The sequence below is a fragment of the Phocoena phocoena genome, chromosome 1 (assembly GCF_963924675.1).
Source record: "Phocoena phocoena chromosome 1, mPhoPho1.1, whole genome shotgun sequence".
Taxonomy (NCBI): Eukaryota; Metazoa; Chordata; class Mammalia; order Artiodactyla; family Phocoenidae; genus Phocoena; species Phocoena phocoena.
This window is the reverse complement of record NC_089219.1, coordinates 116,566,345-116,638,061: the sequence shown is the minus strand read 5'-3', so window position 1 is coordinate 116,638,061 and position 71,717 is coordinate 116,566,345. Positions and strand designations below refer to the sequence as shown.

General features: G+C 46.5%; 2 protein-coding genes across 4 annotated transcripts; both read right to left on the bottom strand.

The window, feature by feature from the left end:
• Positions 1–22,548: 22,548 nt before the first annotated feature.
• Positions 22,549–47,112, bottom strand: VANGL2 (VANGL planar cell polarity protein 2). Of its 3 annotated transcripts, XM_065879710.1 has the most exons (8): positions 46,858–47,112; positions 31,363–31,623; positions 31,099–31,219; positions 28,570–29,177; positions 27,642–27,778; positions 26,993–27,128; positions 23,635–23,866; positions 22,549–22,809 (listed from the first exon to the last, which is right to left on the bottom strand). In XM_065879710.1, exons 2-8 carry the CDS (start codon positions 31,431–31,433, stop codon positions 22,549–22,551), a joined length of 1,566 nt encoding a protein of 521 aa, XP_065735782.1. In that variant the 5' UTR covers positions 31,434–31,623; positions 46,858–47,112. The 3 variants fall into 3 exon arrangements, with proteins under 3 accessions (XP_065735782.1, XP_065735776.1, XP_065735788.1); XM_065879704.1 differs by lacking the exon at positions 46,858–47,112 and having other exon boundaries at positions 26,993–27,121; positions 27,638–27,778; positions 31,093–31,219; positions 31,363–31,433; XM_065879716.1 differs by lacking the exon at positions 46,858–47,112 and having other exon boundaries at positions 26,993–27,121; positions 27,638–27,778; positions 31,363–31,433.
• Positions 47,113–69,806: 22,694 nt separating this feature from the next.
• Positions 69,807–70,208, bottom strand: NHLH1 (nescient helix-loop-helix 1). The gene has a single exon (XM_065897234.1). The coding sequence runs from the start codon at positions 70,206–70,208 to the stop codon at positions 69,807–69,809; it is 402 nt and encodes a 133-aa protein (XP_065753306.1).
• Between the last annotated feature and the right edge of the window lie 1,509 nt (positions 70,209–71,717).

Below are 71,717 nucleotides of genomic sequence, written 5' to 3'. Positions count from 1 at the left end.
TCCTAGAGCATGTATGAAAAAGGCCCTAGCTCCTCAACTGCACTGGCCAAAATTCACCTTTGTCCAGTTCCACCATTACTCACAGAGACCAACTCCAGTGTTTAAAATTGAGTGAATACTATGGTCCAGCTACAGATATAGCAGCATAAGAAGAAGATTCTTGTTTGTCTATTAAATCTTTATTACAGCCTGAGATAGTGATAGTGAAGCTAAAATTGAGGTATTACCCCATCAATCATTTGACAGGTGTCCAATTGCTGAGCTTAGAATGACATGTTGCAAGTGATGGGAAACTTGGCAAGTATTAATGACTGCTACCCTCCATCAGACCACTTCAGGGACCACAGAGAAGGCTGCACTATTATTTTGGCCTAGTCATTAGCTTGCAGTGGATGAGAGCCACAATGATAGGTAAGGTTCTTATCCATTAATTTGTTAAATAAACTCCAAAACCTCCAGCTCTCTGTCTGTGACACGTTGCTAGTATGGGGAGCTTACAACCTTGAATTCTTATTTGGTGGACCTGTGGAGGTCCCAAGGAAATACCTCACGCCTTTGGGCGAGAGTGAAGTTTTTCCTGAAGAAAAGGTCTTGGCTGTGCTCTGAGGAAGTAAGTGGAAATTTGTGAGTCTAATATTGAGTCATAATGGCATAAATGAAAAATACTCATGGATAAGGCAAATAGGGAACAAGAACACAAGTGGGAGAGCTGGTACCTGGACTCAGGCTCCATAGCTCATGTAGAGAGTCTCCCTATGTGAGCAAACTTCTTATTTTATTATGTGAGTTAGTATATTTCTTTGCAACCAATTATCAAAAATTATGTTGTAGATTAAATAAAATAAGAAAATGCTGTGGAAATTTTAAAATGCTATTCAAATATTCAATTAATATGAATATTTGGATCTCAGAAAAACATCTGGATCTCAGCAAAATTAACAGCACTACAAAAAAATCACACAATTTATATTTCAATATTTCAGACAAATGAAAAATATAAAGGATAATAATAAAATCTGTGTAGTCAGCACCTAGTTTATAAATTTAGATTACCATATAAATTACCTTTCCTTAATTGAAAGTATACTTGCCAAGTATACTGGTGCTTATTATTCCTGTGCATTTTTAAAATATTTTGACTACATTTGTGTCCCTAGACAACAAAAGCTATTATGATGTATGTTTTTAAGTAGTATACTATATGTATTCTTCTATAATTTTCTTTTTTGCACAATATTGTGATTGAAAAATTCATTCATGTTTATCCATGATGCTATAGTTTGTTTTCATGGCTGTGTAGTATTCCACTATATGACTAAACCACAATGGTGGATATTTAAGTTGAGGGTTTGTCCCCTTTGCTTTGTTTTTCTATTTAAAAGAAGAATGAAATGTACATGTCTCCTTATGTACATATTCAGAGTTTCTCTAGATCCTCTGCCTAATTGCAGAATTACAAGTTATCAGGTGGGAGCCTCATCAAGATTACCAGATATTATGAAATTGTTTTCCAAATGATTGAAGCAGTTCTCACTTCTGTTGCCTCATCTGCAACCAGCACCTGATATTGTCAGACTTCCATTTTTGCTAATCTGATGAATGTGAAAGGAAGTTTTAATTCACAATGCAATTTTATTTTGTATTTCTCTGATATTTTAATAATTTATTGAGCATTTGGATTCCCTGTCATATCTGCAGCCCAATCTTAATTAAATCATTTGTCTTTTCTCTTTTGATTTATAGGAGATCTATATATATTTATCTCTTATAATAATACAAATACATACATTGTAAATATCTTCTCCCCATCTATGATGAATCTTTTTTACTCACTTCAAGGAATTTGTTAGTTAAACAAAAGATGTTTTACTTTAATGCAGTGAAGCTTATCAATATTATCTTCTACACTTTGTCCTTTTCATGTCTTCACACAAGGTGCAAAACAGTAGAATATCATTTGTATGAAAGGTGGGCAGAGAAGAAGATATAAACGTATTTTATATGCATACAAAATCTTGGAAGGAGAGGGCAGACAGCAGAAGCAAGAAGAACTACAATCCTGCAGCCTGTGGAACAGAACCACATTCACAGAAAGATAGACAAGATGAAAAGGCAGAGGGATATGTAACAGATGAAGGAACAAGATAAAACCCCAGAAAAACAACTAAATGAAGTGTAGATAGGCAACCTTCCAGAAAAAGAATTCAGAATACTGATAGTGAAGATGATCCAGGACCTCGGAAAAAGAATGGAGTCAAAGATCGAGAAGATGCAAGAAATGTTTAACAAAGACCTAGAAGAATTAAAGAAAAAACAAACAGAGATGAACAATACAATAACTGAAATGAAACCTACACTAGAAGGAATCAATAGCAGATTAACTGAGGCAGAAGAACGGATAAGTGACCTGGAATACAGAATGGTGGGATTCACTGCTGCAGACAGAATAAAGAATGAAAAGAAGTGAAGACAGCCTAAGAGACCTCTGGGACAACATTAAATGTACCAACATTCACATTATAGGCGTCCCAGAGGAGAAGAGAGAGAAAAGACAAGAGAAAATATTTGAAGAGTTTATAGGCGAAAACTTCCCTAACATGGGAAAGGAAATAGCCATCCAAGTCCAGGAAGTGCAGCGAGTCCCAAACAGGATAAACTCAAGGAGAAACATGCTGAGACACATAGCAATCAAATTGGCAAAAGTTAAAGACAAAGAAAAATTATTGAAAGCAGCAAGAGAAAAATGACAAATAACATACAAGGGAACTCCCATAAGGTTAACAGCTGATTTCTCAGCAGAAACTCTACAAGCCAGAAGGGAGTAGCATGATATACTTAAAGTGATGAAAGGGAAGAACGTACAACAAAGATTACTCTACCCAGTAAGGATCTCATTCAGATTCGATGGAGAAATCAAAAGCTTTACAGACAAGCAAAAGCTAAGAGAATTCAGCACCACCAAACCAGCTCTACAACAAATGCTAAAGAAACTTCTCTAAATGGGAAAAACAAGAGAAGAAGAGGACCTACAAAAACAAACCCAAAACAATTAAGAAAATGGTCATAGGAACATACATATCGATAATTACCTTAAACATGAATGGATTAAATGCTCCAACCAAAAGACACAGGCTTGCTGAATGGATACCAAAACAAGACCCATATATATGCTGTCTACAAGAGACCCACTTCAGACCTAGGGACACATACAGACTGAAAGTGAGGGGATGGAAAATGATATTTCATGCAAATGAAAATCAAAAGAAAGCTGGAGTAGCAATACTCATATCAGAAAAAACAACTTTAAAATAAAGAATGTTACAAGAAACAAGGAAAGACATTACATAATGATCAAGGGATCAATCCAAGAAGAAGATATAACAATTATAAGTATATATGCACCCAACATAGGAGCACCTCAATAGACAAGGCAACCGCTAACAGCTATAAAAGAGGAAATCGACAGTAACACAATAATAGTGGGGGACTTTAACACCTCACTTACACCAATGGACAGATCATCCAAAATGAAAATAAATAAGGAAACAGAAGCTTTAAATGACACAATAGACCAGATAGATTTAATTGATATTTATAGGACATTCCATCCCAAAACAGCAGATTACACTTTCTTCTCACGTGTGCATGGAACATTCTCCAGGATCGATCACATCTTGGGTCACAAATAAAGCCTCAGTAAACTTAAGGAAACTGAAATCACTTCAAGCATCTTTTCTGATCATGACACTATGAGATTAGAAATAAATTACAGGGAAAAAAATATAAAAAACACAAACTCATGGAGGCTAAACAATAAGTAACTAAATAAACAAAAAATCATGGAGAAATCAAAGAGGAAATCAAAAAATATCTAGAGACAAATTACAAGGAAAACACAATGATCCAAAACCTATGGGATGCAGCAAAAGCAGTTGTAAGAGGGAATTTTATAGCTATACAAGCCTACCTCAAGAAACAAGAAAAATCTCAAATAAATAATCTAACTTTACATCTAAAGTAACCAGAGAAAGAAGAACAAACAAAACCGAAAGTTAGCAGAAGGAAAGAAATCATAAAGATCAGAGCAGAAATAAATGAAATACAAACAAAGAAAACAATAGCAAAGATCAATAAAACTAAAATCTGGTCCTTTGAGAAGATAAACAAAACTGATAAACCATTAGCCAGACTCATCAAGAAAAAGAGGGAGAGGACTCAAATCAATAAAATTAGAAGCGAAAAAGGAAAAGTTACAACAGACACCACAGAAATACAAAGCATCCTAAGAGACTACTACAAGCAACTCTATGCTAATAAAATGGACAGCCTGGAAGAAGTGAACAAATTCTTAGAAAGGTATAACCTTCCAATACTGAATGAGGAAGAAATAGAAAATATGAACAGACCAATCACAAGTAATTAAATTGAAACTGATTAAAAATCTTCCAACAAACAAAAGTCCAGGACAAGATGGCTTCACAGGTGAATTCTATTAAACATTTAGAGAAGAGCTAACACCCATCCTTCTCAAGCTATTCCAAAAATTTGCAGAGGAAGGAACACTCCCAACTCATTCTATGAGGCCACCATCACCCTGATACCAAAACCAGACAAAGATACTACAAAAACAGAAAATTACAGACCAACATCACTGATGAACATAGATGCAAAAATCCTCAACAAAATACTAGCAAACAGAATCCAACAACACATTAAAAGGATCATAGACCATGATCAAGTGGGATTTATCCCAGGGATGCAAGGATCCTTCAATATACGCAAATCAATCAATGTGATACACCATATTAACAAATTGAAGAATAAAACCCATATGATCATCTCAATAGATGCAGAAGAAACTTTTGACAAAATTCAACACCGATTTATGATAAAAACTCTCCAGAAAGTGGGCACAGAGGGAACCTACCTCAACATAATAAAGGCCATATGTGACAAACCCACAGCAAACATCATTCTCAATGGTGAAAAACTGAAAGCATTTCCTCTAAGATCAGGAACAAGACAAGGATGTCCACTCCCACCACTATTATTCAACATAGTTTTGGAAGTCCTATCCTCGGCAATCAGAGAAGAAAATGAAATAAAAGACAAAAGACCTGTATGCAGAAAACTATAAGACACTGATGAAAGAAATTAAAGATGATACAAATAGATGGAGAGATATACCATGTTCTTGGATTGGAAGAATCAACATTGTGAAAATGACTATACTACCCAAAGCAATCTACAGATTCAATGCAATCCCTATCAAATTACCAATGGCATTTTTTATAGAACTAGAACAAAAAGTCTTAAAATTTGTATGGAGACACAAAAGACCCCGAATAGCCAAAGTAGTCTTGAGGGGAAAAAACGGAGCTGGAGGAATCAGACTCCCTGACTTCAGACTATACTACAAAGCTATAGTAATCAAGACAATATGGTGCTGGCACAAAAACAAAAACATGTATCAATGGAACAAGATAGAAAGCCCAGAGGTAAACACATGCACCTATGATCAACTAATCTATGAAAAAGGAAGGCAAGGATATACAATGGAGAAAAGACAGTCTCTTCAATAAATGGTGCTGGGAAAATTGGACAGCTACATGGAAAAGAATGAAATTAGAACACTCCCTAACACCATACACAAAAATAAACTCAAAATGGATTAGAGACCTAAATGTAAGACCAGACACTGCAAAACTCTTAGATGAAAACATAGGAAGAACAGTCTTTGACATAAATCACAGCAAGATCTTTTTTGATCCACCTCCTAGAGTAATGGAAATAAAAACAAAAATAAACAAATGACACCTAATGAAACTTAAAAGCTTTTGCACAGCAAAGGAAACCACAAACAAGACGAAAAGACAACCCTCAGAACTGGGAGAAAATATTTGCAAATGAATCAACAGACAAAGGATTAATCTCCAAAATACATAAACAGCTCATGCAGCTCGATATTAAAAAAACAAACAACCCAATCCAAAAATGGGCAGAAGACCTAAATAGACATTTCTCCAAAGAAGACATACAGATGGCCAAGAAGCACATGAAAAGCTGCTCAACATCACTAATTATTAGAGAAATACAAATCAAAACTACAATGAGGTATCACCTCACACCAGTTAGAATGGGCTTCATCCAAAACTCTACAAACAACAAATGCTGGAGAGGGTGTGGAGAAAAGGGAAGCCATTATGGAGAACAGTATGGAGGTTCCTTAAAAAACTAAAAATAGAATTACCATATGATCCAGCAATCCCACTACTGGGCATATACCCAGAGAAAACCACAATTCAAAAAGACACATGCACCCCAATGTTCATTGCAGCACTATTTACAATAACCAGGTCATGGAAGCAACCTAAATGCCATCAACAGACAAATGGATAAAGAAGATGTGGTACATATATATAATGGAATATTACTCAGCCCTAAAAAGGAACGAAATTGGGTCATTTGTTGACATGTGGATGGATCTAGAGAGTGTCATACAGAGTGAAGTAAGTCAGAAAGAGAAAAACAAATATCATATATTAACGCATATATGTGGAACCTAGAAAAATGGTACAGATGAACTGGTTTTCAGGGCAGAAATTGAGACACAGATGTAGAGAACAAACGTATGGACACCAAGGGGGGAAAGCCGCGGGGAGGGTGACGGGGGGCTGCTGAATTGGGTGATTGGGATTGACATGTATACACTGATGTGTATAAAATTGATGAGTAATAGGAACCTGTTGTATAAAAAAAAATGGAAGGATACACAAGAAAATAATAACTTTTCAGTGGAGGGTAGTGGTACAGGGGTTGTTCAGGGGCAGAACTAGGTGCACAATCTAGTTAGGAACAAATAAATGAATCCAGTTACAATCTAGGTTACACTTCAGGAACAAATACATGAGGTCAGAAATGAGACTTGCTTTTCAACAGAAGTTGAAAACTCTCTACAAAGTTCAAGCAACGTCTCCTGAAAATGTAACTTGATTTTAATCCATTGAGTCAGGGCTTATTGAACCTGTGAATGAATTGCCCTTAACACGTTAAAAAAATTTAACACAACATTATCCATCACATGGGTGTTTCACTAGTGTGTGGCCATGTGTGACCAGACAACTCATGGGCCTACCCATTGGTATTTCATTTGGAAAGAGTTCTGGCCTTCTATCTGCTATAACATTCATGTTCATTAAAGTTATGGACAGAACGTCTGGCCACTGTGGTTTGGATAAATAAACTGACACAACCCTAGGCCATTTTGGTTTTTTAAGTTCTATATTGATGTTTTATTGCCCTCTTTTCTTTCTGGAAGAAATAGGCAGTGAAATCATAGGATCTCAAGGCAATGAATCTCAAGGTTTTCAAATTTTATCACCTCTCCCACAAAATGTGTGCCCTGATGACTATCAATAGACAAAGGTATTGAAAACTGAGAGATAATGTCTTTAGAAATCATTTGCTGACCATCACTGATCATAAGCACTTACTTATGAACATGGTATAAAGCTATAAAGGTACACATGGTCACTAAAGCATATGCAGGTGAAAAAATTTCACTTGTATAAAATCAACCCAAGTATTTACCAAAGCCCCAGTGAGGGAGGATGAGCTGTCTTCTTTGCCTTGAGGCCTGGTGGTAGGATAACTTGTACAATACCATTGAGCAGCTCTGGACCCATGGAGCAAACCAGCCATGCCTAATAATTCCTAGAACACTTTTTGTTCATGTGTGCCATGTGATAGGCCTCACAAGCTTGGTGCCACCTAGCAGCCATCTGAGAAGCCCTAAAGATGATCTGGGTATCAAAAGAAAAAGAACACAAAACACCATATTAGTCTCCAAGAATTCAGAAACTGGGCCCTGACTTTGGAGAAGAGCAATATTTGACAGAACTGTCAGGGGAATATAGTCAGCTGATAAAGGTAAGAACAAAGATACCTATGAATAGAAAATTACAACAACCCTGGCTGTGTTATTATCCAAACTAACCATTTTATAATAACTAAAACAGAAAGTCAGAAAAGAACTTGAGAAATGTTTATTTGTCCAGAAGTGAGAAACCCCTGTTTTTACAATTAATGAAGTACCCAAAAGCATAGCCAGAGTCAGTCTAAAAGTTAATTTTCAGAAGAGTACCCACTCTGGTGAGGCAATGTTTTGCCACCTGAGCAGAATATGCAGAAACAAACAAACGAAAGACTGTAAACTACTTCACAATGAGCATAGACCACAAAATCAGAGGCAAATTTTCACTTGTCTCACCTATAAGTAGCCCTCTCACCTCAATTTTATAGTTTTTAAAAATACCTATTTATTTATTTTGGCTGCGCCATGTCTTAGCTGCAGCACGCGGACTTCTTAGTTGCGGCATGCGTATGGGATCTAGTTCCCCAACCAGGTATCGAGCTCAGGCCCATGCACTGGGAGCGTGGAGTCTTACTGGCTGGACTACCAGGGAAGCCCCTCAATTTTACACTTTTTTAAAATTCAACGTACCTTTATAAAGAAAAACACACTCTTCTGTCTTGTGTGTTTCTCTTTTACTCTCACACTGTTACACTCACAACACTTCACTTCTGACACCCAAAGTGTGGGTTTCCTACATGTTAAGCAATTCTCCATGACACCAGCTGGGTGTCCTGCAATCAATTCAGTTCTGACACTACCTACCTGGAGTTAGCGTTAGATCCCACAAATTAAGGGCTCAGTCCCATGAGACTACCCCCACTTTAGATGCCAATCACAAGTCTCAGGTTATCACCTGTACTTCTGAGCAATCAGCTATAAACCAGGGTTCCCATGACTCCTTCCTTTGGTTCCATAACTTGCTAATATGTCTCACAAAATTCAGGGAAACACTTACTTATGTTTATCAGTTTATTATATGATAAATGATATTATAAAATACACAGATGAACAGCCAGATGAAGAGATACATAGGGTGAAGTCTGGGAGGGTCCTGAGGATAGGAGTTTCTGTCTCCATGGAGTTGGGGTGGCCCCACTCTCCCAATTGGTGGATGTGTTCACCAACCCAGAAGCTCTCTGAACCCCGTACGGGGCAAGTGGTGGGCAAGAGCTGAGGAGTAAGGGTCCCCATATTCTACCTGTTAATGTGGCTGAGAGGTGAGAGTTAAGATTGAGGCAAGCTGTCCAAGTGGTGTTGACTGTTCATTTTCTGCTGAGTGGGAGGAGGAAAAGATGTTATTGCAACAGCAAGCCCCACAGGTACCAGCCATAAGGTGACAAGGCGGTGTTCACTTAGTCAAGGCATCCCCAAAGTTAAAATTAATGCTGTCGGTAGTGAGGAAATAGAGCTTTGGGTAGACCAAAATCAGAAGTTTGGTTGCTCAAGCCTGGGCCCATCACGTGAAATGGAAAATAAATGCAAAGCCTCGCTTACTGACACAGAGCCACTCTCAAGAGTCTGGTTAAGTCATTGCCCTCTGCTCCACAGAGAAACACTATCTTTATCTTCCAAGCCTATTACAGGTTGAGCTGTTTATAGAAAACCTCTCTTGGAGGTGACATTAAGCTGACATTTAAATGACAAGAGTCTGGCAAAAGAAGGTCAAGTGGTCAGCATTTCAGGCAGAGAATACCAAATAAAAGACCCTTCGCTGAAAATGAGCAAGATGTGTTCCAGGAACAGACAGAAGGACTGAATGTGGGGAATGAGAAAAAGAGAAGAATCAAGGGTAACTCATATGTTTTTTAGCTTGAGCATGTAAGTGGATGGTGATACTGTTTAATGAAACATGATCATGAGGAAAGAAGCAGATTTGAGCAGGGAATCACTTCTAGAGTTCTGGGGAGAAATGAGGGCAAGAAATAGAGACTTGAGAGCACTTGGCATATAACTAACATTTATTAGGTGCTTACTGTGTCCCAGGCACTATCTAAGCAGTTCATGAATATTTTCTTAGTTATACTCTCAACATCCATATGGGGTTAGCACTGTATTATTATCTTCATTTTAAAGATGAAGAAACAGAGAAATTTTCCCCATGGTCACTTAGCTAATGGAGGTAAAGTCAGAAGAAAAACTCAGGCAGGCTAACTTCAGAGTCCAAGTGCATTACCACTATGCTATGTTATCTGGAATACAATGGTATTTAAAGCCATGGGACCAGATGACGTCACCCAGGTACAGTGCATAGATAAAGAGAGAAGGGCATTGAAGTACTACAGCACTTAGTAATGTCCTTTCAGAATTTACAGTTTCCTCTGTCTGGTTCTGTACTTACCCTACAGGAGGCTAATTTACCCATTCAATCTGCCTCACCAAGAATATGCCTGTACAGATGACCAACCCAGCTCCCAAACTAGACTTACCAGCTGTTATAAATTAATAAAGTAGCATTCTTATTTATAATTGTATGTATGGCTGGTTTGATTCCATTATTTCCCCTTGACTAATTGATAAAAATAGAAAGTCTGAACAAGTAGTGACCTTCCAAAATGCTAAAACTCTGTGGGGTCCCACCTGAAGCACCCAGCAGGCTTTTGTGGGCATCTTTTTAGTCACAATATGTGTCATTCCAGGAATTCTGGAAAGTAGGTTTCCATGTGGCTTGTTAAAAATTCAAAGAAAATAAAATTCCAAACTAAAAATTCTTAACTCAGGATTTTCCTCAAACAGTACACACTTTCAGCAACTAGTTATAAGCTTTGGCAAGGCAAAGATCCTGCTCTCAGGAAGAGCTATGGCAGCTGAGGACAGGCGAGTACCAGGTATGGACTCTGTGGTCTAAACATGAGAGATTTCCGCAAAGTTCCTCTTTTCTTTGGTTTTGAGCAATTGGTATATACATATATATCAGCAGGGCACATTAGATTCTCTAATTCTCTCTCTCTCTTTTTAGATTTCCAAAGAGAGCTTTTGTTCTTTTGCTTTTTGGTTTTTTAAAAATTTTTGTTTTTATACAATTTTAAAGGTTAAGTAACCTTTAACCATTGGTTACCATTGGTTACCATTGGTTTAATAATGGTTATTTTGTAATAACCATTATTACAAAATATTGGCTATATTTCTACCCCTATATTGCCCTACCCTCCTCCCCACTGGTAAACACTAGTTTGTGTTCTACATCTGTGAACTCGATTCTCTTATGTTATATTCACTTAGTTTGTTATATTTATTAGGTTCTACATATAAGCAATATCATATAGTATTTATCTTTCTCTGACTTATTTCACTTAGCATAATGCCCTCCAAGTCCATCCATGTTGCTGCAAATGGCAAAAGTTCATTCTCTCTCTCTTTTTTAATTGAAGTATAGTTGCCTTACAATATTATATTAGTTTCAGGTGTACAACATAGTGATTCACAATATTAAAGGTTATATTTCATTTATAGTTATTATAAAATATTGGCTATATTCCCTGTATTGTACAATATATCCTTGTAGCTTATTTATTTCATACATAGTATTTTGTACCTCTTAATCCTCTACCCCTATTTTGCTCCTCCCTCTTCCTTCTCCCCACTGGTTACCACTAGTCTGTTCTCTATGTCTGTGAGTCTGTTTCTTTTTTGTTATATTTACTACTTGTTTTATTTTTTAGATTCCACTTATGTGATATCATACAGTATTTATCTTTCTCTGTCTGACTTATTTCACTTAGCATTATACCCTCCAAGTCCATCCATGTTGTTGTAAATGGCAAAATTTCATTCTTTTTATGGCTGAGTAGTATTCCATTGTGTGTGTGTGTATGTGTGTGTGTGTGTGTGTGTGTGTGTATCTCACATCTTCTTTATCCATTCATCTGTTGATGGACACTTAGTTTGCTTTTGTATCTTGGAAATTATAAATAATGCTGCTATGAACATTGGGATGCATATATCTTTTCGAATTAGTGATTTCTTTTTTTTTCTTTTTTTTTTTTTGGATATATTCCCAGGACTGGAATTGCTGGGTCATATGATAGTTCTATTTTTTTGTTTTTTGAGGAAACTCCATACTGTTTTCTACAGTGGCTGGACCAATTTATATTCCCACCAACAGTGTACAAGGGTTCCCTTTTCTCCACACTCTCGCCAATATTTGTTATTTGTGCTCTTTTTGATGATGGCCATTCTGACCAGTGTGAGGTGATATCTCACTGTAGTTTTAATTTGCATTTCTCTGATGATAAATGATGTTGAGCATCATTTCATGTGCCTGTTGACCATCTGTATGTCTTCTTTGGAAAAATACCTATTCAGGTCCTCTGCCTATTTTTTAATCAAGTTGTTTTTTTGATATTGAGTTATGTTCGTTCTTTATATATTTTGGATATTAACCCCCATCAAACATATAATTTGCAAACAGCTTCTCCCATTTTTTCATTTTGTTGATGGTTTCCTTTGCTGTGAAAAAGCTTTTAAGTTTGATTTTAAGTTGATTAAGTTTCCCATTTGTTTATTTTTGCTTTCGTTTCCCTTGCCTGAGGAGGCAGATCCAAAAAGATATTGCTAAGATCTATGTCAAAAAGCATACTGTCTATGTTTTCTTCTAGGAGCTTTATGGTTTCTGGTCTTATATTTAGGTTTTTAACCCTTTTTGAGTTTATTTTTGTACATGGTGTAAGTGTTCTAATTACATTCTTTTACATGTAGCTGTTCAGTATTACTAACACCACATATTGAAGAGATTGTCTTTTCCCCATTGTATATTTTTGCTTCCTTATCGTAGATTAATTGCCCATAAATGCATGGGTTTATTTCTGGGCTCTCTATTCTGTTTCCTTGATCTATGCATCTGTTTTTATTACCATACCAGGACCATACTTTTTTGATCACTGTAGCTTTGTAGGCATAGTCTGAAGTCAGGGAGTGTTACCTCCGGCTTTGTTCTTTTTTCTTGGGAATGCTTTGACTATTCAAGGTATTTTGTAGTTCCATATAAAGTTTAGGATTATTTTTTCTAGTTCTGTGAAAAATGTGTTGGGTATTTTGATAGAGATTGCATTAAATCTGTAGATTACTTTGTGTTGTATGGACATTTTAACAGTTTTAATTCTTTCATTGTATGAACATGGGATAACTTTCCATTTATTTGTACTCTCTTCAATTTCCTTCATCAGTGATTTATGATTCTCAGAGTATACGTCTTTTACCTCATTGGTTAAATTTATTCCTAGGTATTTTATTCTTTCCCTATCTCTTTTTATTTTATTCTTAAAACAAAATATTTGTCTATTTAAAAAATAGTTTTTTATAACTTTTTTTTTTTTTTTGCGGTATGCGGGCCTCTCAGTGTTGTGGCCTCTCCTGTTGTGGAGCACAGGCTCCGGACGCGCGGGCTCAGCGGCCATGGCTCACGGGCCCAGCCACTCCGTGGCATGTGGGATCTTCCCAGACCGGGGCACGAACCTGTGTCCCCTGCATCGGCAGGCGGACTCTCAACCGCTGTGCCACCAGGGAAGCCCTTTTTTTAAATAACTTTTATTTCAGTTACCATCACTGACCTTAATAATGTAACTCCCTCATTTCTCCAGGAAACCTACTGAGAACATCCTAAAGTCCCATGATTTTCACACTCACTTTTTAGCAATTACTTGGACACGGTTTCCTCACTGAAGAGAAAGAGAGGCTCTTCCTGGTCAAAAAGTTCTTGTGCCCCACGTTTTCAATCAGAAGTTTTTCCGTGGAGATGAAATGACATTTTTTAAGGAAACCTTCCCAGTTGGCCCCTCTTGGTTAGGTTCCTATTATAAGGTCCCATTACTCCTTCATTACATTCATCACATTTGATATTATGTGATCAGTATCTATGAACAAAGAACACATCTGTATTACTCATTGCCATATCACCAATACCTAGCACAGTTCCTGGCACATAGAAGATGCTCAACAAATATTTGTTGAATGACTAAAATGAGTGGAAAACACTGGACACAGATAAGGCAGCTTCCAGCAACATAATGAACATGATCATTATAATCTCAAAGACTGCATAGTAAACTCAATGATTTTCATGAAGAAACTTGAGAAGATATGTGTAAATTATTGGTATATTGTTACAGTTTATTTTCATTCTATACCCATAGCAATTAATATAAGTATTGAAATACATTAAAGAAGCTTATCTGAAACTCTCTAAACTTGGTAAAACTCTTAAATTTCCTCTGTTTTATTGATCATGTTGACAAGAAATTTATGGTCAGATAATTTTTATTGTAAGCTGTTCCTTTAATTTCTGCGGCCTCTAGTGATGAAGTCTCCCCAGCTTGGCTCTTTTCTATGTCATTATGAATGTCTCTCTGGGTCAGTTAAGAGGTCCGATGAATTGCTTTGCATAAACTCTACACATAAGGCCATATCACAACATATCATTTAAGAGTCTCATAATTGACAATTTGATGTAGATGGTGCAATTCTATAATATAAGGAACAATGAGTTCACCAAACTATTTATTATATTCATGAAATCTAGATCTCAACGTATCTCCTGGATCCAGTAACTTAGTGTTAAGTAAGGGATGTTTGGGCCCCTCACGCTGTCATAGAAACACAAAGCTTCTTTTAGGGTCTTGCTACTTAAAGTAAGTTCTGCAGAACAACAGCACCATCACCTGGCACTATGGACTGAATTGTGTTCTCCCCAAAATTGATATGTTGAAGCCCTGACTCCCAATGTGATGGTTTTGGAGTTGGGGCCCTTGGGAGGTAATTAGTTTCAAATGAGGTCTTGTGAGTAGAGGCCCCATGATGAGATTACTGTCTGTATAGGAAGAGGAAGAGACCAGAACTCACTCGCCCTCCACCAAGCCAGGAAGAGAGCTCTCATCAGAGCCTAACCACATGACCACTCTGCTCACAGACTTTCAGCCTTAAGAGCTGTGAGAAAACAAATTTCTGTTGTTTAAGCCACCCCGTCTACGGTAATTTTTATGGCAACCTGAGCTAAGACACCTGGGAGCTTGTTAGAACTGCTGAATTTCAGACCCTATCTCAGACCTGCTGAATCAGAATCTGCGTTTTGATTAAATCTTCAAGTGATTTTCATGCTTGCTACATGGCACAATTAAAGTTTGAGAAGCTCTATTTTAGGGACCTCCTTCAAGATAGAAAAAAAACCACCTGAACATTTCAATTCCAGGTAGCAGCTTCCCTGGTATCAAATTCTTCGATATGCTGCCAACCAGAAGTACCAAACTGCTGATGGGTCCTGGAAAATGAAGTCTTCAGAGTCAGCTTTCCCTGCTTCCTTTTTAACTGGATTTCACCTTTGAGAACGGAGGCAAAGTGTTAGGATGTAGGTAAACAGGCAGAAGACAAGTAGTTCTTCAACAAGTGTTTTTCAGCTTTATTAAAGTATAACTGACAAATAAAATGTTGTATATTTAAAGTGGACAGCGTGGTGAGTTGATATATGTCTACTTTGTGAAATGATTACCACAAGCAAGTTAACACATCCACCACCTCACAGTTACCACCTTTTTATGTGTGTAGTGAGAATGCTTAAGATCTTCTCTCTTTACAAGTTTCAAGTTCACAGCACAGTATTATTAACTATAGTTACCATGCTGTACATTAGACCCCCCAGAGCTTATTTGTCTCATAAGGGAAGGGGCATACCCTTCAACAACAGTTATTTACTGCAGTAAAAACTATCCCAGTCAACTCTCCCTAAAGTCATACATTCATATACGAAAAAGAACAAACATTAACAGGAACTTGAAAGAACCCAAAACTGGAACTAAGTTAAATGGCTGTGGACGCATGCAAATTTTCAGCTGTCACTATGTTGATGGGTCCCCAGACTCTCCTCTTCCGTTGGCCTTATCAGATTTTCAAACTTCATGGTGACACGCTTTGAGGAATCCAGGGGGAAATAGCATGTTTTCACTTTTTTTTTTTTTTTCCTGAATCACAAGAGCCTGTATTATTTCTTTTATTAGTAGGTCTGTGTCTAGAACTAAGGTTATGCTTCGTTTTATTTTGTTTTTAACAGGCTTTATTTTTCCTCCTAGTTTTATTGAGATATAATTGACATACAGCCCTGTATAAGTTTAAGGTATACAGCATGACGAACTGAATTACATGTATTGCAAAATGATTACCATAATAAGTTGAGTTAACATCCTTCCTCTCATGTAGATGCAAGAAAAAAAGAGAAAAACCATTTTTTTTCCTTGTGATGAGAACTTTTAGGATCTACTCTCTTAGTAACTTTCAAGTATACCACACAGCAGTGTTAACTAGTGTCATCATGTTGCATATTACATTCCCAGTACTTATTTATCTTTTAACGGAAGTTTGTACCTTTTGACCAGACTTTATTTTTCAGAGCAGCTTTAGGTTGATGGCAAGATTGAGCAGAAGGTACAGAAAATTCCCATATGGACCCTGCTCCCACACATGCATAGCCTCCCCCACTATCAACATCCCCCACCAGAGTGGTCCATTTGTTACAATTGATGAACTTACGTTGACCACCCAAAGTCAATAAGTTACATCAGGTTTTACTCTTGGTGTACGTTCGATGGGTTTGGACAAATTTATAATGACACGTATCCGCCATCATAGTATCACACAGAGTATTTTCACTACCCCAAAAATCCACTTTCATTTTTAACCACATATTTGTCCCTGATGAAGCAGCTGTACTGGTGAACTGTGCCCAAAAGCAAGCAGAAGGGACAGGACACAACTAAAGATCTCATACTCCTAACTTCTTTCCACCAAAGTGGTCCCCCCTATGGGATATCAGATCGTCCTGATGTCTCTTTCTTGAGTGGTGACATCAAATAGTTTACCTATCAAGCTCAATGCACTCACCAAGTATTGACTTCAATCTGTCTCTTGCTAATGGTACTGACCCCCTCTTGGGTGTCTACAATAGGCAACAAAATAATAAAATTTCCCATGAATCACCATGAACTCCTAGAGGATGGGGACAATGTTTTATCTTTTTATCTGCCTGCATGGCACACAGTTAAGTATCCCCCTAAAACATGCTGGGATGAAATGAGAGGTCAATGCCTTGCCCAACTTTCCCAAATCTAAATCAGTACCTTCTCCCAATTTTCCATACATACTTCATTTTTGTATTTGTTATTATGAGCTCCTAGGATGACATGTCTGCCCTGTCCTTTGTAACAAGGGAAATGGACACCATTCTCAGCCTACAGAGAAACTGGAGAGCTGGACAGGGATGACTGTTTCCCAACATCTTTCCACTGTGTGGATGGTCCTGTACTATCTCTCTAGCATCTTCCATGACCATTTGTCCGCTGATACTGTAATGGTTTTCCAAAGGCTGATTTCCTCCCATCGCAGCCAGCCTTCCCAGCAGCTGGAAGAGTATTTTCCATCACTGGCTTAAACTAACAAATAAAAAGCCAGGGGCTATTTTAAGCAGCCGGTTTTCTGTTTTGTAGAAGCCATTAAACTGACCCAAACAAAAAAAATTAATATGGAATCGCTAAGAACTGGGTCTAAAGATTCTTACGTCTTCTCACCCAGAGCCCTAACTCCTGGTTCCCCCTTGGCTTCATTTCAAAGACAAAGGCTGGAAAATCACATCTGGGCAGCTATGGGAAGGAGAAGTCCCAGGCAAGATCCTGACTATCCACCAAGTTGAGTCCCTGTCTTCAGTGATAGGTATAGTACTTCCATGAAAAAATATGTCTTTTCGGCTAAGTTACAAATACCCTTTGTTACATGACAAATGGGTGGGATCATCACCTTTACTTTCAGCAAACCCTGAGAGAAAATATGATCCCATGAGATCTGGCCTTCAATCTGTTAATTCCTGGGCCTGGCATTAGAGGAGGAGGGTCATGAGGTTAAATACAGACTCCTCCAGGGTCCACAAGGGTGGACTCAGAGAAGCCAGGAACATATCCACTATCTTTCCCAACCAGAGCACTTTAGTCCCAGGCTGGGAACGTCATAGGCACTGAATAGAGATTTACTAAAAGGTATTTAAGAACAAGAATAATTTCAGAGGCATGGTAGGGTAGAAATTTGGTCACAATAAGTCAAAAGCTGGTTTTGAGGTGAAATGAAAACAGCAACTGAAATTAAAAGACTATTACAGAAAGGGGCAGAGCTATGAGAATGGGGATGCAGTTCCAAGGGAAGGTTTTTAAAATTCATTTTCACATGAGAAAGACCTGAATGCAAATTTAAAGGGAGAAGTAAGTATATGATCTCTTTTATATGCCCCTATTGTATCATTCGTTTTTTATAATTCATTATTCATTCAATAAATTTTTTAACTGAACAGCGACTATATGTGAGGAACTGGTATAGATGCTAGGAATGCTTAGGTGAACAGAATAGATAAACCTCCCCTCAAGGAAGTAGTGTTACCCGGTCCTGATTCTTAAACAAACTGCTTAAATTTCTTGAAGGGAGGCTCTCTGAGCTCCTTGGAATCCAGTCAGGACTGATCTGTGCTCTGCCTGTGAACAGGCCACACAGTCTTGTGTTAGGTTATCTGGTCTGTCACCTCCCTGTGGCCTGGATCTTCCTCCAGGACAAGGGTACAACACTGGTCTTTGCATCCTCAGAGTGTGGCAAAGTATGAAGCAGGGTAGAGGAGGACCAAATCTAGTAAGTGGGTTAACTTCACACAGGAAAGTTTACATTTGCTGGTTCATTTGTTTTTAACCTTAGAAAGAGGTTTATATGCTAAGAATTTTGCCCAAAGTCACAGAGAAGCTTGGGTCTGGGTAGAGCTGAGAGAAGGGCCCTGATCTCTCAATGATAATTCCAAGGCTTGATGACAAGCACAGTGCCAACAGAATATTTCCATTTTAAATAAATGACTACTGCTAGAGAATTCTTTTGTAAGATTAGATAGATAATGGTAGAAATAAGACGATACTTAGTAACACAAGATACACTTCAGGAATGTTTCTTAATGTGATGAGCTGTCACTATTGAATGAAATCATCAACTGTTCTCTGAAACTCCTATGAATCTACCCGGACAGGAATCTTTCCTTCCTCCTTAACCACCCCAGAGAACAGCTGAGTCTTCACGTTCCCCAAGTGTCTCTCTTCTCGGAATCAGTGTTCAGAATAAGCAACTTCCTTTTTCATTCATCCTGAAGAGTGGAGCAGTGATGAGCTCACACTGCCCCCTCCTGGCCCACCCACTCCCTAACAAGGAGCATACATTCACTCTTTCCTGACCCTCTTTGGCTCTTTTTATTTCTGTAAAAAAAAGAAGAAAACAACAGAATGCCCCCACAAAAGTCAAATGTCTTTATTTTATATTAAAAAAATTTGTACAGTTTTAGTTCCTATGTTTAAGAAAAAAAATCCCTAAAATTGTCATAATGTTTAGACCCACTGCAAACTGTAAAAACAAGCTTTTTATATATTAAAAAAAAGAATTTACATTTTACAATTTTCTACATGCATGCACAAGGTCTCAGCTCTGTAACCCAAAAAAAGGAAAAAAAAATCTAGATCCAACAGTGGAAAATTCTACATATACAATCTCACTGGGAAGGAACTCAAAAATTCCTCTTCCTTTCACACACAGAAGAACAAATCACAACAATCACACACCAGGACCGAATCCATCAGCAGATGCTGCCCCATGGGGAGGGCAGAGGAAAAAGAAGACAGACTGACAGACACCACAGAGGGGCAAGGGAGCTCATCCGGGCCCAACAGAGGAGGAGAGAAGCACAAACTCTGGGAAACAAACGTTTCAGATAAGAAAGGATCCCAATGTCTCGTGACAGTTATTGTGTCAGGGTTTGCAACAGGACTGAGGTGGGGATGGGGAAGTGAAAAGATAAGGGCTGAAATGGAGGGGGGTGGGAAGAAAAAAGGAGAAGCTGAAGGGAAATAAACAAGAATAGAAAGAGAGAGAATGAAGAGTAGTTTAAGAGAAAGGGACGAATCGGGACGGCGGCAGAGTGGCGAGGTAGGTGAAGGACTGAGGCACAGTATCCTGGTGTGGAGGGAAGGAGGACCAGCCTTCCAAGGTGGTGTAAAGGAAGGTCTGGGAGGTGTGGTGGGGATGAGCTAGGATGCCATGTAGTCATAGGAAAGAGCACTGGAGAGACCCAGCCACAGCATCCCTGATGGTGGCATACGGGGCACGGGTGGTAATGGGTGGGCAGCACCCCCACGGGGGAAGAATGAGCAAATCCAGCATGTGTTGGGACAGGCAAAGTGGGGGACACTGCTCAGAGGGACTGAGTCACCTGCACACCCCACAGCAGTTCACAGCATGAAGACAACTTCCCATATAGGAGAAGCAAAAGACAAACACAGCCATACCCTTGACAAGTCATCCTGACATTTCAAAAAATAATAATAACAATAATCAAAGAACACAAAGATACCACAGTTCTGACGCAAAGGACCAAAACACTACCATTCTCAGTCACAGCCCTTAGTGCTTAGAGAGAGAGTCGGGGGGGAAAAAATGTCTTTTTGTTTTAGGAAAAGGGAATGAAAAAAATCACAGTGATTAAAAACATGGCAGGTTCTTAAAATAAACATTCCCCGGGCCCTAACCTAGGGCAGCGACTCTGATCCCAAATACTTGCCCTCTCCCCACCCCAACTCCTCCTCAAACCACACCACATCCCACTCCTGCCCACAAAGGCAGTGACCCCAATCACCATCCAGGCCCCATTTTCCAGGATAGTGAGGTATTTAGAAATGTGACCAAGAAGGGACTCCTCTGAAACCAGGTCTTTGAAGAGAAGGAAAAAATACCTTCCCAGGACCCCCAGGACAGGATGTATCTCACTCAGGCTTATCCCCAAACCCACAGCCCCAGCCCAAGGCTGACCTCCAGGCGCTGCCTAGGTCAGCCCCATAATCCACCCAAGTGCAGACAAGGTAAGCACTGGCCGAAGAACCCTTCTCTAGTAAGTGGTGTGTGGAAAGATGTGCTTTTTCAGAAAGGACAGCAGGAGAGACAATCCCCAGGCTCCATCATGCCCAGGGCTGCCACTACACAGAGAAGAAGACTCCCTGGTAAGAGATCAACTGTGATCTTATCCCAGGGTGCACTCTACAAGGCAAGAACCAATGGGTTTTCCAGGGGAAAGACGGGCTTATAAGGGGGCATTGTGAGTTACTCTGAGGACTGGCCCAGGGGACTGCTCCAGCCCAGTCACCAGAATGCTCCCCAACATGTGTGCTGGCTGGAGGTATGTGAGTACTTCTTAGTTCTATTCCCCTTGGCTAAAACTACATAATTTAAGGGTGTCTGATTTAAAGGCTCAGATTTACAGTGAAAGTAAGTATTAGAAGGCCAGCAAATTTTGCTCAAGAATTCAGATTGGGTGCAAAGACTCCGGAAGCTAAATGGGGTGAGGGGCTAAGTACCCATCAAGGGCAGCAATCTTGGTCCCTCACCCCAATACAGAGGGAGACCAGAGCCCAGAAAACCAGGCAGTGAGGGAACAGGGGGGGACCCTGGCCGGCCAAGGAAAAGAGACCCCTGAGGCAAAGAAGTGGACTTAAGGCAGGGGATAAGGAGGGGCTGCTGGCTCCCCCCAAAAAAGAGATGAGGCAACAGGTCTCTGGAGCTGAGAGAAGAGACAGCAAGACTGGGGATGGCTGGTGAAGGAAAGAAAAACATTTGGCTGAGATCACCAGGGTGGGTCAGGGTCTGCAAGCCACTAATTCTGTATAGGAGTCTACGTGGCATCCTTCACTGGGAAGGGGGAGACCCATCCCACCATGGTGGGAACAGAGGTGAAGGAAGTTCAGAGGGTAGGGGTCAGCGATGTTCACGGGGCTCTCTCCTGACCTTCCCCCAGGGGCTGCACAGGAAAGACCCCTTGGAAGAAAGGTACTGTCTGTCCCCCAGGGCCCAGGAAAAGTGGTCACAGAGGGGTTCCATCTCAGTTTGCCTGTGGTCACACGTGACCACACAAATCAGAAATGGAAGGTAGACATGTCAGGGTAAAGGATGGGATCTTCCCTTGCTCTGAATATGTGTGGATGGGAGACAGAGGCTCAAACAGCTGGAAGCAAATAACCCTGGCAGGGAGGCCCCGGACTCTGGGGCTGTGTAGGAGGATCCTTGCCCAAGAACTCCAGCTTGGGGTGAGCGGGCAGGGGGAGCAGATCCACCTGCCGCCAGGAGGCCGCAGGTAGTGCTGCTCAGGAGTTTGGCACCGTGGCTCTCTGGAGTCAGATCGGAGCCCCCCAGAGAAACCCTTTTGGGGGCCGCTGGATAGAACTGCTTATAAGAACCTGGGTTCGAGAGTGGGGCTCGGGTGGTCCCTGTGCCCTTTCAGAAGAGACTGTCACCCGGGGAAAGGAGAGGGAGAGAGGCACTGGTTCCTGCAGGGCCGGGAGTGATACAAAAGTGAGGGGGGTGGGAGAAGGAGAGGGAATTTCCCAGGTACTGTTGACAGAAGGATGGTCTCTCCAGGTTCACATAGGGTAAATAAGGAAGAGGGGAGGAGACAGGTGGGGGGGGGTGGTTAATTCAAGTAGAAAAAAAAAACTAGAGCAAGAGGAAGAAGGTGGCAGGAACGTGGCAGGGCCTGAGGGCCACGCCCCCACCACCCTCAGGAGCCCCCCGCGTCTCCCACTCCCCCTGCTGTTGCACAGTCACACCGAGGTCTCAGACTGCAGCCTCATGACAAACTTGTGCGACTTGGGGTCCACAAATTCCTCGGAGAGTTTGAAGAATGGGACCTTCTTGGTGCTGACCACCAGGCTGAAGTCCTGGCGTTTCAAGAGGAAAACGATGCCATCCTTGAGCCCGTTGGTCACTGGCTCCTCGCTCACCAGTGTCCACTGTTTGGCCAGCCAACGTTCCTTGTGGTACTGGATAGTGGGTCCAGCCGCCAGGTACCGCTCCAGGAAGGCCTGAGGAAGGGAGAAGGGACTTCACAGGAAGTTCTCCCTCCCACACACCCACCCACCCACCCTCCTTTACCCCTCGAGGGGTACAGCTTCCAAAGACCACCAAGATGTCCCCAGGCTCACTCTCTGCAAACGATCTCAGAATGTCAGAGCAGGAAAGGGCCTGAGATCATCTGCCTCAGACCCTAGTTTATCAATGAGGGATCGGGAGCACACGGAGGTGATACGGCTCAGTAGGGTCAGGGCTGGGACTCAGCTCTCCTGACCCCTCATCCCTGGCACCTGCTATGACCTGGGCAAGCCCTCCCTCGTCCTTCCTTCTTCTCCCTTCTGCTCGTATGGGTAACGTCCAGCAGGGCTGCACCAGCAGAAAGCTAGAGGTGTCACAGTTAAAGTGCAACATGTTTAATCACCTGTTCCCCAAAGATGGCTCAGGGGATGCAAGTCTAGGAAGTTGGCCGTAGAGCTGAAGGGTGGGAATGGCTCAAAAAGAGCACAGTGCAAAGAACATCTTCTGGAGGTGAGGGAGCTAAAGGTGGGAGTTTGGATCTGAAAATTCCAGAACCCCTACAGAGAGGAGAAATAGGTCTCAACCATTCCCAAAATGGTCCTGAAACTCCCCGTTCTCCTCACCACCTAAGAATTTTACCCCATGCAGAGATGGAGTGGATGGAGTATGGATGAGAGAAGAGACTATACAGAGGTAGAGATGAGAGAGAGAGGGAGGGAGGGTACGGAAGGAGGTGAGAGAATAAGGGAGAAGGAAGTGGAAAGGAAGGGGCCAGAACTGGCCAAAGAGGAAGGATGCCGGGGGCAGAATGGGCCTACCTTGGGTGTCATGTCGTGAGTGATGCAGAACTCAAGGTGCTGCAGGATGCTCTCCATGGTGTGGTAAGGCTGCTGCTTGGTGGTGCGAAGGTACTTCTGCATGGCACGGGCCATGGATGCGAAGATGGCCTGGGCTGCCTCCCGTGGGTCCATCACCTCCCTGGGGTTCTTCTGCTCCTCTTCCTGCAGCCGCTTAATGTGAGTGAAGGCCTCCTCCACGGCCACCACAAGCCTGGGGGACATGAGGAGTATGGACCAGACACCAACCTCTCATCTTCCCCCCAGCTTCAGCCCTCCAGCAGCCTGAGCAAGGTCAGGCTTTTGTGCTCTCCCTGAAGAAATACGCACCCAACCGGAGTCAAGAACCAGGCTTTGGGGCCTCCCTGGTGGCGCAGTGGTTGAGAGTCCGCCTGCCTATGCAAGGGACGCGGGTTCGTGCCCCGGTCCGGGAAGGGTCCCACATGCCGCGGAGCGGCTGGGCCCGTGAGCCACGGCCACTGAGCCTGCGCGTCCGGGGCCTGTGCTCCGCAACGCAAGAGGCCACAACAGTGAGAGGCCCACGTACCGCAAAAACAAAAATAAAAAAGAACCAGGCTTTGGGGGCTGTGTGTGTGCATGTGAACATGCATGTGTGCAGCTGGGTAGATGGGGAGGGTCTTTCCCCCTCTAGGGATAGGAAACAGCTGTAGTGCTCAGTGAGCTCAGCCCAGGGACCCAAGGAGGACAATCTAGTGTCAAACCCAGAGAGACAACTATGGATCAAACCCTAGAAAAAGCCTTCTTAAGACCCGCCAAATCACACTTCAGTGGGTGAAAAATTAATAGCTATAACTACATCAAAATGACAGATGTCTATTCAACCAGGACAGCATGGGCAACATTAACTAACACCTGGGGTGGGCAGAGGTAATGCAAAATATATGCTGCAAATCAAGAAGGAAGAGGTAAGAACAGCATAGAAAATGGGCAAAGGAGTGAACAAATAATTCATAAGAGACCTGAAAGACTGAAAAAGAGATGAAGTAGTCACTGGATAGTAATCAGAGAATTAAAATGTTAATAACATACTACTTATTCATCAAAATGGAAAAAATTAGGAAGATGACCGTCATCCAAATATTGGTCAGGATGGTGGAAGATTTCTCTGAGTACTCTGCAGTGATGAGATGCAACAAACCAGATATACAGACAAGGGTGAATCTCAAAAATATACTGTTAAGGGGGAAGCAGGGAAAAGAAGCCAATTTATATTAAAAGCATAGAGACATACAAAACAATAGCAGTGTACCAGACATACAAAACAATACCAGTATCCGGAAACCCAGGAACCTGGGGACTTCAAGCAGCTTAGGATGGGATTCTGGGCTAAGTAAACGTGTGGATCTGCGTAAGTCTACCATGTCTCTGTTTATTCTTTTGCTTCCCCCAAGTGTCTCAGTAAAGTTTCTTTTGAAAAGATCCTTTTGACTCAGGATCTGAACCAAGGGAAACAGTTTTCTCCTAGTTACAAGCAAGGGAATGGGGAAGGCAAGCGTCCTCTATGGTGGTGGCAGAACAGGAGATCCAAAGATCCTAGTCAGGGCGAAGGTAGAGGAGGAAGGGAACATCTCCGGTTTCCTTCCCACGAGGGCCTTTTCTGAGACACCTGGAGACTTGCTGGAATGTCACAGAAATGGAGCTGCTGACCTTCAGTCTACTGCAGCCTCGTGTAAGAACAGGGTCAGGGCTACCTTTCTCCCTGGAAGTCTGGAGATCATGTGGGAGGAAGGGCAGAGTTCCATGACCCTCTGCTCCTCCTCCGTGGAAATCCCAACAGACCAAGGTGGGCCCTGGCAAACAGTAAGCACCAAGAAAGAATCTTCAGGCACAACTAGCATTCACATAACAATGTGAACAGGAAAAAAGGAGAAGTGAGGACAGCGTTTAAGAATTTACCAAGATATGGGCACTAGAACCTCATTTTTTTTTCCCCCGGGAAATAAATGGATATTATTTTATTTTATTTATTTATTTTTTTAACGTCTTTATTGGAGTATAATTGTTTTACAAGGGTGTGTTAGTTTCTGCGTTATAACAAAGTGAATCAGTTATACATATACATATGCTCCCATATCTCTTCCCTCTTGCGTCTCCCTCCCTCCCACCCTCCTTATCCCACCCCTCTAGGTGGTCACAAAGCACCGAGCTGATCTCCCTGTGCTATTCGGCTGCTTCCCACTAGCTATCGGTTTTACATTTGGTAGTGTATATATGTCCATGCCACTCTCTCACTTTGTCCCAGCTTACCCTTCCCCCTCCCTGCGTCCTCAAGTCCATTCTCTAGTAGGTCTGCGTCTTTATTCCCGTCCTGCCCCTAGGTTCTTCATGACCTTTTTTTTTTTTTTTTTTTGGTTTCCATATATATGTGTTAGCATATGGTATTTTTTTGCAGGTAAAAATGTACCATCTGCTGAGCAAGCCTACAAGATCTACTGGAAGGAGGGCTAGTCTAGCCTCAATCTCTGCCATTGCCAGGGAGGCTCACATCCTTTAATAGTCCCTGCTCCACTGTGTAGGCAGAATTCAAATGCCCCGTCCACTTCCATCAGATGCCCATCCCCTGGTTATCCAATAATCTCGGTACTGGGCTTCCCTGGTGGCGCAGTGGTTGAGAGTCCGCCTGCCGCTGCAGGGGACATGGGTTTGTGCCCCGGTCCGGGAGGATCCCACATGCTGCGGAGCGGCTGGGCCCGTGAGCCATGGCCGCTGGGCCTGCACGTCCGGAGCCTGTGCTCCGCGACGGGAGAGTCCACAACAGTGAGAGGCCCGCGTACCGCAAAAAAAAAAAAAAAAAAAAAAAACAACCAATAATCTTGGTACGTTTTGCAGATGCAATGAAAGTGCTGAGTCAGTTGACTTTAAAATAAGAAGATTATCCTGACAGGTCTGGTCTCATCACATGAGCCCTTTAAGAGCAGAGTTTTCTCTGGCTGGTGGCAGAAGTCAGAGACAGACCTGGTCTTGCTGGCCCGGAGGAAAAGGTGAACTGCCTATGGGTCCAGGTGACAAGGAACTGATTCTGCCAACAACCAGTGAGCTTGGAAGGGGACTCAGGCTCAAACGAGAGTCATCTTGATTTCAGCCCATGAGCCCTGAGTGGAGGGTCCAGCTCACCCGTGCCTGACCCATGGGACTGTGAGACAATCAGTGTGGGGTGTTTGCAGCACCGGGTTCATGGTGATTTATTAAGGCAGCAACAGAAAGCGAATGCACACACCCCACCCATATCATCAGCAGTTACAGAAGCCGATGGTCTTCCTCTCCCCAGCCTATCCACACCCAACAGCCCCCAGCAACCCCTCCTCCCCCAGGGACCCACCTGGCCCTCCTCTTGCGCACCCTCCGCTCGTGCTCGGCCTCCTCGTAGTAGTACTCGTTGTGGCTGTTGTCCCGCCTCCGGGCCGCTGCTGCAATCACAGCCCGGGACTGGCCCGTGGAGTTGTTGGTGCTGTTTTCTGCACAGGAGCAGGAGAGAGAGGGGATGGCCACTTCAGAGCGTGGCCTCCTTTCTCGCTCCAGGAAGTCTGGAGCCAGCAACCTGACGCATCCAGAGGAAGCTGTGTCCACCCCCCAGCAATGCCTCCCGTTCCCAACCCTCCTGGCCGCGTCTGGGAGAGGCCCACAGGAAAGCAACAAGGAAGGCACCAGATGGCAGGAGTCCCGCACATGTTCCTCCCCAGTGCAGGAGGTTCTGGGGCTCAGAGAGCGAGGGCTTAGGACCAGGGCTGGTGAGCAGACGCAGAGGAGCCAGATTAAGGGGACGCACCATAGCATAAAGGGACAGCAAGTAGAGTCAGCAGCTGAGACCAGCCACCTGGAGTTAAGGGAAATGACAGAACAGAAGGGGCTGGGACACGGGCTGGGGAAAGGAGAAAGCAAGGGAAGAAGGGGGAAAGAGAAACAGGAGGCAGGAACTTGGGAATCCTGCTTGGGAGGAGACCAGGAGGCCGAGGAGCAGGGCCGCTCACCCTCTCCGAGGGAATACACCTTGAAGCCAGACACTTTCTTGGCCAGGACGGACTTGGGCAGGTTGAGGAGGGCAGGGTTGTAGACAGGGAAGTCATGGTAATACTTCTCCAGGATCCACACTGCCACGCGCTGGATGCTGTGGGGGACACGGCAGGAGGGGGAGGGAGAACGGACAGACAAGGGGCGCAGGGGGAGGGACACATCAGGGCAGGTTGGCAGGGCAGGAGAGGACAGAGGGCAGGGACAAGCTGCTTCCAAGGAGCCTGGCTCAGGGCCTGAGGTCTACTTACCAGGCTCCCAAGCCTTCCCCAGGGCTGGGCCTGCCAGTCCTTCCCTGCCGTGCTGAAGCCCAGGGGAGAAAGGGCATTGGGCCAGGGTCCCCAGCCAAGGATCACTTCCTCCCCTCCATCATTCTCCCCTCAAGATTCCCTGCAGGACCAGGAGGTGCTATTGACACTCTGGATGGCCAGGGCGGGCATCCTGCCCACAAGTTTAGGGGGGCTGAAGAACTCTCCTCGTTATCTTTTCCTCTGGGGGGGAGTCCCTCCTCTGGCCAGCTCATCTCTGTGACCACTGACTGAGTGCCCTCAAGAGGCTGTGCCTCCAAGAAAGAGCTAGAAACATGATTCCAAAAAGCCCCTGTTCATGCCCCAAACATTTATCCTCTTTGGTCCATCCCTCTCTAAGATCCCCGATCGCTAACTGTCTGTTCATCTATTCACTCCCAACTCCTGACTCCCGCCTTACCTGCTCCAGGACCCTTAGCCTGACAAACGCTGTTGAAAACCTAGGATGTGCGGAGTACGCAACTCCGTCCCACACAGCCCTCCTAACCCGTCCCTTCCAGCCCCACCATCACACCCTCCTACCCTACGGTCCTCTCAGCCTCCTCCCCAGGCCCGTCTGCCTGCCCCGATGCGCCCATACCTGAGATGGCCCACGTTGTAGAACCGGCTGGCCCCGTCGGTGGAGCGCACGACCTTGAGCGTGAACTGAGGCTGGAGCTGGCGCAGCTCCAGGAGGACCACGGCCAGGTAGTGCACGAAGAGCAGGGCATCTACCAGCGACACGGCAAACTGCACCACGCCCTGGTAGCTACGCTCGCGGGCGTCCAGGATGCGCACGCCGTAGAAGAGCCAGTAGGAGACGACAAGCAGGAAGACGAGTACCATGAGCAGGGCACGCAGCACGAAGACACGGGGCAGAGAGGCCTTGGGCCGGCGGAAGAACAGGGCCCAGCTGCCCAACAGCAGGATGAGCAGCTTGAAGGCCACGGAGATGAAGAGGCCCTCGCAGGCCGTCCCGCACGGCTCCAGCTCCTCCCGCCACAGCAGTGGGGGCAGCAGCAGGAAAGCCAGCGGCGTGAGGAAAGACAGCAGGGCCAGCGTGGCCCCCGCCGCCACGCCCAGGTGCCGGGAGCAGTCCAGCGGGACGCTGTCCTCCATGTCCTTGGCGATGCGTGTGAGGTCATCATGGGAGATGCTGTGCTCCGAGGTGCCCGTTACTACTGTGGTCGTCTCCCCCCAGTTGTCGTCCTGCATCGGGAGGGGCCGCAGCAATGTGGGGAGAGGAGGAGGAGGCAGGGACACAGGAGAAAAGGTGAGCGGAGAGAAGATAGAGAGCAAAGCAGGGAGAGGAGAAAAGAAGGTAATCAACAAACATGCGGCCATCAAAGTATTTACTGAGCTCCATGGCATGCCCAAGCCTGGCCTCTGCAGAGATGGGACATCTGAGACCTGGGCCCTGTGGGAGCTTCATGCCATCAGCCAGACAGCAAAAAACTACCCATGTACCCTCAGAGCAGAGGGTACAAGACAGATGCCAGGGAGCCGCTCAGCCAGAGACTGGGATCCGAGGTCAGACTCTCCAGGCAAAGCGGGCAGGCTCGAGCAGCCCACCTGCAAGGCCAGGTTAAGCAACAGGTACCTATCCTCCAAGTACGGAGAGCCACTCAAGGTTTCTAGTTAAGGGAGTGACCTGACAAAGGCAGCACGGCAAAGAGAAGAGGACACCGGGAGGAAGGGCTGGGGAAGGTGAGTGACTAATGAGGGGCATGTGAGACGCAGTGTGGACTCGGGGCCACTCTGGGTCTCTGGTCCGCCTGGCTGGCTCTATTGGGCCATCTGAATGCCCACCACACAGGGGCTGCCTGTTCCCGGAGGCAAGTGGGTGGACAGGCTGAGGTCCCCTGGTGCCCTTCTGAGTGTGGTCCACTCAAGCTGTTTCTCTGCGGGGGCTGGATGCCATCCCTCAGAGGAGCCCCAAGGCCACCAGTGGTCATCCGTGCCTACACCCTTAACTCGTGGACAGTCTGGGAACATGGAGTCACATTTTGACACCCAGGCGATTCAGGCTACAGGACAGAGACACAGAATGGGGAGTGTAGGAGACTGCCTGGCAGGGTCAGCGACTAGGGGGTGGAAGAATCTCCTCCCCGAGGAAAGGAGAAGAGTCTGACCAGAAGATGAAAAGTGGAGGCGCTGCCTGCTCTCAGCTCAGGGAACCCTAATATGACCCTCAGTCACACTGCCTAGGCATTCCAAGCGTCAAGGGCCTGGGGAATCGTCAACAACAGGAGCTGATCAGGTCTCAGGGTCATTTCAAGAATTCAGGAGGCCAGGAGGCCAGGTCTCTGGGAGAAGATGGGATTGGGAAAGAGAGAAAAAGAACATTTCCCTCAGGTAGTGATCTGCTCCCAAGACCCAGGAATCCCCAGTGTCAGTCACAGAGATGTCCTGTGAAGTCTCCAGCCCCCTAAGATGCTCCCAAGAAGAAAGAAAAGGAAGAATGAGACATGGACAACCTCACAGTCAACTCAAATCCTGCCTCTGCCTTCTGCCAGCACTGGGTTCTGCTCCCTGACCTCCCTGCCAGGTGCACACAGTGGGCCAGAGAGGCTAGACCAGGAGCAACCTGCTCAGCCCTGTCCCAGAGAACTCTCTTGCAGAACCTCCTCCGTCTCTCCAGGCTCACTTCTTCTCCCTCCCCTTTCTCCATCGACTCCTCCCACCTACCCTAAGACCAGAGGTGCTATTCTAGAGTCCGACACCAGAGAGCGCTGGAGTGCCCATGCCTTTAGGCTCAAGGAGAACTCAAGGCTGCCACACCCCCAGCCCCTCCCACTCCAGATTCCCAACCCCCTAACTGGCGGGCCTGAGCCCAGAGGAGCCAGGCGATTCCCATTACACAGCCCAAGTCACATGGGTCATAAAGACGAAAGAGGCTGCTGCTTCCAAAGGGATCTCTGAATTCTACTGAAATTCTACTGCATTCTACTGAAACAAGGTCCTGGCTTGGGACACTTGGCAGAAGTATGACACAAGATGCCCTCCCTGATCTGGTCTCTGTCGGAAGACACCAGGTTTCCAGGCCCTTCCCCTTTCTCATGGACCTCTAACTTCTCCAAGGATCAGTCTGGAAAACACCTGGCCTAGACCTCATGCCCCTGACGCTCACCCGCTCATCCCCTCTCGTGGACTCATTGTCCAGCAGGGGCTCCCCTGGAGCCTGGATCGTCACCGACTTGTCCCCACGGCTCCCGTCTCGGCTCTTAGAGCGGTGTCGGTCCCGACGGTCCCTGCAGCAGGAGGCCAGGGGAACAGGCACAGGAGGTCAAGGGGAGGACCCGGGTTTCTCCGCAGCCACCCCCAGTCCACCACCCCTGTGCATGCTTCCACCCCTCCCCCCCCCCCACCTGCGTCATGCCCCACGCACACCCACCTGTGCTTGCGGGAGCTGCGGGAGTGGCCCGACTTGTAGGAATACCCTGAGTACTGGGACTCGGTGTCCATGGCGTCTGAACGCCGCGCCTTGTAGCGCTCCAGGGCCACAGGCTGGGGCCTTTTGGGGGGCCCCACTGCCACCTCCTTTAGCACCGACTTCTTCAGGCCAAGGGGCACCTTTAGAAAATCAACCGTCACCCTGAGGGACTCTATTTTGCTGGACGGGTGGGCTGGTCTCAGAGAAAATCAAGCGGCCCTCCTGAGGAGAGGAAGCAGCTGATTAGTGGGGAGCTGGAGCTTTCCGTGGGGTCAGAGTGGAGAGGAAGGCCATCCCCAAGAGGCGGCTGCGGGAAGCTCAGGGCAGCCTTGCCACTACCCGAGAATACTGCACCCAGCTTCCTGCTCTGTCCAGTGGGCCCAGTTCCTCCTGCCCTGCCTCCTAGAAAGAGCACCCCCAGACTGTGCCCAGGGCACAGGGGTGGGGGAAGAGGGCCAGCAAAGGCCACCCAGAATGACCCAACACTGGACCCCCTGCAAGGGAGAACCAGGCAATGCTTTCCTATTCTCAGCCAGGAAAACTAAGACTTGGAGAAGGCAGGTTCTGGCCAGGCCAACTGGTTGGACCAGTGGAGACCATAGCAGGAGGCAGCTAGCTCTGCCCAGAGGCTACCCCAAGCCTCTCCTTCTCTCCCCTCATCTCCTCCCGCTCATAAGTTCTGAGTGTGCCCACAGGGGACTGCCTGTGGCTGCTTCTCTTGGCATCCGCTCCCCAGCATCTACGGCAAACATACCCATAGTTACTGCCAGGTCAAGTTGGCGGCTCCCCCTGAGGCTGTGTGTGTGTGCGTGTGTGTGCTTGTGTGTACGCACAAAGCGGGGGTAAGGAATAGAAACTACGGATCACGTGGTGCGGGGCAGGAGGAAAAGGCGAGTAGAAACCATTCTCTGACAACCTAACATCCTGAACCAGGCAAGGTCATGAGCTTACCTGGCTAGCTGTGGGCTGAGGGGCAGCATCTTTCTTCTATACTTTCACCTTCTAATTCTGGAGGGAGAAGGACCTCTCCTTCTCGCCTCCTCTCTCACTCTCAACCAAATCCTGCTCATTCCTCAAAGCACAGCCCCTACTCCCCTCACGAAAGCCCCCACCTCCCCTAGCACCCAATGTTACATCTTCCCCTCCAACCCCGACCCCACCATCATCATCCCTGTGCACTGAGCAGTCATTTCCTACCTTCACTCACTGAGTCATCAGCTCTTGCTTAGGCTCCTTCTAGGAACCATGTACTCTGCTAGGCCCTGGGTACAGTGGTGAAAAGACCCTGAGTTCACAATCTAGCGGGGCAGGTGCACGCTAAACAAGTAAACAGGTGAGTGTAAACGACTAACTACATCAGTGATGAAAGGAGAATAACGAGGACAGTATGACAGGCAAGTCTGGGGAGCGGGGCTCGTTTGAACTGAGTAGTTCCAGAAAGCAACAGCCAAGCCCGAAAGAGCACAGGAGTTAAGCAGGCAGAGCGGAGGGAAAAGCCTGCAGAGCTTGGAATCCCCCGCGGAAGGCCAAAGGCAGCAGAGTTGGGTGGACCAATGGAGCCAGAGCTGCGGAAGGGAGAGGGCAGTGGAAGGTGAGGCTGAAGAGGTGGCCGGGGGCCGGGTTACTGCACACTCCATGGGTCAGGGGAAGAGCTCATGGGAAGCCTGCAAAGGGTTTTAACTATGCAGGTATGGACTGGAAAGAGGAGAAAGCAGAAGTAGGGAGATGAGTAAAGAAGCGACTACTGGGCTTAACCTCGTGGCGCAGTGGATAGGAGTCTGCCTGCCAATGCAGGGGACACAGGTTCGATCCCTGGTCAGATAAGATCCCACATGCCGCGGAGCAACTAGGCCCGTGCGCCACAGCTCCTGAGCCTGCGCTCTAGAGCCCGCGAGCCACAACTACCGAGCCTGTGCTCTAGAGCCCGCAAGCCACCGCTACTGAGCCTGTGTGCCACAACTGCTGAGGCCCGCATGCCTGGAGCCCACGCTCCACGACAAGAGAGGCCACCGCAGTGAGAAGCCCGCACACCGCAATGAAGAGTGGCCCTCGCTCGCCGCAACGAGAGAAAGCCCGCGTGCAGCAACGAAGACCCAACGCAGCCAAAAATAAATAAATAAAATTAAATTTGAAAAACAAAAAAGCGACTACAGTGGTGAGGCTTGGATGGGGCAGAGCAGCAGAGGAGATGGGAAATAGTCACTTTTGCGACATATGTTGGTGGTAGGACCAACAGGACTTAATTGGACTGCGTGAGGGGGAGGGGAACGTCAAGATCTCTGGCCTGAGCAAGAGAGTAGGTGGTCGTGCCATTATTAGGTGGGAAGACCGGGGAGGAAGTTGGTGAGTTCAGTTTCCAGTGTGCTGAGTTCATGGCTGTGAGACAGGCTGTGGAACAGGCAGCTGGTGTCAGAGGAGCTGGACTCAGAAAAGAGTCTGAGCTAGAGGTATGGATGGTGTGCAAGGTTAAGGGAATGGATGAGATCACCCAGGGAAAGGGTTAAATAGGGGGTCCCTGAGAACTCCAATATGTAAACGTGTCCGAGGAAAGGGATCAGGCAAAGGGGCTGAGAAGGCAAGGCCAGAGGAGCCTGGAAGCCAGAAGAGCGGGCTGTCACGCAGCCAAGAATTAGAGTGTTTCAAGGTAGGAATAAAATCAGCCAGGTGCTGCCAGAGGTCAGTTACGTTAATTTGCTTTATGTAGTTGTTAACTTTTCTCCAACTGAACTGAACCATCAGTAACTTGAGAATAAGAACTATGATTGATACATATTTGTATCTACCAGCTTCCCATGGGCAGACAGAAAGTAACTAATACCCACCTGAGTCTCAGGGAAACCGCAACGACTGTAGGGAGGTGAAATCAATAATAAATCCATTCATTTATCCTCCTAACAGAGTTATGTGGAGGCACTCCACGGCCTAGTGATGTCTGTCAATAGCCCCATGTCAAGGCAAGTGTGTGACAGAAACATACTTAGGAAAACAGAGACACAGGATCTTAACCCACCCTAAACCTTTCTAAAAACCTTTGCTACAAACAAGGCTCTGTTCATCTCCCTGTCTGTAAATTACATGTTGGGCTCCACTACCCCGTCTCCCCCAAGAACCCATTCTACTGGTCTAGTCCCTGATACAGTTCAGACATATCACCTGCAGCTCTCTTGCTGTGGTTCAGCTTATTCTTTCTAGTCATCCTCCTAAAAACTGAATTTCACCAGGAGGTTCAAAGAGAACTGGGTTACAGAGTGAGACAGGTGGAGAAATAAAGATGAAAAGAACTGCCACGGACTCCAGTCCAGACAGAGACACCAGAACCCAGACTCTCCATCTCCCCAGCCTGAATTCTCATGTCTGCCAGAGCCAACAGCAAAAAGAGCCTGAGATTTGCAGCCAAGTGTCTGAATTCCAAGCCTAACTGTCCCACTGATGAGCTGTGTGACCATGCGCAAGTTACTTAACTTCTCTGTGCTTGGCAGCCTGGTAGGCTCATTGGTAAAATAGGGAAAATGATACACACCTCGTGCGGCTGCTGTACGCATCCTGGGGGTAAAAGAAGTACTTTAAGAAACTGCTCAGCGAGTAATAAATTAAGCAATGAATACACTCTGGCTTCAGGATCATTCCTACTCTAATCCCCAGATACTTCCTCTGAGACCTGGGGAAGAGGTGGTATAAATAAATCCTGCTGCTTGTACAACTAAAGTCACACACACGCACGCGCGCGCGCACGCGCGCACACACACACACACACACACACACACACACACACACACCAGACCAGAACCACCACTTCAAACACACCCAGGAGGGAAGCTGATGCCATTGTACTTCCCCTACAGATAAATTTCAAACCAGACAAGGGTGCCAGTCCCCTCCCAACCCTTTGTTCTAAGCTGCCCTGGCCTAAAGCTCCCTACCTTCCTCGCAGCTACTTATTAAAGACCCAACATAAACCCAGCTCCCCTGGCCTGCTTCTCCCACCCCTGCCAACCCAACTCAAGGTGCCCAGAAAGCACCAAAACATGCTCCTTCCTCCCCTACCAAAGAGAGGGGCCAAAAATGAACCCAGTTTCTGAGGCCCTTGCCTGCTGTCCCCTCAAATACCCCAGGGAACTAATCCAAGCACTGGAGAGGCTGTGGGGAAGGATGGGAGGTGAGCAAAGAGAAGGGCAGAAGTTCCCCTTGTTTAATCGGTCTCAGGAATCAGGGGTTTGGAGGGTCTCCTGGGTGGGCAGCGTTCCCAGGGAAGAGAGTGGGGGAGGGGATCGCTGGATGAGATCAACAAGTGGAAATGTGGGAGGCATGACAGGACTGGGAGGGAAGTCCGGACTTGCTGCAGGGCAGGGAGTGCCCTGGTTTGGGGGGCGGGAGACTGTAAAAGGGAGTGTGTTCCATTGCTTTTCACCTTGCCCCCACCCCACCCCAGACACACAAACACACTCACCCGGTCCCCTGCTCAAACCAACCATGGATTATCTGGGGTTGGCCAGAGAGGAGAGTGGGAGGGAAGAGAGAGGCCGTCACAAAAAGGAGACCCTTCTCCCCTCCAAAGGCCTTTCAGAAATAAAATTAATGGAATGTGTCTCAGTATCATCCCAAGAGGACTGGGAGGAGGGCTGGGGGGGGGGGGAAATGTGGGGGCTTTTGTCCCTGCTGCCCAGCTTCTCCCACATTGATCACCATGGCAACCAAAGCCCCCTGTTGCCTAGGTGATGGCAGCCAGGTCCTGGAACCCATACCCAGCATCCCAAGCGAGAGAGGTTATGGAGGTGGGGGGGTAGGGACAGAGGGGGAGAGAATGGGGTTTCTCCTCTGGCAGCCCCAGCTTTTGTATGAGCTCTGGGATCGGGTTTCTTCAGGAAACAATCAGAGGCCTCTGGAAAAAATACACTCAAAACCCGGCAACAGGCAGAGGGAGTAAGGCCCTGGGTGGGGTGGGAGGCATCGGAGGGGTTTGTGTTGGCCAAAAGTCAGACCAAGACTAGCCCCTTCCCCACTGCCCCACTCAGAGGAGCAGCCTAGGCAGACAAGGCCTTGGACACAGACGCAGGCAGCCCCACGCGAGGCGCGTGCTGAGGACCAATGACAAGACGGCAGGCGGCCGTGGTCACCACCTCCCCCTGCTGCTCTAGCCCAGGGCTATCCCACCACCCGGTCCCAGCTCCTTTCAGGCCTGGGGTGGGGAAAGGAGGCAGAGACAGGACCCAGATCCGGCTGGGGGAAGGAACTGTGGGAGCAGGGCAACCAGGTAGAGAAGAAGGTGGGGAGGGGACAGAACACAAACATGCACCCAGAAAGGGTGCCTGCAGTTCCTCCTCCGAGGACAGGGCTGGGAGTTCCAGACCCGAGGCGCAGCGGAAGGCGCTTGTGTGGGATTTCAGAATGCACTTCCAGCTGGAGGGGGGAAGAGGATAAGAAAGAGGACAGGAAGCCAAAAGTTTTCATCCTACAGGAGCAGTGCTCTGATAGGGCCATTTTTTAAACAAATGGCCTTCCTCTCCTCAGGCCATGATGGGGAAGGGTGGTCCTGCCTCTGGATGCAAGGAAATGGGCATGATCACCTCTTTAGACCCTTCCTGCAGAGGAGTCTGTGGACCCTTGCCCATTAAAGGTCTCTGATTCCTATAATCTTCAAAAATACTTAAACACTGTGCTGTACATCTGAAACTAACACAACAGTGTAAGTCAACTATACTTCAATTTTTTTGAAAAGGTCTCTGATTCCTACACAAGAGCCTAAGTCTTACTGCATGTGCCCTGCACCCTCTTCCCCACTACAAATCATGGGAGGTGTGGACATGTGGGCCCCCAGCCCCATGGCTCCCTAAGCTTCACCTACCACTGCCTCTGTCCAAGGATATCAATGTGAGTTCCACCCAAAGTGCTGGATGCCCACCCTCCTGGGGGGCACCAGAAGTCCCATCTCCCAGCCCAGTATCCAAGGAGCTAGATGTCTGCCCAGAGAGACCAAGCACCTTGCCAAGACATCAGCTAGTGTGAGGGAGAGCAGATTCCAGGTCACAACTAACTGTCCCACTTGGTTTCTCCTCTTTGCCACATCACTCCCTGAGTTTCACAGATGTGCTCGATCCAGGCCGCCCTGTCAGACACCGGTAGAGGCAGGAGGTGTCCGATGTGGGAGGAAAATGCAGCACCTAACAAGCTCGCAGGGAGGAGAGGGAGGCTCCAGAACCTCTGACTGTGCCCACATCGTTCTCCACGCCCCACCACCACCACAGGAGGAGACAGTGGATTGACCCACCCAACTCTCGGTAGGTCCCAGCACTAAGCTAGAAGAGGCCTCCCAGGTGCAACCCCAAGTTTTGCAGATAAAAAGGTAGGGCCCAAAGAAAGAAGGGTGCTAGCTCATGGTACTACGTCCGAGGTAGCCCTTTCTGGCCTCCATTGTTAGAAAGACCTCACTAACACTGTTGACTCTGAGGCATTCTCCTCTTGGAGTGAGACCAGGTTCCTCCACGACACTCCTCTTGGACTCTGGCTCCTGGAATAGCCAAGACTATAAGATGGCCAGGACAGGAGAGAATTCACTGGCTCCTGCCCTACCCCTTCTTCCTCAGTGACAAAGGGACAGAGGCTACACAGGCCTAAGCTTGTTGAGACAGTTGAGACTGAAGAGCCCCTTCCCCTGTAAGGGCTGGTTTCTGCCTCCACCCACCGACCACTCCTGACTGAGGATCTCAGTGTTCCTTCCTCATTCCCATCCAGCCTTGCGCCACGGACGAGTCCTGCATCCCAGGAGGCCCATTTCTCCCTACCACGAAAAGAACTAAGGCACAAAGTGGGCCAGGACCAGCCCCAGGCCCTAGACCAAAAATGGGATTTTGCTCCCCCCCCCATTCCTGTACCCTGAAAAAGGCCCCTGTGTCCTTAAGTGACAGTGCTGTCCAGGAGGCCAGAGAGAACAGCTGGATCTCAGTGGGCTGAGGGCTAGGAAAGAGCCGGAAGCAGATGTCCAAAAGCTGGCACCAAGCCCCGCCCCTGCCCTGTTAACGGGCACTCTCCCAGGACGGCCCCAGACATGAGCTCACCCTCCTTAGAGCCCTGGGGCAGTGGGCAGGGTCCCTCTCCTCACTGGGCTGAGTAACGGGAAGAGCCGTGCTTGGGTCGTGCAGACAGTCTATGCTTCCAGAGCAGTTGTTCACCACCAGACCCCAGTGCGAGGAGCACAGCAGGGGAGGGCCCATGGATTGGGCTCCCGGCCAGGATACCTGAGCTTGCATTCTAACTGAAAAGGAGCTAGGGAAGCCACAGCCAAGCCCTTCTCCACCTACTTCCTTAATCTCTCTCGAACTAAAGCCGAGCGGGAGACTGAGGACCCTTCAAATCCACAGACACACTTAAGCACAGACACAGACACATGTACACCTCGTATTCCCCCTCTGAAACCTGGAATGGCTCCTGCCTGCCCCGCCCAGCTCCACCCACCCTGGCCAGGCAGGTTCTGTAAAGACCTGCTCTGCTTTCTCTCCAGCACGCCCACCCCCAGCCCGGCTCTCAGAATGTCCCTGCCCCCAACGCACTGCACACAAGTACACGCATGTTGAACACACACCATAGCGCTACATTCCCTGCCTCCCCCAGACCCATTCCCAGTCGGTCTGGAAAGGAACACTGGGCGGGAGGAAGGAGTGCTCGGTAGAAGGGGCCAGTAATCCCTTTGGCATCTGTCCCAGGAGGAAGCCAGAGAGGAGACAGGATGCTAAGCTGGGGAGAAGGTAACCGGGGCTTCTAGATGCCTGGATGCTCTGTTAAATTTTCACCAATGAGCAGGCCCCATAATTCCCACCCACCAGGCTCTGAGCTTCTTCCTCCCTCAGCTAGGGCAAAGGACCGGCCCCTACGTGCCCACCACGTAAGCTGCGGAAGAGCCAAGAAGGAAAATAGGCACCTTGAGTTGTCCTCAGGGACAGGAGAAGGTGGACAACAGGAGGCGGGCAAGCCACGTTGACCCAGAGGCCAACTCCTGTGCGCTCCATATGCCCACCCTCACGGAAAACAAAAATGCCTCCGCCTCTTCTTAGCCTACTGTCCTAGGTGGGCCCCACCTGTCCCTGACCCCAAGAGACCTTCAAAGCCTGCTCACCCAGCGCCTGCCTCGGGGTGGGGGGGGGGGCGAGTAGAAAGCAGCTCGTCAGGATGAGGAGTCAGCCAACCTTAGGTCTGCACGTGGACGGGGAGAGCTGTGACGTGGGGACGCTGGCAACAAAGGTCGGTTTGTGTGGGGAAAGCAGTAGGGAGGGCCTAAGGGTGCAAGACACAGTGTGACTAGGGGTGCGGGTGGCAGGCCTGGCTCTCCCTGGGTCTCCCCATTCTGAAAACCTTCTCCTCCTGCTTCACTCCAGGGCCTCTGACCTGGTAAATCAGCCAGTTCTTATCTAGGAAAACCGAGCCAGCTGAAAGGCCCAAGCACCAGCCAACCTCCACTGTCTTGACAAACCCACCACCTGAGGTTTTCACTCTTTCTGAGGAGCCTCAACATCCCCCAACCCTTATATCTGCCACCCCAATCTTGGAGTAAAGCAGGGGACAAAAATAAGTGTTTCTGTTCACACTCGGTTGCTTTCCAAGTTACTGCATTCACACCTCGGGCTCTGCACCTGTTCCTGTGTACCTCCACTCACCCTAAAAAACCAGAGCCCCCGCCCCAGACCCTCACACATAGACACACTCTCTCTTCTAGCCAGATTGGGGGAGCCATGAGCTCTCTGGTGAAACTCTCTGGGGTCTGAGGGATATTGTTAGGGGGTTGCTGGAAAACTCTACAGACAACGAGGGCCAGGCCCTTCCAATCAAAACAAGACTCGATGGGTTATGGTGGCCGGTGGCTGGAGCCCCCACGTGTGAAGTGACCCAGCAGACAGGAACAGGCCAGCCCCCCGGGGATGTTCTGCCCAGGTGGCAGGCCTGCCCCAGGCTGTGACAACAAGGTGCTCCTCCTAGGAGACCCCATTCCTCCAGCAGACTGACACCCTCCCTCAAGGGTAGAGATCTCTACTCCTCAGGCTGACATCTGGACTCGTGTCTGCTTTTCAGGAGATAGGGGAATTATTCAAGTTCGAGATTAAAGGCAATAATGAACAAAACCTGAACGAAATGAAATGAGAGGAGGGAAAGGTGGAAAGAGCACTTTGGGAAACGGAAGAGAAATGACATCAGATAGACCTAGCATAGCCTCTGAGGAGCTATGTAATCTTAGATGAGTTGCTTGCCCTCTCTAAACCTCAGTTTTCTTATCTGTAAAATGGGGATAATTGTGCCAACTTCAGAAGGTCGAGCGTTCAAAGAAATAACGTATACAGAATATCACGGAGTCAAGCATGTAACAAATGCTCAATAAAATGTTAGTTTCGGGCTTCCCTGGTGGCGCAGTGGTTGAGCGTCCGCCTGCCGATGCAGGGGACACGGGTTCGTGCCCCGGTTCGGGAAGATCCCACATGCCGCGGAGCGGCTAGGCCCGTGAGCCATGGCCGCTGAGCCTGCGCGTCCGGAGCCTGTGCTCCGCAACGAGAAAGGCCACAACAGTGAGAGGCCTGCGTACCGCAAAAAAAAAAAAAAAAAAAAAAATGTTAGTTTCCACCTCTTTCTACTATAGAGGGTGCACAGCCAATCCCCTTCACTCCCTGTTCCCATAACCTCATTGTGAGAAGTAAGACCCCACCCGGAATAAGATGGAAACAACACTTCGGCTACAGTGCTGGCCCCAGCCCCCAAATGACGGACCCTCTCTAACTTAGACCACACCCAGGTCTGAGAGAGCAGCCAAAACCCCTCATCACACTCTCTGCCTCTTTCCTCAGGGGCTCCTGGGTCCTCCAGCCTCTCTCTTCCCCTCCCTCCTTCCACATTTACAGTGAGGCAGGGCCTGGGCTCTAATCACCTCCTTCTCTCCTGCAGGCACTAAGCTCAGCTGTGTGTGGAGTGGCAGGAGAAGGGGGCCCCAAGCCTCCCGACCCACTCCAGCCCCCAACTTCCCACTCGCCCCTCTCACTGCCCCACCCTGATTACCAGGAAATCCTCAGCTCCGCTGATTCTAAGGCCACTTCTCCCAAAGCCGTTCCCAGCTGTCATGTCTGTAATTACCAGCCTTGCCAGGGGCATCAGACAAGCACAGCAACACCTAATTTCCAAAGGGCGCCACCACACAAGGCCTCTGCCTCCTACTCTGAACCAAGCAGTGTGGAGAAAGGGATGGAGAGAGTCTTCCTGACCCACCTCATTTCTCTCCACATCACAAGACAAGAGGTGACAGAAGGTTGCCGAAGGGCTTCCCTGGTGGCGCAGTGGTTGAGAGTCCGCCTGCCGATGCAGAGGACGCGGGTTCGTGCCCCGGTCCCGGAGGATCCCACGTGCCGCGGAGCGGCTGGGCCGGTGAGCCATGGCCGCTGGGCCTGCGCGCGACCGGAGCCTGTGCTCCGCAACGGGAGAGGCCACAGCAGTGAGAGGTCCGCGTACCGCAAAAAAAAAAAAAAAAACAGGGAAGGCTGCTGGGGAACGAGTGTGAGGATTTACTCCCAGGCCTTTTCCTTCACCTCTGCTACCAAAATCTCCCCATGAACAGGGATACCCACCTGGAGAGCGTGAGAGAAATTTCAGGTCAATTCAGAGAGAGGGGAAGTCAATGCCCAGTAAAACAGGAAGACGGGTACCCACAGGGATGAGGGCAGATGCATACTGGAGGGAGCTGCCCAGGAAAGAGGAAGAAAGAGCAAGTTTTAAAAAGTCCCATCTGCGACCCAGACCCTGAGAAGAGGCAATAAAATATTCCAGCCTCTCCTCTCCCTAATGCCTCCATCCCCAGCCAACCACAAAGGACTTCATTTTATAGGCAGGGAAACTGAGGCCAAAACCCCAGTTAATACTTCAAGATCCAACAACACCAGCCGCATGTGGCTCACCAGCACCCCCGGTTCCTTCTAGCTCACGCTCAGCCTCTACCTGCAGCACCCTCCCCAGGCCCCTCCCTGCCTGCCTAACTCATCCTTTAAATCCAGCTAAGGTTGATCCGCACAGTGAAATATGATTCAGCCGCGAAAAGGAGTGGAGGTGTGATGCTACAACGTGGATGAACCTTGAAAAAATTATGTTAAGTGAAGGAAGCAAGACAAAAGGTCACACATTGTATAATTCCATTTATATAAAACATCAGAATAGGTAAATCCATAGGGACAGAATGCAGATTGGTGGTTGCCAGGGGCTGGGAGGTAAGGAATGGGGAGGATACATTAACTTGTATCCTTAATGGGTACAGGTTTCCTTTGGGGGATAATGAAAGTGTTTTTAGATAGAGGTGGTAGTTGCACAACACTGTGGGTGTACAAAGTGCCACTGTTTACTTGAAACTGACTAATTTTAGGGAATTCCCTGGCGGTCCACTGGTTAGGATTCCGCACTTTCACTGCCGAGGGTGCGGGTTCGATCCCTACTCAGGGAACTGAGATCCCACAAGCCGCACGGCGTGGCCAAATAGATAAATAAATAAATAATAAAATGGCTAATTTTTTTTTTTTTTTTTTCCCCACACCACGCGGCATGTGGGATCTTAGTTCCCCGACCAGGGATTGAACCTGCACCCCTTGCAGAGTCTTAACCACTGGACCACCAGGGAAGTCCCTAAAATGTCTAATTTCATGTGATGTGAATTTCATCTCAGTTAAAAAACATCCAACTAAGGGCACATCTCCTCCAGGAACCCTCCCTGACACCCATGCCAGGACCAAGCACTCTTGCTCCACGTTCCGGTGCCCTCCTGAATACACCTCCATATACTACTCACTGGGTTAGAGTGAATTGGCATGTTTATGCACATTTTCCCTATGAAAGCCAGTCTTATTCACCCCTCCATCCCTTGTGCTTCACACAGCACCTGGCAAATAGTAGGCAGTGCCCAATATGTTCTGCCAGAAGAAGTGCAGAACCAAGGCTTAGCTCTCCTCCCCAACCCAGAACTCACTCCTTTAATAATCATCAATCAGAACCCAAACCATTCCAGCTAACGTTTACTGAGGGCTTCCCAAGTGCCAGGCACCGTGTGAAGTACTCTCTCTATATTACTTCATTTAATCCTCATAAACCTAAGAGGTAAGGCCTATTATTAACTCCATTTTACAGGTGAGGCTTCAAAAGTTATCTACTCTATCTGAGGTCTCAGAACTAGGAAATGGCCAAACTATAATTTAAGAGCAGGCTAAAACCCAGGGAAGGAGGCCACTAGAGGTTCCTGGAGGAAGGCCCAATCTGGGGAGGGAGGATAGTGCCTTTTTTTTTTTTTTTTGGTAAATATTTATTTATTTATTTGGCCGCGCCAGGTCTTAGTTGCGGCAGGCGGGATCTTTGTTGCGGCGTGCAGGATCTTTTAGTTGTGGCACGTGGGTTCTAGCTCCCTGACCAGGGATCGAACCCGGGCCCCCTGCACTGGGAGCACAGAGTCTTAACCGCTGGACCACCAGGGCAGTCTTGAGGATAGTGTCTTAAGACATCTAAGAGGCTGAGGAATAGGTTTTAAGAACCTGCCCAATGTCACAAGATTATTAAGTACTAATTCCAGCCAACTCTGCTGGACGCTTCCCTTTGGCCTCACAGTGTGGGGAGCTGCTCAGGGAGGAATACCAAGGAAAACTGAAGACCCTCAAGCTCAGGGGATGAGGGGCATCCCAGATCTCTTCACTGTTCCCCACAAAGCTTCTGTAAGTCAAGTTGATCCCCCTCTAACTGAAAGGACCTCTTGGAAACCAAGTAAGCAGATAAAAGTCTGTCCTGCTCTAGGGACAGGGAAGGGGGCCCTTCCTCAGATCTCGAAGGAGCAGAGAAGCAGAGGGGGAACACCAGAGAGGCCGGCCCCAGAAGAATTAGGGGGAGAGAGGGCAGAAGCAAGACAATGGGGGAGGAGGGGGCAACGCGGCCACTAGTTCAGTATGAAGTACTTTCAGAGGCGGCCTTTCCTAATGTCTGACCACAAGTCCACTCCTCCTTGGAAAAGCCCCCCAACACACACCAGTATAATACATCATGCATGCAGTGAGAGGCCAGGAGCAAACAAGGTACTCTGGAAGGTACCCCAGAGCACACCATCCTAGATGCAAGAACCTCGCTCGCCCTGGGAACCTTACCCATCAGGTAGGTGTCAGGTTTGGGGCAATCATGCATTTTTTTTAATCCAGTCTTTTCCTTCTCTGCCCCACCCCTAGTCCCAACATTTTCTGCTCTTAATCTGGGGGCTTAAGAAAGGTGGGGAGCCCTGAGGGCTAAAGAGGGAACATTCCAATTGCACATGCCCATTAGGAACTCCCACTAGGGAATTACCCAGAGACCCTAATGGGCCTGTGCATTCACAGCCTCAGCTCCTAAAACTGGGTGCCTCGATCTAACCTCTGTCAGCAAAAGGAAAATGACTGAGAGTGAGATGGGCAAACAAGGCAAGCATCCCAAAGATGGCCAGCCCCTTCCCTTCATCCCAAAAGAGAAAGAATGAAAGAGAGAGAGAGAGAGGGAAAGAGACAGAGAACGTAGATGCTGCTTCTCTGGGGACAGATACATCCACTTCCCACCGCACCATCATGACGGTGAGTACAGCCCTGGATGAGTGCCTGCCCCTTCCCCACCACAGGGACAACTGTCCTCCTGGCAAGCTCAGCCCCTATTCCTCACCCTGAGACCTAGTCCCAGACCACAGCTCCATCCCAATCATGCTTCTCACCAGCAAAAAGAAAGTGTGATAAACCACACAGACACACCTGCAGACACTCCTGAAGAAACACCCTCCACTGCCCTCCCCAGAGCTCCCATGCTACCTTCTCAACCCCTTCCCTTCCCTTGGGAAGGGAACCCAAGATGTTACGCCCCGGCTCTCCTTCCTCCGGCCTCCATCCCATACCAAAATCCCAGACTCCTCGGGAACTATAGGATCCTAGAGGCAGGGCAGTTTGTGGACTCTGAAACGGCAAACTCCAAGATGGCTTTACAAGAAAACTGTGGCCTGAGGGGGCTGAACTTGGGCTGGGAAGCCAAGAATGTAGCCTCTCCAAGCACTAGAACCCTACCTATAAGGTAGAATAAGAGGATGTCCCTCTTTTTCTTCTCCCTGACTCCTCCAATCCCCCAGATTCCTCTAGGACTACAACCTGAACCCCTGTTCCCTATTCCCCACAACACACACCCTTGTCCAAAACAGGCACCTCATAAAATGGCCCACTCACTCCCACCCATAGGTCTCAGATACTTAAGGCACTACCCTCAAAACCAGGGCAGGGCCATCCAAGAAGCCTCAGAATCCTCCAGGCAGTCCTCCTTTGGGGCTCTCTGCCAGGAAAATCTGCCTGCAGAGGCAAGTGGCAGTACCCCCAATACACACTCAGAAATACACACACCACCTGTGTGTGGTATGGCAGGCACACGCTGGTACTTATCTATCAGCACAGGTTTTACACACAAGAGAACACCTTCACTCGCATCCCTTTCCAGTACACAGATGCACACACACCTATCCAGGTATGCCCCATTCTGCCCCACACCCACCTTCCTCAGTACCTGTCTATCTCTTTCCCATAAACCCCCACCCAGTTCACACACATAGATACACACCCCTTCCCCACAGTATACCCATAAATACATATCCAAACACACCACAGATACATGGTTGGCTCCTCCCTGGGTGCACACACACTCAGGCACAGAAAACCACCTTCATCTCCAAACCCACCTGCAGGAACACACAGCACTTCAAGGTGCACACACAAAAAAACAAAGAATCATGCACACTGATGCTCCACCAAGCCTTTAAAACTCACCAATGCAGAGCCCACAGCCCCTGAAATGGGTAAATATGAGTGGAGAGAGGGATGCCGGCGCCTGTCCTCTGGGCCCCGATAGATAACACAGTGTCCGGGTCTCTGGCCTCCATCCCCATCCTCGACCTGCACGAACACCCCCTATACTCTCCTCGGGCGGGTCTCCCCAGACTCCACATCACACGCTCAACGCATACCTGCCCCCGGCCCTCCCCACACTTCTGAGGTGTGTATGCATCCCTAAACACCCTCGCCTTCCAACACCTCCAGATTTCGATCCTTCCACTGCCTCTCCCCCCACCTCCAACACACACTCCCAGCCTTTGACTTCAACCGGCTCCCCGGGTAACATTAAGGCCCCCGCCGGGCGCCGGGCCCCGGGCCCAGGAAAGTCCCCGGCTCTCCAGGCCCGGGCTCCGCCCCCTCCCCACGCGCCCCTTCCTCTCCCCAAAGTTGGGGGGCACTCTGCTGTGCAGTGGGAGAACGGATCGGAAGGGGGTTACCCCGCGCCCCCCTTCCGCCATACGCCACACCACTCGCTGGGGGACTGGGCACCCCCTGGCCCCTTGCATGATTGTCCCCTTTTCTGTTTCCTTTTTTTTTTTTTTTTTTGCAAACTTTGCCCGCGCCCCTTCGGCCCGGCACTCACCAGCCGCTGCGAACTGCCGGGTGGGCTCCGCCGGCGCCCCACTCGGTCCGGCGCCTTTGTATCCGCAGCGTTCCGGGTCGCTACGAACTCCGCGCTCCCGGACGGGCAGCGCGGACGATGGGGGGGTGTAGAGGGGGGCTCCTGAGTCTGGTCGCCCCCTCTCCGTCCCAGATCGCAGTCTCTTCCCCCTCAGGGCCCCAGGGGCAGGGGGCCGGGGGGAATGCGGGGCGCTTAGGCTCCCATGGCGGGACCAAGGATCAAGGAATCAGGGATCAGGAATCAGATCGGGAACCGGCGGAGGAGGGGGAGGGGGCGGAGGGGGAGGGGACGAGAGCCGAGGGGGTGCAGGGGGCGGGGGAGCGCGCGCTCCCGGGTGCCGCCTCCCGGCTGTTCCCGCAGGCGCCGCCCCTCCCGCCGCCGCGTCCATTGTCTGCGGCCCCGCTCTTCCAAGAGTCGGCGCCCCCCCAGCCCTTCGCCTCCAGATTCCTGGCGGTCCTCCTGGATCCCGGGAATTGCCGGCGGGACTGTGACCCAGGCCCCGAAAGGTGGTCTGGGGGATGCCTCGATTCCTGTCCTGGGCCCACCCCGCAGCCACTCCTGGGGCTGTTTTTCTCCACCCGCCTGTCGGAGACCGAGCCCCCCGACCCCGAGGGGTGGCCGTGTTCAATTCTTTAGGGCCCAGACCCGGCTACACGAAATCCAGTGCAATCTGGGACGTGGAGAGATGGAGTTTTTCCTCCCTCTAGGGCTGCGAGAAGAGAAAGTCATCCCTGATTTTAATTAGTGGCGAGCAATGCTCCCTTCTTCCCATGCATACGGGGATTTCCCTGACACAGTCGCCACCATATCCCCCGGCTTCCAGAAATAATTTAATTACTTGGTGTTCTAGCTGCGAGCGGCGACCGCTCAGTCAGTCTGGGACGCTCTCTTCATTAACACTTTTTTCCTCCCCTCTGGTTTGAGCGTTGGGATTAATTACAAAGGAAACCCTGCCCTGAGGGAGTGGGGGAAGGGAGACGACGAGGGCGCCGGGAAGTTTGGATGGCTGGGGAGAGAGGCCCTTCTCCCAGGAAACCTCCAAGTGTAAAAATGCGTTGGCCTATCGGGTCCCTAACCCCAAGCAGGCAGAGCTCTTGGCCCCAGGGTTTCACGTACACTGGAGTTGATGGCACTACACAGGGATTGTAGGGTATCACAAGTATCCGACATAATGGGGCATTTCTGCTTTAGAGTATGCCAAGAAACCAGTTGAGTTTCATGAAGTGGGGCAATAGCTTTGAACCCACCAAGATTGACCCCCCACTATAAAAGTCTAGGCTTGTGAAAAGTACATGTACTCCTTGGAGTGAGTGAAAGCAAAAGTATTATTATTATGTGATTAGTATTGTGTGCAACCCGCACTTACCTAGAATAATAATACTTCAAAAGCACCTTTGCACACTTCACCTCTGGCAGGGCAAGGCTCTCTCAACATCTCAGCGTCTTAGGGCTTCCAGTCCTGATACCTTCTCACCCAACCCTGTGATTAAAAAGTCTCAGGGTAGGAGACTCCCAGCCTCTCTGTTCCTGACTTGTCGGGGATTTTTCTCCTCTCTGATGAAAAAATTTTTTCTGAGACATAGTCTCAGACTTTTTGGTCATCCATTCTAACCTGACCAAAGATGAGAACAGAGTCATCTTCACCTGCACTGTGACCATTCCAATATGCCATTCTTTAGCTCTTAACAGAGCCTTAAGACAGACTTCCCTTCTTCACCCAAACCCTTGCCTTTCCTCATACAGTACTCTCTTCCCACATCATGGGTCAGCAAGTGACTCAGCACCGAGACTGCATGAAATAAGCAGAATCCTCATTTCAGGTACCCAAGTCTCTGCATGCATTCAGGTGTTCATTTGCTTGGTGTCTATCACGTGCCGGGCGCTGGGCTGCAATGGAGGTCCTGCCGGTGTGGGGGACGGTTGGCAGGAGAGCTGGGGATGGGTAAAGGGTGGTAGAGAGGGCTTAGGGTGCTCCCAGCCCCGCCCAGAGCACAGCCCCGGTGCTGGGCAGCAAGTGTGTAATTTGACACAGTGTGGAGAATGTCCTAGCTGCCACAGCCCCAGCTGACTATCCAGCCGGTTTACTGTGAACTGTGTTCACATGATGGTAGCCTGTTTCACAGACCTCAAAAGGGCCCAAAGAATAGGAAACACTGCTTCTGATGCCAGAATTACAGATAGCTCTGTAACCTCTCCCCACCTAAAGCTTGAAACCTAAGTCAGGATGTCAACAAATGAAGCGTCAGGATTAACAGAAATCAGGCATCAAACTGCAGTAAGCTCCGACCCTCCTTTCTCTCTCTGAGGGTGAGATTGGGGGCTTTCTGTTATATCTCTATAACAAAAACACTGGATTTCAGAGGAGAGGTCCAACATTAAATCTAATTGGTGTGGTGTGTCCCATGCAGCTATTCTCTGAACCGTCGTCCACCCTCACCCCTAGGATGGAAACCCATCTGGACTTCACACATCCTTAATTCACAGAATGAAGAAATGGATACACAAAGGAGATGCCCATGGGCCCTGGGGCCCAAGGGAACTAGCCTAATTCTTTAGGAGGGAGGAGAATGCTGAGGTGACATCCAACCAGGATTTTCCCAAAGACGCCAACCTACAGTGACAGAGGGAGGTCAGGAGCCTAAAGGACAGCAGAGTGGAACAGGTTGAACTTCAAATGCACAGCTCTTGGCTTGGAGCACATGGGCAAGTTTCTTAATTTCTTCAAGCCTCGATTCCTGCATATAATATGGAACTAATAAGGTAACAGAAGGAACCCCCTCTGCATACCCATAGTGCCCCAGTCAATTCCCAATCAAACTTCCCCTCTCTGTTATATGACTTGGGGATTCCTAGTGCTTTGGGGAATCTTGATCAAGGAGGGGGGCTCCCAGCCAAAAGCCGGGGTCCTCAGTCAAATCTCTTTCAAATCCTCACCAGCTCGTGGGCCTGGGGCAGCAGTGATGGAACAGGCCGACCACAGGCCTCTCAGGAGCCCTGGGAGGTTGAGTCTCCCGGGGAGATGCAAAGGGCTCAAGACATGGTAGTGGACACTCTCCAAGGGGAGGTCCCAGCTCTGAAGAATTGCCTGCTTCCCGTGCACAAGAAGCTGTTCCTTGAAGTAAGGCCCATACCAGAGTGGCAAAGGTTAGATCTTCTAGTCTGGTGAAAAGTAGGGCCCTTTCCCAGCTCCACTACCGAGAAAGAGGAATCCTTAGTATCTTGCTCAGATATAGAAACTTCACAGCCTACGGGATGGCCATGAAAGGTTTCCAGTGTGAGTGATTAGCAATTTCACCCACCTCCCAGGTACAGGGACCCCAGTAATGAACCCCCCATGTGGGACAAGAACCACCATCTTCTTGTAACCCTGTTGATAAAACTGGGGACAGTTCAACCTCTCAGGATAACTTTGAGCTCTCTCCCCAGCACCCGCTTTCCTAGAAAGTCTGTCTCAATGCTTACAAAAGTAATCCCAGACCCGGTTTGTACTGTGAAATAACTGGATTTTTTTCACTTTTAGTGTAAAAGGAAACAAAATAGAAAAAGCAAACAAACAAAAAACCCTTAGCTGGTTAAGAACTGTAGGATGGGGCTTCCCTGGTGGCAGAGTGGTTAAGAACCCGCCTGCCAATGGATTCAAGCCCTGGTCCGAGAAGATCCCACATGCCGCGGAGCAACTAAGCCCTTGTGTCACAACTACTGAGCCTGCGCTCTAGGGCCTGTGCGCCACAACTACTGAGCCTGACTGCCACAACTACTGAAGCCCGCGTGCCTAGAGCCCATGCTCCGCAACAAGAGAAGCCACCGCAATGAAAAGCCCATGCACCGCAACAAAGAGCAGGCCCTGCTCAACGCAACTAAAGAAAGCCCGCGTGCAGCGGCAAAGACCCAGTGCAGCCATAAATAAATAAATAGATAAATAAATAATTTTTTAAAAATAAAAAACTTAGGGCTTCCCTGGTGGCGCAGTGGTTGAGAATCTGCCTGCTAATGCAGGGGACACGGGTTCGAGCCCTGGTCTGGGAAGATCCCACATGCCGCGGAGCAACTAGGCCCGTGAGCCACAACTACTGAGCCTGCGCATCTGAAGTCTGTGCTCCGCAACAAGAGAGGCCGCGATAGTGAGAGGCCCGCGCACCGCGACAGAGTGGCCCCCGCTCGCCACAACTAGAGAAAGCCCTCGTACAGAAATGAAGACCCAACACAGCCAAAAATCTAAAAAACAAAAACAAAAAATAAATAAATAAAAATAAAATAAAAAACTTTTAAAAAATTAAAAGAAAAGAACTGTAGGATGTAATAGGTTTGTTTTGAGGTGTCTCTCTCAGATAAGCTGCTGATCTCTTTGAGAACAAGGACCAAGCCTCACTCATTTCTACATGAATGGCACATAAAAGTCACTAAGTTAGGATTGGTCCCCTTCCCTTCTAACTTCCTTCACTTTCTCTATTCCTAACCTATCCCCAAACTTTACTACTCCCTATTCAACCAATCTTTACCAAGCATGAACTTCCTCAGATCCCATCCTATTATCACCAATCTAAAAAGTCACCTACAATTAAACCAGTGGTTCTCAACCTTGACTGCAGATGTTAATCACCTGGGAAGCTCTGAAAACATACCAACACCCAGGACCCATGCCAGACTAATTAAACCAGAAACGTCCGAGTTGTGGCCCAGCTATCAGCATTTATTTTTTAAGTTACTTCAGTGATTCTAATGTGAGAATATCTTTTTTGATAGGCTTCCTCCTTTCTTGACACAAGGAATGCCCCCACCTCCCTTGCCTAGGACTAATCCCCCCAGGTTTCATTAGATCCTATCCTTTCCCAGCTCCATTCGTTATCCCCAGTCTCTACTGTATCTAACTTCAAACTCTTGTAGCAAAATAAAATACCTCCCTCCACTCTGCACCCTCCTCTTGCTTCAGCCCTCTCTTCTTTTCTTATCATCCAGTCTTCTCAAAAGAGTAGGTTCCTCACCACTATCCTTCATTCCTCAGCTCCTTGCAACCCAGCCATCCTCTCAATATCTTTCCTCTTCCTGACTTTGAATATCGATATTTCCCAGAATTCAGCATTTGGCCCCTTTACTCCTCACCCTACATCCTCCCCCAAAGTAATGTCATTCTCTCCCTTGCCTTCAGTCAGTACTTACTTATTAATGCTCCTAAATCCAGATCTCTCTTCTGAACATCAGACTCAAATTTCCAGCTTCCTATTGGACATTTTATTGCCTATTCTTTTGGGTACATTAAATATAATAGGTTTAAAGGGAACATATTATCTTCCCTCCCCCATCCCAAATCCCTTGGCTTATTCAGACCTTTCTCACTTCCAAACTTGTATCATGCCCTTCTAATCTATCTTTCTATCTGTTGCCAGTGTGATTTTTCTGAAAGAGAAATCAGACTGTCCCTCCATTGCCTAAAACACTTCAGTGACTCCCCACTGTCTACAAGATGAAATCGAAACTTCTTGGCACTCCATGTAAGGACTTTGAGTCTCCCCCTTCAGCCTTATCTCCTGTTGCTCCCTGGGCATTCAAAGCCCAAACATGCAATACGCATACGTTCTAACTAGACCCATCTACTGGTTGTTCTGCCAGCTTAGGGCTTTGTTACTGCCTCTTCCTTTCTGAGGTGTTTTCTTTGCCTGAAATCCCATCCCTGTCCTCTCTGCCTAGAAAATTCTGTACATCCTTCAAGACTCCACTGCGGTCTCCTCTCTGATTCCTCCCCAACTTTCCCAAGCAGAGTTAGATGCCCCTTTCCCCAGAGATCCTCCTTTGTGCTCCCAGAGTTCTGCATTTTATGGCATTGTATGGTAATTTCTTATTTACATATCTGTCTGCCCAGCTGGTTCTGTGAGCTTCTGAAGTGGAAGGAACAGTGCTTTATGTATCTTTCTACCCTCAGAACTTGGCTCAGTGAGTGGGACACAACAGTAAATGTTTGTCTACTGAAACCTAACAGAGAAGAGACTGAGAGGAGATAAACTGGAGTATTTGATGTCAAAGGAATCTTTCTGTATTTTACAGATAAGGAAACAAGGGTGGAGCAGGTAAACCCACTGCCCCCAAATCATAGAGCTGATTAGTTGGCAACACCAAAATTGGAACCTAAGTCTCCCGATTTCTTGTTCAGTAGTCTGTCAACTATATCATATTAACTGAGCATTAATTGTTTCACATGAAATAAAGATACAGGGCAGATGGATCTTAGCTTTTTGTGGACCGGTGCTCTTTTTGAGACTTTGATGAAAACTACAGGCTCTCTCCAGAAAAATGCACATAGAATTTGCCATCCATTTTCAGGGGATTTAGGGAGTTAGTTGTTGAGTGAGGGATGATTGGAAGCAGAAGGATCTAGAAATGGAGAGACCAGTGAGAAGGCTAATGCAGTAGTTGAGGAGAAAGACAGAGCAAGCAGGCTCTAAGAGTAGGGGGATAGAAAAGAAAGTTCAAATTTCAGAGGTGCCCTGCAGGTGGGATGGATAGAGTTGAGGAACAAGGAAGCATTTAAGATGACTCTTAAAAAAAAAAAAAAAAAAAAAGACTCAGGCTTCTGATATAGATATTAAGGAGGATAGTGATGTCACACATCAAATTAGGAGCTACTGAGGTAGAGTAGGTTTGAAGGGCAGATAATGTGTTTGATTTGACAGGTGTCTTAGATGTCTGCAGGCCATCAGGGTGAGGATGTCCATAGGAAACTGGCAACAGCACAAATACCTTCCACATCTCCTGCCACTCTTCCTCAGACCATCTGGATGATCTATTTTCCTCTGAATCAAATACATACTTTCCTGCCTCCATCCCCTTTGTCTATCCCATTCCCTCTAAATGGTGTACCTTACATTACCATCACCCTTACCCAAATTATTTCAAGGTCCAATTCAGGTGACAGTTTATCTGTTAACTTATTCCTGACACCACGAATTTGATCAATTTAATCTCTCCCTTCTCTAAAATCCCAATTTTTTCTCTGAACCTCTCTTACCATATTTTATATTTTGAATTTCAGTTATTTGTGTTATTGAGAAAAAGACATTAAAAGAGAGAAAAATAAATCAAGGATAGAAGTAAAAATAAATGACAAATAGCAAGATGAAAACTGTAAACCCAGCTATATCAATAATCACATTAAATGTAAATGGTATAAACATACCAATTAAAAAGCAGCACTGATCAGATTGAATTATAAAAGTACTATCTCACTATACACTGCCTACAAGAAACCCATTTAAATATGCGAAAATGATGGGAAAATATATGCCATGCTAACACTAATCAAAATAAAGTTGGAATGGCTATATTAATACTAGATAAAGTAGATTCCAAGGCAAAGGTATTACTAGGAATAAAGAAGGTCATTTCATAATAATAAAGAGGTCAATTCATCAGGAAGACATAACAATTCTAAACATTTATGTACCTAATAACAGAGATTCAAAGTACATGAAGCAAAAACTGAGCTCTATCAAATCCACAATTATAACAAAAAATGTCAATACCCAGGCTTCCCTGGTGGCACAGTGGTTGAGAATCTGCCTGCTGATGCAGGGGACACGGGTTCGAGCCCTGGTCTGGGAAGACCCCACATCCCGCGGAGCAACTAGGCCCGTGAGCCACAACTACTGAGCCTGCGCGTCTGGAGCCCGTGCTCCGCAACAAGAGAGGCCGCGACAGTGAGAGGGCTGCGCACCACGATGAAGAGTGGCCCCCACTTGCCGCAAGTAGAGAAAGCCCTCTCACAGAAACGAAGACTCAACACAGCAAAAATAAATAAATAAAATTAAAAAAAATAAATGTCAATACCCATCTCTCAACTGATAGGACAAGTAGACAGAAAATCTGTAAAGATATAAAGAACTTGACCATCACTATCAACTCACTTGACCTAATTGACATTTATAGAACATTCCACTCAACAGCAACTTAATACACATTCTTTTCAAGTGCACATGGAACATTTTCTAAGATAGAACATATTGGGCCATAAAAATAGTCTTGATAAATTTAAAAAGAATCAGATCATACAAAATATATTCCCTGGCCTCAGTGGTATTAAATTATATATCAATAATAGAAAGATATACAGAAAATCCCCAAATATTTGGAACGTAAATAATATAATTCTAAGTAATTCATGGATAAAAGAAGAAATCAAAAGGGAAATTAAAATTTTTGAACTGAATGAAGATAGGAACACAACATAATCAAATCTGTGGGATGTATCTAAAGCAGTATTGAAAGGGAAATTTACAGCTCTACCAGCCTATTAGTAGAAAAGAAAAAAGCCTCGAGTGAAAAATATAAGCTTCCACTTTACAAAATTAGGGGAAGAGTGCAAATTAAACCCCAAGTAAGTAAAAGAAAGGAAATAATAAAGATCAAGTAGAAATCAATGAAATAGAAAACAGAAAATTAATAAAGAAAAATCAATGAAATCAACAGCTAGTTCTCTGAGAAGATAGGTAAAACAGATAAATCTGGCCAGACTGATCAGAAAAACAAGAAAAAATATACAAATGACTAATATCAGTAATGAGAGAGGTGACATCACTACAGATTCTAAAGATATTAATAGAAAAATATTATGAACAGCTTTATGCCAATAAATCTGACAATTTAGATGAATGTAAAAATCCCATGAAAGTACCAAAATGTCAAACTCACTCAAGAAGAAATAGATAATCTGAATCACCCTATAGCTATTAAAGAAATTGAATTGAAGTATAAAAGATTCCCACAAAGAAAACACAAGGTGTAAATGGCTTTACTGGTTATTTCTACCAAATATTTTAAAAAGAAACAACACCAATTTTATACAAACTCTTCCAGAAAATTGAAGCACAGGGAATACTTCCCAAGTCATTATATAAAGCCAGTGTTGCTCTGACAACCGGAATAAGACAAAGAAATTACAAGAAAACTACATATCAATATCCAGTATGAATAGCTGCAAAAAATCCTTAACAAAATTTTAGCAAATCAAATCCAACACTGTATAAAAAGGATAATACATCATGACCAAAAATGCAAGATGGATTTAACATATGAAACATTGAAAACATTTTAAAAGATTAAAAAAAGAAAAAACAAAAAGAAGGAAAACACATGGTCATCTCAATATCTATCAAAAAACATTTGACAAAAATTCAATATCAATTTCTGATTAAAAAAAAAACTTTCAATAAATTTGGAACAGAAGGGAACTTCTTCAACCTGATTAAGGGCATCTACAAAAAACTACGGATAATATCATATTCAAAGATTGATTCTCTTAAGATGAGGAAAAAGGTAAGGATGTATGTTCTTACCACTTTTACTCAACATTATACTGGAGGTTCAAGCAAGTGCAATAAGGAAAAAAAAAAGGTATGCAGACTAGAAAAGAAGAAGTAAAATTGTCTTTATTTAGAAACGACATAATCATCTTTGTAGAAAATTCAATGGAATATTTTTTTAAAGTTACTAGAACTAATAACTGAGTTTAGCAAGTTTTCAAGATACGAGATCAATACGCAAAAATCAATTATATTTCTACATACTAGCTGTATTAGTTTCCTAGAGCTGCCCATAACAAAGTATCACAAACTGGGATGGTTTAAAACAGCAGACATGTATTCTCTCACAGTTCTGGAGGCTAGGGATCTGATATCAAGGTGTTGACAGGGCCATGTTCCCTCTAAAGGATCTAGGAGAGAATCCTTCCTTGCCTTTTTTAGCTTCTGTTGTTTTCTGGCAAGCCATGGGTTCCTTGGCTTGTAAATGCATCACTCCAATCTCTACCTCTGCTGTCACACAGCCATCTGTTCCCTGTGGATTTTTACATCATCTTCCCTCTCTGCATGTCTGTGTCCAAATTTCCCTCTTCTTATAAAGACATCAATCATATTGGATTAAGGCCCCACCCTACTTAAGTATGACCTCATCTTAACTCTAATTACATCTGCTAAGAACCTATTTCCAAATCAGTTGACATTCATAGGTATTGGAGGTTAGAATTTTAACATATCTCTTGCAGTGGGGGGGGGACACAATTTAACCCATAACATTAGCAATGAACACTCAAAAAATTAAATTTAAAAATACCATTTATAGCATCAGAAATATAAAATATTTAAGGTAAGCGTGACAAACGATGTGCACTGAGGGACGTCCCTGGCAGTCCAGTGGTTAGGACTCTGCGCTTCCAATGCAGGGGGCGTGGGTTCGATCCCTGGTGCGGGGAAATAAGATCCCACATGCTGGGTGGAGCGGCCAGAAAAAAAAAAGATGTGCACTGAAACTACAAAACATTGCTCAGATGAATTAAAGATAACCTAAATAAATGGGAAGGTATACATTGTTCATGGATTGGAAGACTCAATATTGATAAGATTTCAATTCTACCAAAAGTGATCTAAAGATTCAATGCAATCCCAAACAAAATCACAGCAATCTTTTCTTTTTTATAGAAATTGACAATCTGATTCTAAACATTATATGGAAATGTAAAATACCTAGAACAGCCAAAACAACTTTGAAAAAGGAGAATAAAATTGAAAGATGTATATTATATAAATTCAAGATTTATTATAAAGCTACAGTAATCAAGACAATGTAACATATGCATAAAAAAAAGATAAGTAGATCAATGGAACAGAATAGGGAGTTCATAAATGGATCCACATACATATGGTCAACTGATTGTTGACAAATGTGCAAAGGCAGTACAGTAGAGAAGAGATAGTCTTTTTAATATAGAACAGTTGGATATCTACATGCCCAGGAAAAGGATGTCAATCCACACCTTGCATCATACACAAAAATTAATTCAAAATTGATCACAAAACTAAATGTAAAGCATAAAACTTCCAGAAGAAAACATAAGAGAAAGTCTTTGTGACCTTTGGTTAGAAAAAAATCTCTTAGATGTGACATTAAAAGCATGGTCCATAAAAGACATAAAATGATAAATTGGACTTTACCAAAATTAAGAACTTGTGCTTTCAAAAGACACTTCTAAGAGGTGAAAAGACAAGTCACAGACTGGGGGGAAGTATTTTCAAATCACGTATTTGATAAAGAACTTGTATCCAAATTATATAAAGAACTCTCAAAACTAAAAAAAAAAAAAAGTAATATATAAAAATATTGCAAAGGAAAAAATAAAATTACTCTTTTAATTTAAAAAAAGATGGATTGTTCAATAAATGGTATTGGTATAATTAGGTAACCATTGGGAGAAAGCAAAGTTGAATTCCTACCTCATTTCTTATATCTAATGAAATGCAGATAGATCAAAGGACCAAAGATAAACAGCAACAACACCAAAACAATAATATAACTACTAGAAGAAAGCAGTGGAGTTTCTTTTTTTATCTTCTGATCTTGGAGCAGGGAAGGCCAAGGCCCAAAATACAGAATCCAGAGAAGAAAAAAACTATAAATTTGACTAAATAAAAATGTTCTGCATGACAAAAGAGTTAGTATCCATAATCTTATAGATTTTACAATCCTATAATCCTAGAGATACTGCAATCAATTAGAAAATTCCCAACAATCAAACAAAACAATAAAAGAATACTTATGACTTTACATCTACCTGAACAGCAAAATTTATAAGTTGGATAATATCAGGTGCTAGTGAGGTGGTAGGAAATAGAGATCATCACAAGCTGCCGTGTGCAAAGATGAGTTGATATGTTTTGTAGCACAATTTAGAAGTACCTCATAAAATTGAATATGTATATAGTCTCTAATCCAGTTCCATTCCTAGGCGTGTATGACAAAAATGACCCTGCAGGGACTTCCCTAGTGGTGCGATGGTTGAGAATCTGCCTGCCAATGCAGGTGACTTGGGTTCGAGCCCCGGTCCGGGAGGATCCCACATGCTGCGGAGCAACTAGGCCTGTGCACCACAACTGCTGAGCCTGCGCTCTAGAGCCTGTGAGCCACAACTACTGAGCCCGCATGCCACAACTACTGTAGCCCGCGCCCCTGGAGCCCCTGCTCCACAACGGGGTGGGGGGCCACCGCAGTGAGAAGCCCGTGCACCGCAACAAAAATGGTCCCCCTCTCGCCGCAACTGGAGAAAGTCAGTGCGCAGAAACAAAGACCAAACGCAGCCAAAAATAAATAAATAAATTTATAAAAAATAATAATAATAAATGTTAAAAAAAAAAATGACCCTGCAAAGGATAAATAAATTGACATATTCAAGGATATCCATTGCAGAAAAAAACTGGGGGAGAAAAATCTTATATAATAAGTACATGGTATTGATAGAATGCACATATGGTACATGCAGATAAAAAAAGAACTAGTTCACCATATATTGTGTTTTAAATTCCATCTCATAAGAAAAGCAGAATCGAATTTTAAAACACAATGCTCAGTAGGAATAAAAAAGAAAAGGAAAAGTAAAAGAAACAGACTGAGATGTACATCACAATATTGTCCTGAAATATAAAAACATGTAAAATAATGTAATGTACAGATCATGGATACATACGAGTCAATAAAGGGATGAAAGGGAGATTCAAACACATGCACTAAATAAATGAGTAGATTCCTGTGGGAGGGGTGGCAAGGAAAATAGGGTCGAGGATGGGAAGAGGAAGCAACAAAAAGGGAGGCATGGACGAATTATTTACCGTGCAACAAACTGAGGAATTAACTTGATTATAGCAGTTGAACAAAAGAAGAACAAAAACATTTTTGTTTTCCTTAAACTCAATTGTATTTTTTAAAAGAAAAAATATTGCATAAAATTTTTTTAAATAAACAGTTTTTTTCACTCGAGAACCAGAGAAGCTCATGAGGAGACCACCTGAGACTAGACTAAAGGAGTGCAGGTCCTGCGTGCACCCTGATCCTTATCAGCAACCCCACTCTTGAACTATTGCCATAAAACTCCTCACCAAATCCCCCCAGGTTGGGGCACACAGTTTTTCAGGGCACGAGCCTGCTGTGTCCCCCTTTGCCTGGCAAAGCAATAAAACTGTTCTTTTCTACTTCACCCAAAAATTTAAAAAAATAAATAAACAGTTTTTTTCAATAGGCCAATGATATGAACAGGCAATTCACAGAATAAATACAAATAAGCATATGAAATTATTATAAGCATATGAAATTACAAGCATATGAAATAATCATATGAAATTATCTAATAAACATATGAAATTATTATCATCAACCTCAAATAGGGAAAATTCAAATTAAAGAAAAATTTGATATTTCTTTTGCCCGTAAAGTTGGAAAAAATAAAAAAGAATGATAATATCCATTGCTATGAAGGGTGTGAAGAAATGTAGACTCTCATGTATGGTTGGAAATAGTGGAGGTCGATAAAGACTCTTTGGAGGACAATTTGGAAGAATCTATCAAAATTCTAAATGTTCATTCTCTTGAATCCAGCGGTTCCATTTCTAAGAATCTACCCTCCGAAAATGCTCACATTTGCGTGAGCAAATATATACATAAGTGCACAAATGTATGCATAGAATGATATGCACTGCAGTATTATTAATAACAAAAGATTGGAATTAACCTAAATGTCCATCAGCAGGAGGATGGTTATATGAATTATCATACATATGTCCTATGCAGAAGTTTAAAAAGTGAAGTTAGTCTGTATGTACAGATGAAGAAGATTTTTCTAGTGTGTTGTTTAAAAAAAAAGTAACAGTACATATTAAGTTAAAGTCTAACAGTAAATGTACACTATAATTTTAAATGCATGCACCTATGTATTTATATACATTTGTAATGTAAAGTTTGGAAAGATGGTTCAGACCAAATGGTTAATACAGATTTCTTTGGGGGAAGGGTATGTAATTCATATCTACACAGTCGGTACATCTACTTTTAACTCTATGTACTTATGTTAGTATTATTTGAATTTGTTACAATAGGCATATATTACTCAGGTAATTTTTTTTAACTTGCCTTTTTAATTTTTTTAAATTTATTTTTGGCCGCGTTGGGTCTTCGTTGCTGCGTGCAGGCTTTCTCTAGTAGCAGCAAGTGGGAGCTACTCTTTGTTGAGGTGCACGGGCTTCTCATTGTGGTGGCTTCTCTTGTTGCGGAGCACAGGTTCTAGGCACTCAGACTTCAGTACTTGTGGCTCGCAGGCTCTAGAGCGCAGGCTCAGTAGTTGTGGTGCATGGGCTTAGTTGCTCTGCGGCAAGTAGGATCTTCCCAGACCAGGCACAGAACCCGTGTCCCCTGCATTGGCAGGTGGATTCTTAACCACTGTGCCACCAGGGAAGTCCAGTAATTTTTTAAACGCTTTTTAAAAATGAGTAATCCTATGGCTTCCAGTGGAGTGAAAAGATAAGACACAGCTTCCAGAGGAAAATAACATAATGAGGACCCCGTCTGAAATGTCAAATGGACTGGAATAGATGAATACGTATTCTCAAGGTGAATGGTAACAGGTAGATGTTGGGACAATACAGAAAACTGAAGTGGAAGATAATAAAAGCCATAATTTGTCTTAATATAACCACCATTTATTGAGCTTTGTTATGCACTAGCATGGGACTAAGGGCTTAATATGTTATCTCTAATAAGGAAACAGATGTTTGGAGATTTCAAGTAACCCACCCAAGGCACACCAAAACCCATGTGATAGTAGGTAAATGATCTCAGTACCATTCAATGTGGGGAGGGCAATCATAGAGATGTGCATAGAAAGCTAAGGGGGAGCAGGAAGGATATCGGAGGGTTTCCTGGAAGACGGGACATCTCTGTTGTCTTGAAGGATGAGTAGGACCTACATAGGTGAAGTAGGAGCAAAGGCACAGAAGTTAGGAACAATGTGGAGCGTGCCAGAGAGCTCGTTATAACGTTAGAGGACAAAGTGTGAAGGATGGAATAGCAGTCGGGGTGTAAAGACTTGCAGGAGCTGCACCATGAAGGGAATTTCGTGCCATGTTGAAGAATTTGTATTTTATTCAAGAAATAATGGGGAGCCATTAAAAGGATTTTAGTCTAGAACTGTCGTGATTAGATTTGCACTGGGGGTAGGGTCACTCTGATGGCAGTCTGGAGGGTGGATTTAAGGAGAGGGGGCCAAGAGGCAGGGAGACAGCTCGGCAACTGCGCTAGTCCAGACAAAGGAAAGCAGGGGTGGTACTGGTGGAAATAAAGAAACGGCTCCAAGTCTCGTTTAGAAGCCAAAATGGATGGATGTTGATGATGGATTGGAGGTGGGAGCCAGGGCAATTGAATGCTGATGGTGCCATTTAGTCATTTGAGGAGCAACAAGGGAGAAGTCGGGATGAGGGGAGGAGAGAATAAAGAGGCCAGTTTGGGGATGTGGAGTTGGAGATTTCTGCGACACGTCCTAGCAAAGAGGTCCAACTCTTTAGTCACAAACCCAGAGAGCCAACTTCCTTCTGGACACTCCATGGGAAGACTCCTCAACAGCTCTTGTTCAATGTGTCCTTAGTATGTCACCACTGCTGCCACCATCCCCACCACAATCCCTCACAGTTTCTCCTCCTATCTGGTCTATTTTGGAAGGCAGCGCCACTGTTCATCGAGGCTTCCCAGACAGAAACCTGGGAGTTCTCTTCTAGCCTCCCACATTTAATAAATCGCCAAGTTCTGTTGAATCCACATTTGAACAGCTTTTCCTAAATCTGTCCTCTCCTCTCCATTCCCTCTGCCACTGCTTAAACAGACTCTCTTTTTCTCTCAGCTGACCTTGCAATAGCCTTCTAAAACTGTTCCCTGCACAGATCTTACCCTTGCTCATCTGTCTTCAGAACCATCCTTAAAGTGACATTTCTAGAATGTAAATCTGACGGCATTTATCCACCCTACTTGACAACATTTATTGGTTTCCCATCCTTATGTGGCGAAGGACAAGCTCCCTAGGATAACACATAAGGCCTCTCCTGCCTGGCCCCTGCTTACCTCTCCCGCCGTTCTCCATCACTCTCCTGTCCCACCAGCCCCTTGTATTTTATGTCCTAACAATACCAAACTGGTTATAGTGTGCACTTGCTCACAAAGCCTCCTCAGGCCTCCATGCCTTCGTACCTACAGTGCATTCTACCTGGAATATCGCTGTCTCAGGTAGACTTCCCTGGGAAAGAGATTCTTACACTCTGAGGTGTATGCCGGAGGATGCTTTCAGGAGACAATACCTGTGAGGTGTGAGAGAGGCTGTATTAAGCAGAAAGCTAAACTGAAATGCAATGGGATTGCAGTAGAGGCCTCTGGCAATCCCATGGGTGATCTCAAGCTGGGACAGCCCTTCATGGTTGTCCCTGGAATGGGGCTGTGTAGCCCCATGCACCAAGCAGCCCTTGCATGTACACTGCCTAGGGAGGGAGTGCAGCCTTAAGCAAGGCAGCTTTCCTCCTCCAAAGGCAATTCCTGGAGAGAGATTCCTCGGCTGTGAGTCAACACTCCTGCATCTGGGGAGGTGAACGCCCTGTCCAGTGAAGGAGAAAATTTGCAAAGGGGGTTCCTGACAGCACACCGCAGAATTTTCTGCAAGCACTTTCACAGACCTGGCAAATCTCTTTCCGTCTTTGAAGCCCAGCTCAGGTTTTACCTGCTCCCTCCTTCCCCAGCACTCCCTCTGAGTTCATACTGACTTCTGATTCTTGCATATGCTTTTCACCCTCAGGAAATGGATGTGTTTCCATGTCTGTCTCCCCAGTAGATACTGAGGAGAGCCTGGGCCTGTATTTCAGAACCTAGAACAGTGTCAGGCACACATTGGCTAGTTAATAAATGTATGGTGCACTGAATAAAACGGGAGTGACTGGTGAAGGAGACAGCTACAAGGTTGTAAAAGGAGAAGGCTGGAGTTTAAATGCCAGTAAGGACAGCAGAGAGGTGGATGGCAAAAGGGTGCTGATCTCAGGGCTCTCTCTCTCCTCTCACTTCACTCGGGAAGCAGGTTAAACCCAAGAGTCCCAGGTTAAAGCAGAACAAGGCTCTGCTCTTGGAATGATCAAAGCAGGGCAGAAGCCAGCAAAAGTCTGTCACTTGTAAATAACCATGTGGCTGATGGAGCTGGAAGGCAGAGGTAAAACCTAGAAGGAAGGATGTCATAGTCTATATGGGAAGAGAATATTAAGAAAGAGTAGATATATGTATATGTATAACTGATTCACTTTGCTGTATACCTGAAACAAACACAACATTGTAAAAATCAACTATACTCCAATAAAAAGTAAAAAACAAAACAAAACAAAAAACCTAGAGGGAAGGAGAGGAAGTTAAACAGCCTCAGGTTTCCGTGCCATACCTGACAGTTGTCACTCAGATTCCAACATGAAAAATGGCACAAAAACAAGCACACCGATGTATGCGCATACAGAGACCACAGAAGCAGGCAAGCACCCTCAGAGTAGAACACACACACACACACACACACACACACATACCCTGAATGAAATGGACACAGGAAAAAATCAATCCGAAAATTATAAACCATTAATATATGTAAATGAAACACCATTTATCCCTAGACAGCAATCAACCCTCATCCACCTTCCAGAAACCTCTGACAAGAAGAGAACTTTGGGTTGCAGGTCCCACCACATCTCCTTCACCCTTTGTCCCCAGTCTAGCACCATCTTCTCATTTCCCATTTCTTAGCAGCTCCCAGCCAGAGAGGGGGAAGAGTGAGAACATCTCTAATCACGGACAGCAGGGGGCAGTGCTCCATAAGCAATAATCAGACCTGCCTTAGAGAAACTTGCTTAAGGGAGGGAACAGGGGAAGAGGAGGAGCAATAGGTCCGCCCAGCACAGCGTTCTGATCATATTCCCCCACCCAGGTCTCCCTCTTTTTCTGTTTCTTCAGCACCCACCCCGCTTTTCCTCAGCTGCTATGTCTCCATCCTCAGTTTAGCAGATTTCAGAGTTTAGCTCTACCCAACTCTCCAGAGAAGCCTGAGCTAAGGGATCCACAGCCTCTTGTCCCCTCCCACTCTATCTTGGTTTCCAAAGCGGTCAGGACTCCTAAGTTTTTGGTTGGACTCTTGACTGATGCTCAGGAGCCCACATGAGGGGCTTGATTCTAAGGTCACCTCTTGAAGGATGCATGCATCCTCACTGGCACCAGTGGCACAACTGGTGTGGTGGAACAAGAGCTGGATATCAGGCCCCTTCACTGCCCTGGCCTGGCATATTGTACAGTGCACAGACTGTGCAACAGTACAGGTTGGCCCTTTTACTCGCTGCCCCTGTGGTACCCTAAGTGAGAACTTATCATGCTAAGCACTGCCACGATGATCTTGTTTAACCTTCATAACACGCCTTTGAGGCAGGTCTTATTATCTTCCCCTTTTTGCAGATGAGGAAGTTGAGGCCCAGGGAGGCATGTGCTTTGCTCATTATGGCACAAAGCACAAAAGGTAAGTATGGAGCTGGGACTCACGTCCTCCGGCTGCCTGGTATGAGATTTCTCTCTCCTCTAGCACAATGTTGCTGCTTCTGCTGCGGCCACCACACTGCCTCCCTTCTCCCCAACTCCCTCTCTGCGCTCTTCCTTCTTCTCTCTGGTGAACTAGCATTTGAGGACTAACCTTCCTGTTAGCTTCTTTCTTCTGTCCCCAATCCTTACCCAGCTGGATTTCAAGAGCTTAGGAAAGGACATAAGAAAGCAAGAAAGATTCAGAAAGATGAAGGAAGGGGGTGGCCTAAGGGGCCTTCCAGAAAGAGGAAGAAGAGAAGGCAGAGAAGTCGGGCACTGCATTGGGAAGGAAGGAAGGTGGGTGAAATGAGGGAGAGGAGCCCTGTGCCCAGACTGGAAAGGGGCACAGGCAGGGCCTCCATTGTGTGGGTACAAAGGGGCCATATGCCTGGCAGCCTACACTGTGTGTGTGTGTGTGTGTGTGTGTGTGTGTGTGTGTGTGTAAGGGGAGGAGAGGGAGGAGTGGCTAAGAAGTCCCCCCCATTCTCTCAAACCCCTGGGGCCCTGCTGTCTGCTCTGTCACTGGGGGTGGGGTTTTCTGAGAAAAAGGTCAGAGGGGAGCAATTATGACAGACAGCATGGAAGGGTCAAGGCCAGCGGTAACTGGGGATGGAAGAGGGCATGGAAGGCTCGAAGGGGCATGATGGGGAGGGGCTAGAAGAGGGAGGGGTGAGGTGCCAGAGCCCCACTTGCCAGGTGCCCCCCAACCGCCCCTCCCCCACCCCACTGGCCCACTTGCTGGGGTTTGGAGGTTGTGAAATGAGGGCCCCCAGATGCATCCTCTTCTAACCTTCTGTTCCTCCCTCCTCCCTGAGTGCTAGCTCCGGAGCGCTCTCTTTTACCCTCATCCAGGGACTTCCATCTCCCTGACAGTCTCCTCTCCCAGGGCCTGGTCCCCTGCTCCCTTCCCCCTCCACTCTCCACCTCCTTCTCCCATCCTGTGGAGCAGAACGGCAGCCGAGGCCAATTGATTATCTGAAGAAATTCGGAGCTAGCAGTAGAACAGCTGCAGCCGCCCCCTCTCACCATCCCCAGGCCCTAAGGGATCCCTGTGGGGAGGGGCCCAGTAAACCCTTCTGCTTTCCAGCGGGGCAAAGTGATGAGAGGGAGGCAGGGTGCTCAGCGGACTGAGGCCGCTGTGCAGTGGAAGGCGAAAAGCACTTGGGGCCAGGTAACCCCAGTCCGCCATCATGGGTGAGTCCCATCACCTTTGTGGACAGCATTTCACCTGCCTTTCAAACAAAAGTGTTGGATTCAGCAATTTCTGTGCTCCCTTCCCACCCTGGCCCCTTGTAGTCCTCAGATTCTCCGTGGTCTCTGTTCAGCCCTCCCTCTTGCCAGGTTCTGGGCAGAGTACATTTCATCTAAATCAGATGGGGAAGGGAAGATGTCAACCTCTTCCCGTATGGGAGTTCTTCCCTAAGTCTAACTCAAACCCCTCTTGCTGCTGATGTCAGTCTTTGCCCATCGGAGATGAAAACAGCACGCTTCAGAGACTGAAGGACATCTCAGCCTCTTCCTCCCAGTGCTGGCATTCAGCCTTCTCAGAAGGCCTTCAGCCTTCTAAAGTTTGGAAAGGATCTTCAAGTTCACCTAGCCAGGATTTCACTGGCAGGAATGGCTCCCTGGTAACTCTGCCTACAGCGTTTTCTTCAGCCTGTCTATTTGGACTCCTCCTCCTTGAGGCAGGCGCTTCCACTGCTGGACAGCTCCAGATGTTGCAACGCTTTTTGGAGTTAAAAATCTGTTTCCTATCACTTCCACCTACTGGTCTTTGTTCTGCCTCCTGGGACCACATAGAATGTCTGTTTTTGTTTTTTCTTTCAATATTTGAAGATGGGTATCATATTGTCCCTAAATCTATTCTTGTAAAGACACATATCCTCAGTGTTTCAACTATTCCTTCTGTGAAGTTGTTTCCAGACCTTTTGTCTTCTTGGCCGCACAACTCTGAATACGCTCTAGTTTATCAAAGTTCCTGTTAAAATAGGGAGTCCATGGAGTGTCACCTGTCAGGCTGGCTCATTTCAGAGAAGCAGAGGGGCATTGGCAGTATAGGACAAAAAGAACCGGGGTTTGAACCTTCTCTCTGCCCTTAACTAACTGTGTGACCTCGGGCAAGCTCCTTCTCCTCTCTGGGCTCTAGTTTCCTCATCTATAAATTGATTTTAGAGTCCCTTCCAGGATTCCTTTGATATTCCTTCAGCACTACTTTTTATCCCTTTCCCTATTCTTCTCTTAGTACCAGGTCCTCCACTGTGTTCTCTCGAGTATCTGAAAGTTGGGGAACACAAAATGGGCCAAGAACCGTGATTGCAAGGAATTTTGATCCAGCTCAGAGACAATAATGGGGAAGGCCATGTTTCATAGCCATGGCATGAAATGTTTCATAACCCAGCAACGTGGACCCACAGACACATGTCTAACTTGGGTTCCACTGGGACACTCAGCTCCTTCCCTGATCCATAGAGACCAGGAGCAGAAGCATAACATCAGAGGGGTCAGAAAGTTTCACTCAGTGGGTGCCAAGATGGAAGTACATGGCACTTTAGATGGAGAGGCCTGGGACCTGTTACACCCTCCCCTGCACCTGTTTACTCTGTGACCCCTTCTCTATTTTTTCATTTGCTCACCATAGTGAGCTCTCATGATCCCATCAGGAAAGCCTTCAAAGCTTGGGACCCTCAATGCCCACTCTGTCATAACCTGCAGTCCAGCTTCCCAACCCAATTGAATGATCCACAGCTGTACCTGGTGCTAGAACGAGGTCACTTTAATTCTTCTTTTTGTATGAAATCAGAACTGCAACAGGAGGAAATCACACACAGGACACAGGACACAGACCTTTAGGGGCCACTGTTGGGGGTCTTAGGAAGAAGTGAGGGTCATGGGAGAGGGATGGAGAGAGAAAAGGAGCAGGCAGGACTGGCGTGGGATTGTCTGGGGATGGAGGGAGCTGAAGAAGGATCCAGGAGCCCTGGAAGTGGGGGAGGGGCGCCATCCCAGAGGACTAGGGTGTCAGGACAGATGGATCCCAGGAAGGGATATGGGTGTGGTGAGCAAAAGGGATCCCCACACACACCTGGAGTTACAGAAGGAGCAAGAAAGGGAAGGGAATAACTAGGGAGGAAGCAAGAGAGACCTGGCTAGGACAGCCAGGAGCTCCCTCACTCGACCCCAAAGTGCACGACTTGGCAATAAATAGTAATATTTATAAATAAATAAGTAAATAAATAGATGAATAAATAAATAAATACGTAAATAAATAATATCCTTGTAGAGCTAGGAGTTTGGTGCGAGGGATGTGGAAGCATGGGAAGTGCGGTGAGCTCATCTCTTCTACACAGGTCCTCAGGCCCTTCGTTCTGCCACGGACCCTGGGCTACTGAGCAGGGGGTGCTCAGCAACATGGGGGTAGCGCAGAGAGCCACGAGGTGGGATGGGGTAGGGGGGTATCTTCCCTTGCTAAAGGCAGCTTAAGGAAGCAGAAAAAATATAATAAACAGGTCCTAGGGTCGGGAGAGCTGAGCTTTCCCAGAGGGCAACAATAGGGCATCCCCCCTGCATCCGAGGGAGAAATCAGTGTGGGTTTTGCACATCTTTGTGGTGGACTGGGATGGAGGAAGCAGACATGAGATTTGGCCCACTCACTGCCTGGGCCTTTTGCAGATACTCTGGGCTGATTTGGGGGACATCACCCCCTACCCCAAGATCTAGGTTCCCTTTCTCTAGCTGCACACAAAGAAGAAGAAAATTGGGATGGTTGGGGTGAGAGGAGATAGGGAGGGGGCCAAATAGCTCAGAGAGGGCAAGGCACTCACTACCAAGTAAGGTCCGAGGTCTGTATATGCTAAGCCTCAGGAACAAGATAGAAAACAGGAAGAGTTTTTCCATAATCCCCAGCTACTGAGATTCCCCTCACAGGAGTTACCTCACCATGCCCCTGCCTCCCAAGGGCTAGACTGAGATGTCTAAGAAAAAGCCCACACCCTCTAACCCCAGCCTTCCCCTTTCCTGTTCCCATGCCCCCCCTCTACCATGGGCAGGAGAAGCTGCAACAGGGTGCAAACAGGATGGGAGACAGAGTCGGAGTCTGGGGAAGGGGGTGTGTCTCTGAAAATTTGGATGTAGGAGTAGAAGAGGCAGCAGCCCATGAGCGAGCCAAGGGGAGATTCCAAGACTGTATACCCACCACCCAAGCAAAAACATTTCTAACCGGTTGGGTCCCAACCACAAACTGTAGAAGGTACCCACGAGAAGAGCCCTCCGGCTGCCTAGGTGAGTAAAAGGAAGTCTCCTTCGACCAATCGACCAACCGGTGGGCACTCTGCCTGGGCCCGGGGCCAGTGGGTACATGCTATGCCAAGGTACAGGGACGCAGGGAGGAGAGGCCGTTCTAAGCAGTGAGCGGTGAGGAGGGACCCCAGCGAAGCCCCGGGGACAGGAGTGAATCCAGGGCGGGAGGCAGGCAGTGTTCAGACGTCCAGCACGTGGTTCAGGTAGGAGATGTAGCAGATGGCCAGGCGCAGGATCTCAATCTTGGAAAGCTTCTTGTCGGGGGGCAGCGTGGGCAGCAGCTTGCGCAGCTCGGCGAAGGCCAGGTTGAAGGCTTCCACGCGAATTCGCTCCCGCGTGGCGTGGGCCGTGCGGTACTTGGCTGTGGCGCGCCGCCGGCGCCGCCGCTCCTCACGGCTCAGGTGCTGCAGGTCTTTCCGGCCCGGCTCTCCTGGCTCCAGGACGCGAGCCTGACCCGCTCCCGGCCCCCCCGATCCCGCCCCGTCAGGGCCCGCCCCGCCCCCACAGTCGCTGAAGCCTGACTCGGTCTCAGAGTGGGTGGGAGGCAGGTCCAGCTCCATGGTGTCTGAGTTGAGCATCATGACGGATGCCCCTCGCCCTGTGAGATCAGGATCCCCTCCCCACCCCTCCCTCTGGGAGCCTGAAAGCTGGTTGCGGGAGGGGCAGGAAGGGCCTGGGGTGGTGGGGTCTGCCACTGAGCTCAAGGAAGTGAGAGCCACTTCAGGGTTCCATGGTCAGCGTTCTGGTCGGGAGCCTGGAAGAGAGAAGGGGAAATTGGTAAGGGCAGAGGGAGGAAGGAGGGGACAGCTCAGAGATGGGGAGGGTTAAGGAAGGTTTAAGATGGGCTGGGAGAGGGGGAGGTACTTGGGGAAGGTAAGCTTGGGGAAAGAACAGCAGAAACATGGGGAGGGGTGGAGGCAGTGAGGCAGGAGAGACAGGCAGGAGGCCATGGTGTCAAGGAGTAAGAGGAAAGATGGAGAGAAGGGAAGACATCCAGAAAGTCGGCAACTCGAAAGGAGAAGAAGCAATGAGAAAGACAGGGTCAGGATAAAACTGAGCAAGAGGATTAAAGACCTAAGTGTAAGACTTAAAACTGCAGCTCCTAAAGAAAACACAGGGGGAAAACTTCATGACATTGGACTTGGCAATGATTTCTTATATGTCACACCAGAAGCACAGGCAACAAAAGCAAACATAGACAAATGGGACTACATCAAACCTACAAACTTCTGTGCGTCAAAGGACACAATTAACAGAGTGAAAAGGCAATGGGAGAAGTTATTTGCAATTCCTATAGATGTAAGGGGTTAATATCCAGAATATTATAAAGGACTCCCACAGCTCAACTTCAAAAAACTAAATAACTTGATTAAAAACTGGACAAAGAGCTTGAAGACATTTCTCCAAAGATGATATATAAATGACCAGCAAACATATGAAAAGATGCTCAACATCACTAATCATCAGAGAAATGCAAATCGAAATCACAATGAGATATGTATGACCTCATACCCATTAGGATGGTTACTATTAAAAAAAAAAAAAAACCCAGAAAATAACAGTTGTTGGCAAGGGTGGAGAGAAATTGGAACCCTTTGCCCTGTTGGTGAGATTGTAAAATGGTGCAACTGCTATGGAAACAGTATGCAGGTTCCTTTAAAAATTAAAAATAGAATTACCATATGATCTAGCAATCCCACTTCTGTGTTTATGTCTAAGGAAATTGAAGTTGGGATCTTGAAGATATATCTGCATCCCCATGTTCTTTGCAGCATTATTCACAATAGCCAAGATACGGAAACAGCCCAAATGTCCATCAATAGATACACAGATAAAGAAAATGTGGCATACACATACAATGGAATATTATTCAGCCTTAAAAAGGAAGAAAATCCTGTCACAATGCTACAACATGGATGAACCTTGAGGACATTATGCTAAGTGAAATAAGCGAGTCACAAAAACACAAATATTGTATGATTCCACTAATATGATATATCTAAGTATTCATCTTCATAGAAGCAGTATGTAGAATGGTGCTTACCAGAGGCTGAGGGGACTGTGGGGAAGGGGAGGTGTTGCTCAAAGGG

What these genes read in the sequence shown, in the direction of transcription:
- VANGL2 (XM_065879704.1), bottom strand. Translation starts at nt 31,433, where the DNA reads ATGGACACCGAGTCCCAGTACTCAGGGTATTCCTACAAGTCGGGCCAC. An exon ending in CGCAGCTCCCGCAAGCACAG is followed by an intron (nt 31,220 to 31,362) that starts GTGGGTGTGCGT and finishes CTCCTGCTGCAG; the next exon opens with GGACCGTCGGGACCGACACC. An exon ending in TACAACGTGGGCCATCTCAG is followed by an intron (nt 27,779 to 28,569) that starts GTATGGGCGCAT and finishes TGTCCCCCACAG; the next exon opens with CATCCAGCGCGTGGCAGTGT.
- NHLH1 (XM_065897234.1), bottom strand. Translation starts at nt 70,208, where the DNA reads ATGATGCTCAACTCAGACACCATGGAGCTGGACCTGCCTCCCACCCAC.